This window comes from Cupressus sempervirens, chromosome 11, assembly GCF_028749045.1.
Source record: "Cupressus sempervirens isolate cs-2001-9-10 chromosome 11, ASM2874904v1, whole genome shotgun sequence".
Taxonomy (NCBI): Eukaryota; Viridiplantae; Streptophyta; class Pinopsida; order Cupressales; family Cupressaceae; genus Cupressus; species Cupressus sempervirens.
The window spans coordinates 446,349,902-446,421,990 of NC_143128.1; the positions used below are offsets into that span (position 1 = coordinate 446,349,902).

General features: G+C 35.9%; 1 protein-coding gene across 1 annotated transcript; it reads left to right on the forward strand.

Annotated features, from left to right (window-relative positions):
- The first annotated feature begins 7,207 nt into the window (after positions 1-7,207).
- On the forward strand, positions 7,208-60,166 carry LOC149530340 (chaperone (DUF3353)). The gene is made up of 4 exons (XM_089809122.1): positions 7,208-7,642; positions 7,731-8,087; positions 58,833-59,199; positions 59,574-60,166. The coding sequence occupies exons 2-4, from the start codon at positions 7,731-7,733 to the stop codon at positions 59,747-59,749; spliced, it is 900 nt and encodes a 299-aa protein (XP_089665248.1). The 5' UTR covers positions 7,208-7,642; the 3' UTR covers positions 59,750-60,166.
- Positions 60,167-72,089: the final 11,923 nt, after the last annotated feature.

The following is a 72,089-nucleotide window of genomic DNA, read 5'->3' on the forward strand; positions in this document are numbered from 1 at the left end:
CCCTATTCCACCTCTTCCTCCACCATTAGAGCCTCTTCCCTTGCTGTATCCACCTCTATGACTGGGTTCATTACTCTGTTCCACCAATTTAGAGTCACCTTGAGCTTTGGATTAATGTTTATGCCACTATATCCTCCTCTATGCCCTCTAGAATCTCTTCCTCTTCCTCTACCTCTAGAGTTAGAGTCTTGCTTCTTCTTATTCTTTTCTTCCACCTTGAGTGCCAATTGAAAGCACTTATGAACAATAGTAGGAGTCTAAAGGCTAATCTCATCTTGAATATTCCAACTCAAACCTCCTAGGTACCTTGCTACTTTGATACTTTCCTCTTCTTGGACTTTAGTTCTCAAGCAATGTTTTTGAAATTCTTCTGTATATGATGCCACATCCATGTCCCTTTTCTTTAGGCTTTGTCTCTTATTATGTAATTGAATTTCATAGTCTTCACGTAGGTAGTTATCTCTATGATTTTAGCCACCATAGCTTTCCAATTAGCTATAGGTTTCTTACATTCTCTTTCCCTCTCTTGTTGAAGAAATTTCCACCAAGTTAGGGCTGGTCCCATTAACCTTGATTTAGCAACCTTGACCTTGTGTGCCTCTGTGATGCCTTCACATTCAAAATGACTCTCCATCCCTTCAATCCATTCCATGATCAAATCTGAATCCATCTTGCCAGTAAATAGAGGTATCCCTTAAAGAGCCTTGCCTCCTAATGACTTTAAGGATCTAAGGAATGGTTCTTCTTGCAATGGAGGATTAGGTTCAAATACATAATCCTCTTCATCAACTTCCTTACCCTTATTTTCACCAATGCCCAACATTTCTTTCATTTTATCAACCGCCTCTACCACTTCTTCAAGTTTGTCCTTCATAGCCTCTAGAGCTTCTTCTAGGAGCCTATTCTTCTTCTTTTGTTCCATCACTTCCTTTTCCAACTCTACATTTGTCAGCATGGTGGTTTCTCCCACTGGTTCACCTTCCAAGTCAAACATACACAATGCCTAGTCCCAAACCTTTGATTAGCTTTGATACCAATTTGATGTGGTATGATCATTACATAGTCTTAGATGCTCCTAGGCTTCTCTATAAGCCTCTTAGGCTCTTTTATTCACCCTATCCTAAAGGAAATTCTTCTCTATTCCCCATCACCTTGTGATCCTTACTAGTCAATTTAAATCACCACACTACTCTAAACACTTCCCAACTATTTCTTTTGTGTCAAATCTCCTATTTGATCATCTAGGGTTCTCCTCCCTAGTCAAGATGTCATGTTAGGACTTCTTTCTTGGTCCATTCCATAGATTCTAGTATCATTTTGGTGGTTGGGTCCTTAGGTTTTTTACCGATCTCACCAAATCTCCTAATTAGGCCTTTGTCATGCCCAAACTACGTGGGCAAAACACACAATTTTTTTTTTGAGATAAATTAATAATTATTATAATGCTCACGTTTGATAAGTTTTGTGATCACAAATTTAGTATAGGTTCTCTACGCTACGTCTTAAGTTCAAAATCCTGAGGAGGAATAATATATTAAATCTACTAAACATTTTAAATTAAAAATAATTACTAACAAAAGTTAAGGAAAGACCTATAAACTTATTTACTCATCCAAACTCTTAACGATAATAAAAACTTAACTAAATACACTTAATGCAAATAAATAAACACTAACTAAATCTAACTCTACTTACCATCTAAATACATTCAAAGTTTTAAAATCAAATCTAAATTAACGATTACATCCATAATATCTAAAATTGAATGAATCGAAATTAAACTAACTTTCATTATTTAAACTTTACTAACCTAAACTAAATCTACTAATTACATTTCAAAATTGGAAACCTTCCAAAACAAATATCAAATTAAATAGCATTAATCCTAAATTACATACTATCAACAATTTTAGTTATACCAACTTACCTTTATACTTTTTAAATTAAGACTAATTGAATTCTTATTATAACCATTAACTTAACTAACACTATATTTACTACTAAACAAAATTAACTAACTAATTCATAAAACTATCTAACTCCCCTTTAGATTTAAACTAAATAATAATAAAAGCAAACTAAAATAACATAATATAAAAACTACTACACTTATAATTACAAAACTATATTAAATTAACAGCTAACTAAAACTGATGAATAAACATAATTAAAATAACAAAAATCAATCCTAACACTACTACTAACAAACTAATATAATTAACACAACTAACTACAATTAACTTAATTAACTTAAAACTTTAATAAGTTAAACTAACCACTAATATAAACTAACTTTTCTAACAATCCTATACTAACAAAATAAATTACATTTTAAACTAACTAATTAAAATTATTAACAAACAATAAAAAGAATCTTAACATAACAAAATAAAGTAAATCCTAAACTAACTTAAACTATCTTAAAACTAACAAAATAAACTAATCTAACACTAACCCTATTACCAACTCCTAACATCTAACCTAACACCTAACCTAACTAACCCCTTTCCCCCCTACACCCTACACTCCCCACATGTCAAGTCAACCCTTCTTCCCAAACCCCCATCACATCCAGGCTACGCTTCCCAAGCGCTCCACTTGGGACAGCGCGCTGCCCAAGTGGGGAATGTGCTGATAGGAGGTGACGATGAGGACAGGAGGTAACATAAGGTTTGAAACATAACAAATTTCCTTCCTCCAAAAACCAGCGCCACCTAAGGGAATTATTCCATGCACAAGCCAGGGTAGTACAGGTGACGTCATCTACATTGACTTGCACAAAAACTTTTTAAATTAAAATAGTTTCGAACTGACGTGCATCAAGGAAGATGGAAAAGTATTGATGACATAAAGTTTTATAGGTAAGGATAGATATTGTTTTATTTTATATATATATATATATATATATATATATATATATATAGTCTTCTATTCTTTTGAAATAAAATAGAACATATTTTAGATATTTTAAAGAATCTTTTAAAGATTCTCTGTTTTAAGAGGAGGATTTAAATTTGCTCCCCATACAAAAACCAGAGAGTTTTTGCTCTCTTGGAACACTTTTTTTTTTTTTGAAAATTTTCTAAGTAAAGATATATATGGCAATGTATTTATTTATTTATTTTTCTATATTTTTGAATAGAATTAAAACATGGATACAATAGTTTGAGGCATAATAGCACCATATTTAATATGATCTCCTATACAACTTGAATTGCAATGTATCAACCATAGACGTTATTTTCTTTCCTTAACATAATTATCATTTTGAACATATAAGGAACTTGAAAATTTTGCTAAATTAAACCATCATCATTCATCCTATTTTTAATGAGCATCCACATAATTGAAAAATTACGATTAAATCTCATGGTAAGCAACATTACTCAATCACCATTTTTATTGGGAAACCTAATTCAAAGGCTCAGCCGGGAAAGAACCAGGAAGAAAACCCAGCTTCGTTGCCATTACAACAAAGTTTTGAGATACAAAATACATAGGATTTCAATCCTAAATTACAACATTTAAATTAAATTTCCTTCATGACCCTCATCAAGGGATTCATAACAATTTTTGCAACACATTTCAAGAACCATGGAAGGAACAAAATCTGATCAGGTGACCACAAGCATGATCAAGAGACAATCAAACATACATATTCATACATGGTTTACACAATAGGATTCACAATGAATCAAAACTAGGGAAAGGTGGATTCTTCCAACAGGAGAAGTCGAGCACAACACCAAAATAGATACCCAATTGGGGCAATAAACCAAGAACTTCCGTTCTTCCATTTTAACATACCATACTCATATGAGGTTTGTGCTGACAGGTAGGGGCCCATAACACCCTACCCTTTCTCCCTCTTCTCATCCTGAGAAGAGACTCTACACTGGTTGGAGTCCAACTAAACAGACCTTTCCCAAATTTGGTCACTTCTGCCCTATCCAAGGGTGAGTAATACCAAAACATCCATGCAAGAAAATCTCAAAATTGCAAATATAAACATGAAAGGAAATCATCCAAAATAACATGATTTTCAAATCTTCCCAACATACCCACAAACATAAAAACATTCAAACAACAACAAGGTAGCTAAAGCATGAAACAAACATAAAATCTGTACAAGGGAGATGAGAATTCCTACCTTCACAAAGAGGTAATGGCAATGAATAAGTTTGAGTAGAGCTTTTCCCTTCCTTACTCTAATCTTCCAAGACTCCTCTCTAAATGTCGAGATTGGGTAACAACCTCAACTAGACCAAGAAGGGCCTCTAAATAAGCCTCAAACTCAACCACCAACCAAAACAATAACTTCTCCCATCCACCTACAAATCTAGAAGCTCCTAACTCAACCCATATTATGGTTAACCACTAAGTGGAGGTGAGGTGAGACAACTCATGGTAGCCACTTGCTTTTTTCGCACAAAGGTAAAATGAGACTTTTTGAGTGATCTCAAAAGTCAATAAAAGGGGCTTAGGGGTTGGAAAAGACCCCCAACCCATACCCATACCCCTTGGGTATAAATATTTCATGTTTTAAAGCCTTAGGAATAGGTTTAGAGCCAAACAAAAGCTAAGAATTAATTAGGACCAACTAACAACTCTAAAATGCAGATTAAGCACTAATCTGAATTAAGGATGACTAAACTCGATTAAGAGCCCAATTAGCAAACTGACACTAACTTAAACCGACCTAGGTCCAAAAGTTACACAGCTAACCCTAATCAACACACTGAAGAACATAAATAATTCACGAGTGTCAAGCGACACTAAAAGAACATAGTTACGAACATTAACATTTACTGATCACAAGAAAATACATACATACATCTCACAATTAAAATACTTGAATTACGAACAACAAGGTTTTCAAAATTAACACATAGAGATTAGTTCTGTTCCTCCGTGGGTTTCCTCGGCTAAAATATCTGCACACTCATTGCACACATCAGTAGTCCCGAAAATCACATGTACATATGTATATACGTATCAGAATTTCACATAAATTGAAACATACAACAATCAGGATTTCATTCATCCTACTTATATTTTTAATCATAAAGATTCCAAAATCAATGTGTTAATCCTACATTTTACTAAATTCATCAACATACATATACCTAAAACCTTAAATGACGAACTCAAATATCTGAAAATATCATCACACAAAATGAAATAATATAATATGTTCTAAACATCAAATAATGTCTTGACATCTCGAATCGTGAGTATCAAAATGATAACGTAACAACTAAGGCTACGAAGGGTCGGGGCGAGGCCTCACAGCCTTGTAGCCCTAGAGGCCTAGTTAGGTCTCCAAATAGGGATTTTGAGCAATAACTCTAATACTTCTTAACAATTTGCCAAACTAATCTTGGATTCGATACCCTTTTGGACAACCTTCAAGATTTAATGAGTTTTAGATCCCCAACTTGTTTGTACAATTTTGTAGCAAAATACCCCTATTTTCAAGGGTTTTAAGGGTTTGACAACAATCAATGAGGAATTGTGTACATTGGACAACCATATGGATTCATATGATCGACAACTAAACTCAAACCAAAGGACCTCCATTCAATATCCTACACATCCATGCTCTTGATTGACACTGAACCATCCATCCATTCTAACTTCCAAGCTCTGCAACAACATTGAACACCTAGCTAAGTGTGATAAATCTGCCTAGGGCACGCATGGAAAAATAAAAAACCACCTCCTAGAGCCTCCAAAATTCATATGTACAAAGTATATGCATCGCTCTTCTTGATTCCAAGTAGCCATAGTAGTTCAACCATTGGAAATCAAGAAAGAGCTATAACTACGCTGCTAACTACTTACAAAATAGTGGACATGGTAGTATGAAAGAATTTACAAAACACCTATCAAAGAAGTTGAACTTGTAAACTCAAAGGCATGTTAAGAAACTAGGTTCAACAAGCTATTCAACCATGTAAACACAATACCCTATGCAATCCATTAAAGTGTGGATCAAGGGTTTCAAAGCACGACTACAACTAATTGCTACAATTTTGCTCTTTCCTTCAAACACAATGTCCGTACAAAATGAATGCCAAGCCTTGTCCTAGGTTTGAAAAGGTGTTTTATAGGCCTTGTGCACATGTAGCAACTAACTATGCCACTCCCCTAATTGATCTTGTTGGATTTGCAAACTTGTTGTTAGGTTGTCACGACAATTTTGCAAAGTTGCAAGGTTGTCATGAACAACTTTGCAAGATTTTGCATTTTATTGCTCCATGTCCTCAATTTGATTAGGTAGTGTGTAGTTAAGTTCAAATACACTAACCAATCTCATTTTACACAAGTTTCCACCATTTTTACACTCTTGGTCAACTTTGACCATGTTTGACCAATATGGGCAACATTGTGCAATTTGCCACTAAATGGACAACTTATTAACTCCAACTATACACACACACCTAACAACCTAATTACAATGACTCTCTACCACACTCGAGACTTTATGCTAGTCCGTTTTGCCTGGTGGTTGGTTAAAACCACCTACAAGCCAAAATTTGCTTCAACTTGTCAAGTTCCTATGTCCTCCTGCACTAGTTGGGGGTTTAGGTTTGAGTGGGAGCCACACTTATACTAAGATATGAATAATTGATCAATGATCATGGGACTTGTAACACCAAATATTAATGAGATTTAAATTTGAGTTAAATCTCTATACTAGGAGATATGGGTTACATGCTTTAATACACGATATGGGTTACATGCTTTAATACACGAGCCTACCATTATATTCAAGAGAGTTTGTACGAACAAATTAGTAACACATTTAAAAATGAAGTAGTTTAGGGGATGAATACATGGCTTACAATGTAGAATTGCAGTACAAAGGCATCACTTTTTTGAAGATGGAAATAATTTCACATGCATATTATCTTCCACTTGTTCTGAAGAATCGACCTTGTCCTTCGTGTATATGAAATGTTAAAACATAGAAGATCCATGTGAACTATTTTTCTAGCGTCATTTGAAATGACATGCAATTTCCAAATAACTTATAGCTTGATAAAATAAAAATACTACCTGCAAAATAGATCCCACCAATCAGAAAATAGCAAAAACATAATACAAATTCATTTAATAGAATTGAATCAACAAGACCATCACCATTTTTTTTGGGAGCAGATTAATTGATAAAAAGCACACCCAAACTTCAGTTGCGCGCCTTAACGGCAGGGACTAATAATACGAAATTTGAATGCGAGAGAGTTTGTCCGAGTAACGAACCCTTGGAAAGCAGGCAAAGTGGGAAAGTGTGGTTAAATGGGAGCTGTAGCGTATGGATAATCTCAGGCCAATACTAGGATGCTTTGCTAAATCAGTCACTCCTCCATTGCACACGTGTTATGCCGTAACACGTGTGAATATTAGGCATACATGGATAGGTTTAAGCCGCAGTTTCCATTCGGTTTACCGGGTGCACGACTTGGCTATCCCTCAAAACAATTAACCCCGCCAAAACAGACGTAAAAGTTGTGCATGGAGTTTACCGCAGGCGAAATATCCATCAACTTGCACACCCGTTAACCGCCGTCCCCTGCAACCTCACAATAATGACACACATTCTCAGGAGCCATCCAACACTCTTCCTCACATTCTAAGGGTAGGTAACACGCAACCCTAACCTCATAAATTGGGAAAGATAATATTCTTGATGAATTTACGTCAGTCTCTCTGTGGGTGTCCTGCAGATGGCAATGGTAGGGTGCTCGCAATGGAATGCTTTGAATTGCAGTAGTAGAGCTGAGGGCGTGGGTGCGTGTCGCAGGGTTTGGAACCGCTATAATATAAGTAAAAGTGTCAATTTTAGGAAAACTAAGACCAGATGGAGCAGGGTAAGAGAAGGAAAATACTGGGGATGCAGCGAGAAAAGGGTTCTGCAGACACATGCCAATTCCAAGGCTGATGATTCTTTGCCATTTGAAATGTCTCTGGAGAGTGCATTGAAGGTGCTCGGCGTTAGAGAAGGCGCATCTTTTGAAGAAATTATGAGGGCCAAAAATTCCATTCTCGACAGTAATAGGGACAACCAGGAGCTTGCCGCCCAGGTTCGTCACATCATCCCTGTTTCTAGAATTCCATTGCAGCATAATTTTTTTGATTTATTTTAAGTGCATATTCTTAAAAGAGGTCATTATGCTGGCTCGCGAAATAAAACTTGAGTTATATGGAAGCAATTTGTTTTATGATGCCAATCCTCCTTCTGAGTGAGCCTTCGGCTGACGGGCATCTTTTCCAGTGAATCACCCTGGATTTACATCCGACTTGTACTGTTATGATACCCCACACCCAGCGAGTTGGATTTGTCTGCTACAAATTTGAATATGAGACCCTGCTTTGGAAACCTGCTGCGTTCATTAATTGAGCTTATCTGGTTTTGAATAAATTACCTTAACTCTCTTAAATTGATTGAAATACGGTTATTCGAGTGAATCACCCTAGACTTGCTTCCATGGTTCTTCGTGTACGTCATCATTTGATATGAAAAAAGTGGCCAGTTGCTCAAAAGTTCTTAAATGCATTCATTTGCTTCGTTTACTTTCTATTGGAATCAGTCGACGGTCTGAGCCACGAAGAGGCAAGTTCGGCAGTCATAGAGCACCCAGCAGCAAATAGAAGAGCTTTAAGTTCTACCCAATCTATTGAATATCAACATGGCATCAAAGCCAGACAAGGATTCTCAAGCATAGACATGTAGCTTGTAAAGGGCTACTGAGAGTGAACTGGTTAATTCTGATTTTGTAATGCTCATGGAACAAACGCTGGCATCATGTTTCTTACATGCGCCTCAGCTACTACTCTAGTTCAGAAGGGAGCTCCGTGTGCTTGGACTACAGTTCACCATCTTATCCTCCTGACCTGGGAAGTCTGTATCTACAGATAAAAGTGGGGAGTCCATCGCTGCAAATATCTCTCTCATCTTTGAATGGTAAAAGTCATGCATTTTATGATGCATATTTCAGCAAGAATGGAGAGATCCAAGGTTTGAGTCCTAGCTGGTCCATGGGAAATTAACAATTTTAGCTTACAACAGTTTGAATGTGGGGACACTCTATTGCACAAGGTAGAATTTTAAGGAGCACACGAATACAGGGATACAAATATAATTAATGGAAGATGTAAAATGTGCACATGTGATGAATAGATTTATCAACTGAACGTTGCTTAATTCCAATTTAACTATTTATGACTATTGAGTATGAAGTTGTTGACTTGTCAAGCTGGCCAAAATTTATAATTTTGTTTGAAGGTACACCATATCCCTGCTTTGGGAAGCTTTCTTAATATTTCCTTTCTAAGTTTGGTTTGGGAGCCTTTGAAAAATTTCTCCAGCTTCCTTTATAGAATCGTCCTCTAGTATTCCTTTTCATTTGATTAAAAAAATGCCTAATTTTCCATTTGTAAATAGTTTCAGGGTTGAATATAGTTCTTCCATTTTTCATCTGTGACTGATAATTCTATTTGGACTCAAACTGTTCTTCTGACTGCTTGATAAATGGAATATCTATTGTATTCTAGGTACTAATACATATGCAACAGTTTTGGTTACTACTACAAATGCTATCTCACTTATGTTGACCTTGATTTGGCAAGGACCATGGAATTTTTGTTCAGGTTTCAACTTGTTTTTATTTTTAATGTTATCTGCGTATAAGTTTTTGGTATTCACGCAAGGCATATGACTGTAACTTCAAAACTCCTTTTACTTCGACACTGGTACACTGGTTCCTTCATTATATTTATGACTACAACTCAGTTATCTTTCAACATATTGATATCTTCAATTTGCTAGATTATATTTTGAGCTGTTGGAGATTTCTATAACTCAATGGTCAGATCTTCTAGTTAAGGAGAATTGTAACCAACAGTCACTTTGAATGGAGGCATCTAAATTGATTAATGGTGTATTGTTTTAAAATTATTAATCATCCTTCTGGGATTTGTCCATATTTTTTATTCATCTTCTGATTATATTCCCCAACAGGCTTTCAAGCCTCTATTCACTACTTCCAAGCCTCTATTCACTACTTCGTTTTTTTCCCCCACATTCCATGGTGTTTCTAATATTGGAATGGCAGGAAATGTGGGAACGTGTTCTTGGTGACAGCAGAGGGCAGGAGGCCTTTTTGGTGTGGAACAACGGGGGACAGCAATAAAAAAGGGAAAATTTTAAAATATTAGAACGTCAAGTATTTATATAATAATTCGTTCATCATATGCATTATATAAATATTTCACATAACATTAGAGCTGAATTCAGAATTCACACAAGTTGACAAACAAATTAACTGAATTTCTCTGTTTTGTTGTCAATGTGCACATACAACAAAAAGCTGAAGGTCACAACTCGAAAATGACAAAGCATAGAAATCAGGAATAAATATATTTCATAATTCAGAACATTTCTGTATTTAGTATTACATCAAGTCGGTAATCATGCCCCCCCCCCCCCCCTCTCAATCACTTTAAATTGTGGTTTGAAGTAAGGGTATTAATGCTTTGACAACTGACAACTGATTTTCCTCAACCTGATGATGGACCACCGAGTGTTCCAAATTGTCAAGCTAATACACGGTGTGAACCAGAAGCTCTTACATTTCAACTGTTGTAACATTTTTAATGTTAATACATTTATTACAGTACTTTGGCAGTGCAATATCATGGACATTAAAATCCCTGCAATCCTCTAGTTTTGACAAGGCATAGCATTGCAGTAGGGGTTGCTCCAGATCTATACAAAACCTCTTCAACCACACAAATTGCATCTATATATGAATGAATTGGAAAATCTGGTATACAATATAGATGGAAACATTTTAACTAGGTTTATGGGCCTTTTTCTGCCACATTGTAGAACCCTTGGGTTTCAACTTTCAGTGTAATGAACCCTTTATCCACAGTACCGAATAAGTTGTCTTTTCTGCAGTTAGATAGGATTGAATTTTCATTTAGGCTGGTGTCTCATGGGTGGGGGCTTTCTAAAAAATTTCAGCATCTGCTGCTGAAATCTTTTAGGAATATTTTATAGTTGGTGGTCACATGAATTCAGAAGTGCAGTTCAGCTTAAAAGTTTAAGTTACATAATTTAGCAAAGCTGGTGGAACAAACTGTAAATACAGAGATAAAGTAAATAAATAAAGATTTCTAGCTCCACCCCAATTTCACCTGCCCAAATCTGCAGCTTAAAAAGTAGTGGCTCCTATAGTTTCGAGAAATATTCCAGTTAATCCTGTAGCGCTTTTTTTGCATAAGGGGATCTATTGATGCACGTTATGTGACACTCAACAACAAACAATAAAATACGAAGTATTCTATCTACTCTTGAGCAAGGAAACCTCAAATGCTAAACAAATGTAAAATTGTGTGACCAAGGTAATCCCGAAGTTTACACTGCAAACTAACAACTTTGTGGTGGATAAACTTAATGAGTTGACGTGATTTTGCTAGTAACACTTAAAGGGATTTACGCTACCATTTTTGGACTTAATCAACTCTTTTCCATCAAAGTGATTGGAACTCAAATACTAAGCTAATTCTCAGACTTCAAACAAAGATAAAAAGGATGAGAGTGATGAGGGTTTACAGAATTCTAATCTAACACCTAAGGACAATGATGATAATGGATAACACTATGATAAATGCATTCCTTAATCAAGCTTTGCTTCGCCTTGAAGAAACAACTACAGAAAAATGATGCAAATCTTGAAAGCTAAGGATAGATTTTCATATTGTAACATTCATACAAATACCCAATAGTTGGAGCAATCTAAATGAACATCCACAATTAAACTAGTGTTAAAGTGGGTTTAGACTAACCATACATTGAAATTTGCAATCAACAAACTGCAAGTAGTACTAACCAAGAAATTTACCATCTCTCTCCACATTTCTCCATTAAAATCAATGAACTTCAACTAGAACTTGAGACGTAGAAGCCATGCAAAATATTGAAACAACACACAAAGGATCCACCATATCTTTTAATGAAAATTGTATATTAACTTCAACTTTGTCTTCGCAACAATTTTTGTTCTCCTTCTCCTGTTACTACTACTTATTCTCTACTTTACAACTAATCTTTTAATGAATTTACAAATGCGAAGGCCAAGCCTTATCTAGACCTCTTATTTACAAATGAAGGGTCTAGATTGATTCTGAATCAACAACCAAGATAAATTAATGGAAACTCTAGTTGGGTAGTTACAACTAGCACCTACATATCGTAACATACCATTTTTACTAAGCTGAAAGTAAAGAACATATTCTAAAATTATAACCGAATATCATAACGGAATGACATGAAGTAATATAGAAACAATACATCATACAGAAATGGAACTATTTCTAAGTTGAGTATACAAGCTATAAAATCAAGTTTAAGTAACAACTATATCCATTTCATATGAAAGACACTAAATTAACTTCCATAACTGACTTCTACAGTTACATTTGAAAAGGAATAAATTGATTCAACCATATTTACATCTATACATTTCAAAGTAAAATAAAAGTACATACAAGTAGAAGATTTAGAATTTATACATGAACTGAAAATAATTTTCAATGTGTTGTGCAAGCCTCTACATTTGGTGAAGAGGAGAAGTATTGACATAGGCTTAACCTCCCATCCGCAAACCTTAACATATCCCCACACAATCTCTTACAAGAAAGGCCCTCCCTACCTCGGGTTAGGCTTGGGACACCATAGTCCTGCCATCCTGAGCATACCGGTGTTAAGAGTGTCGGCTAAGCAACAAACAAGGCTGAGGAATTCCTTTGACATCCTTCCCTTTGTCAGCTAGCACTCCTGATCTCTAGTGATCATTTGCGGCAAGGATGCCTCTAATCTACCTTGGCCAAGGATTTAGGTGGGCATTGAACAGGCCGATCACCACTGCTCAACTTGACAACGAATATATTTTGGACAATCACGAGCTGACTTGGACTAAGCAATCTCTTTCTTTAAATGTTCATATAATTAAGACACTGATTAATAGTTTATCTTTCTTGCAAGAATACCTCTCCTCTTCACCCATTTACGCTCGGCTCTGCTAGCCTTGGGTGCATCCTAAGAGACTGCTGGTAATTATGAGATTCTTATCAATCAGATTTGTTTGTGGGTACCATTCTGATTATAACCACAATTGGTATATAGAAAGTACCAGAGTAAATGAGAAAATACTTCAAGCCAAAGATGTAGCAGATCTTATACAATATAAAAATGTTTTGCATTAATCAATTGTTGAGCATTCATTCTCAAGGGAACTATAGTAGTTCAGTCCCTACAGGTATGCACCCAATATGCATAGATAAGAACTTGTCATAAATAAAGAAAGAGCAGGGCTGATGCTTCTTAGAGATTCTCACTACGGGGAACCTTGGTTGCTGCACAAATACGCAACCAAGCTTATGATCACGATACTACTTCATTTGGCAGATATATATAAAAGATGTTTGCATTGAATAAGGCTTAGCATGAAATAAGAATAACTTGTGAAATGTTTCATGACCCGAGAAAAGAAACAATAGAATCGCTGACGTGATTCCTTGGGCAACAATCTTCACGTGCTATGCTTCCACCCGCACAGCTCAATACTGCAAATTAATTATGGTACTATGTGCCAGAATACAAGTGGAAAGGTGAGAAGATACTATGATTCAAAGAGTAATCACATACAAGAAGGAAGCGAAAATGAGAATGATCCTTGAGCCGTGGGAAAGGGAGATAAAGCCTCTCGCTTCTGGTTACAAGTAGGAGCTCGACATCGGTTACAAGACTCCATAAATTCAAATTTTAAAAGTTGATGCCCATAAGAAGGTGGCTTCTCATGGTTTAAAGCAAATACACACACACACACACACACTATATATATATATATATACACACACACGCACACACACACGTACACTTACATGTATATATACCTATATGCGTGCGTACCTAGAGAGAATATAATGATAAAAAGTAATTATAGGTACTCTCAAATTACACACATATAGAAATATGTATATGTAGGTACAATTATAGGTAGAATTGAATAGCATGATGACATAACAATAACTTATAATGATAAAAGTAATTATACGTAAATCATGCTATTGAATTCTACCTATAATTGTACCTACATATACATATATCTATATGCATGTGTAATTTGAGAGTACGTATAATTACTTTTTATCATTATATTCTCTCTAGGTATGCACACATATATGTATATATACATGTAGGTGCAATTCATAGATAATATCATAGTATCATGATGGCATCGTATATATACACACACATATATGTAGAGTTATAATGTTGATCACTTCCACAGCCTCAAAATAAGAGAGAAGTAATAGCTCTTTTCAAGATATTAAATGTTTAATATTTCTCTTGTTACAAACAAAAAATTGACCAAGTAGCTCATGACTGTCCAAGGTATACTCCGTTGCCTAGCCGTTAAATCCTTCATCAAGGTAGTTAGAGTTCAACCTGATGGTTTGATGATGGACTAATTTGGTGCCCCATTCTTTGAATCCCATTTAGCAATGCTTCCTCCCTTTGTTTGCTCCTACAACCAAAATGCATAATCCACAATAATAACATGTTCCTCAATTTAAATTGAAATATTAGAGAAAACACAATAACTGATAACTGTCACAACGGCTAACCACCGCTAACATTTATCTTAAATATAAGCATTTGGAATAACAATAATCAACTAACATGTCATTTACACATTAATCAATTCAGTTATTCATAACTTCCACTTCATAAGATCATGATATCCGAGAGTTTCTAACCAACCATTACAATGGCTATAATATTTTTTAAAAGATCAAAAATTTGGATGTAACACATACATTTAATATCATGATAGGATTACAATTTTTTATGTACATATTCTTTCAAGTATGAACAAATGAGAAAATTGATTACAACATTACATTAAGTGCCTTCCACATGTCCACTTGTGAATAAGTCAAAGTTGGATGAACTTGGACATTTCGGCTTGGAGTTGTTTGATTGGATGGGAATGAGAAAGTGCCATCTATCATGCATATCTTGCAATCTTTATCATCGATTCACAAAAAAGAGATATCTCTTGATACTCAACATTATCTTTCTACTTTTGATAAGTCTCGTGAAGTTATCAACTTCTTGTGAATGTGTGACACTTCATATTCCCAAATCGCTGCATTTTCATAATATATTTTTTTATCCACATAAGAATTCTTCTCTTTGAATTGTCATTAATAACTTGAAATTGTTGACCTTCATGTTATTGAGTCTTTCATTTTGATCTTGGATTTCCAAGTGAAATCCTTGGAAATCCAAGATTGTGATAACATTCTTCATTTGTAGATCTATTCACTTCCTTATACATCTCGTATTCCTTCTTAAGGTGCAAGTCTTGTCTTGAACTTTCCTTTCCTTGAGCTTGTCTTCAACCTTCCTTGATGTAAAGTCTTGGTTATCTTCATCTTGTACATGTTGATCTTGTGTTGTTTTGTATATCTGTTTCTTCATTCTCCATCATTCCACACGCTTCCTTTACCTTCCTTACATTGATCCTGAAAATAAAGAGAACATTTTAAACCATGAAAGAAAGAGGAAATTGTGAAGTTGATTATAGAATTTCCTCGAGTGAAATACAAGAATATTATCACTCTAAATTCACTTTGAAGAACTTAAGATTATCATGATAAACAACTATCCAAATATTGGGATTTCAATATGGAACGTGATTTGCATTTGGGATGAGAAATTGTCATTTCATCTTTCACAATCTTCTCAAAATTTATGCATTTTTCCTTTTTTGTTCAAAACTTAATGTTAACAAATTCTGATTTTATCTTCAACAACCTGAATTTTTTTTCTTTTTAGCAAAGTTTGATTTTCTGATCTAATTCACTCGAGTAGGGCCTAAATTGCCTTCAAACTTGATTAAAATCACTCCTCAATGTAGGGAATTTTACTTTGCATTCTTTGAATTCACCCTTATAGAGTAAATTCTGATCCAAAATCGCTAAGGTCTGCTACTAATTTGCACTTATCTGCTTGGATAAATTTTCTTATATCCGATTTTCATTCTTAAAAGTTTGATTTCAATTTGTACTGTGCTGAAAATTCTTGATAATGTCACCCTCATTTGCTTTAGTGGACATCTTAATTCTGATCTTTTTCCTTGATTTGATTTCGCTCTTTGCTGTACTTGAAATTTGCATTTGATTGTATTTGAAATAATGTTCCTCTCCTCTTATATGGGCAATCGAGCTTGAGCTTGCAACTTCCTCAAAGGGCCGACCTAATTGGCTTTTCTCTTTCTTGCATTTCAAACCTCCATTCCATTCCCCAAGTTGGCTACCTTCCTCACTTAGCATTTTATTCTTCCTTTCCTAGGGTACAAATTTGATGATCAGCTGGATTCTTGGGGGGATTTGTTCATTTCAGCTGGGTTTTAGGGTGGAAACTTGACTTTCAGCTGGATTGTAGGGTAGAAAGCTGAGCTTCAGCTGGAGTTTCAAGGGGAAACTTATGTTTTAGTTGGAATCTCAAGTGGAAATTGTTGTTTTACGAGGGTCGCTTGCAGATGTAATAGCTCTGCCTTCTTGGTTTTTGTTTTCCAAATGGCAACGACCTCTTATATCATAAAGAGCATAAGCTATGAAGAGACATGTCCCTTCATGGGACATGTCTATTCATTAATTAGATAATTAACATAATATCAAATTTAATTATATATATATTGATTTCTCTCATATAATAATAAATGTATATCTCATACATAATGAACATACCAATATATAAATCATTTCTTCTATATAATTACATATATTCATAGGTTTATTTGACCGAAGTTATCAAACATCAACACTCCCTCTTAGCTAGGGAGTGTTAGAAATAGGAAATACTTGGCGGGTGGGGGGGAGGGGGGGTTGAATTAGTATTTCGTAAACTTTTGCCCAACTATGGATATCTTTTATAATTTTAAAACATGCATGTGATTAAATTGAAAATTAAACATAATAGTAAATTGATGCAACTCATAACACCATTATTTGTTAACTAGGGAAACCCTGGCCAAGGGAAAACCCCGGTGGGGATGGTACCCACAAAATGATCCACTAATCAAAAGTATCTTGTGAAAGATATTGACCCTGTTAGGAGTCTATCACATCCGTATAGTATCTTTGTCCTTGTTAGAAGCCTCAACCTTGTTAGGAGTTGTTATTATAATTACAAAATGTATGCACGATGAGTCCATTGCCCAAACATGTGTTACAATGATATATACAGTGCACAAAAGGTATAGATACAAAAACCTTTCTAACAGTGCTGATATCTTCAATATTTGATTTGCCCTTTGAACCTCTCTGTACAATCTTCACATGTATTGTCTGCTACTGCTCTTAACATCAAATTCGCATCACAAAACAATAGCCTTTCAATGTCATAGACATCACACAACTTTGCATCTAAAGTTCTGTCCTTTATACCAAGTAATATTGTCCTATCGGCTTTCATGTCTTCACATGTTTCTCCAAAATGCAAAATTACTTTTCGCTGAGTGTTAACATGTAGGATGTCGTCCCTACCTTGTTAAGTCATTGTTTTGGTTTGCCAAAACAATCCCTCTTTTACTTTCTTATCTTCTTTGTTTTGCTTGTATAACCTGTACTTGTAAAACTTGCCATAACCCTGTCCATACTTGGAATATTCTTTAGCACTCTTAGACATATGCTTATTACATTATAGCCTTGCTTCCCTCAATTGCGCATAACTTCATATGCTTCCAGTTAATTGCGCTAAACAAAAATGCATAACTGTTTATTGATTTCTTGCATTATACTTGGACAATTTTCTAAGTTCAATCATCCAAAACTTAGTCTTATATTTTGCCTTCTTCATCGCAAGTATATGTTGCCATAAATGAGAACCCTTCATCATCCTTTCATATCCTCCTAGCCAAATTGCCAATAGGGACGATAAATACAAGACATATATTACACCATTGGTGATATTAGGAATGGCAGATATTGACATTAATTAGAATGTTATTAATTTAACCTATGCTTATTACTAACAATAACATAACTTATTGTAACACAACTCTTTATTTTATATTTTCAATAACAGAAGTAAGAATACTCAATCTTTACCTTTGGGAGGAGTAAGAATACTCAATCTTTACCTTTCATACTCCCATAGTGTATCTCTTTATATTTAACAAACATTATATCAAATTATTAAATATCAATTTGCATAAATTTATATGATTCAAATGCAATTATACATATATAACTTATTGCCACATATATTCACAACTATAATATCTCATATAATTTCTATTAAATATAGAAAATATAAAATGAACATTACCCATAAAGCATACCTTATTATTTGCTTTTATTGGCTTGGTATTTGACGCCTTTACCTTCCTAAAGCCTCTGTTCACATTTTGCATGAGGTATCGCTCCCAATCTTCTTAATGAAACCCATAGATTCCTTCCTTTAAAACATACGGTCTTGTTCAACCTTTTGCACTTGTTATTTGACAGTGGTGATGGGTTCGATGAGCAGTTTAACCCACGTCACATGGATGCCCTTGTACTTTTCTGTCTCCTTCCCATTCGATCTCAGTGATGGGTCCCGCCGGTTGTGACTTGGAGCAAATGTGGAGATTTTTCGGCCTGTGGAGTCCAAGTGGAAGCAGGTCGTTAGAAAGATGAGCGATATTTAGCTGCCAAGGTCGATCTGTGGGAGGATCTTTGTGAGAATGGCATGAGATTGGGTGTTGCTTCCATTGTTGCAGTGTGTTCTCTGGAAAACACCAAACCCTTGCCAATTTCTTCTCCCAAAACTTCCATTTGGTGCAGGAGAAGCCCAACGCCGATGCCTGCTCTGAATGTGTCGAATTCACGATCTTCATGATTGAGAAATGAGGTACATAGTGTAAAAAGAGTGATTTTTATTGTCTCAAATTGTGTTATTTTCAAAAATGATCAAAAGAAGCGACTTTGTTCGGCCAAGGATTTCATCGGAGTTTGTTACTTATTTGCGAGGGTTCCTCAACAATTTAAGCATTGATCGTCCCTTCAGTAAAAATGATTCTATAAAAGAACACATTAAATTTTGAGCATATATGCGATTCAAAGAGCGTTCTATGGACATCTGTGAAAATATCTCTATTGCCATGACCCTATTGATTCGCAATTATTGCAAGGTAAAATATTTTAAAACAAAAATGCTGATGTCATGAATGATGTTGGAGACGAAATTTTTGATTATTGTATTTCTTATTTCAAGAAAGGTAAGGTGATTGAAGTTTGGTTGCTCTCAGTGACCTTTGATTTTCATCGTAGGATCTCTCTATGAATAATCTCATTCTTCCCTTTTGGCTTTCGTACATCTGCAACTAGGTTCTGATACCATGTTGTTTTATGAGGATTGCTTGTAAATGTAATAGCACTGCCTTCTTGGTATGTGTTTTACATAGGGCAGTGACCTCTTATATTTATAAAGAGCATAAGCTACGAAGAGACATGTCCTTCATTGGACATGTCTATTCATTAATTAGATAATTAACATAATAACAAATTTAAATATACACACACACACACACATATATCATTGATCTATTAATTTCTTTCATATAATAATAAACTTATATCTCATATATAACAAACAAACACATATAAATTATATCTCATATATAATTATATATATTCATAGTTTTCTCTGACTAAAGCTACCAAACATCAACAAAAATTCCTTTAGCTAGAATTCCTTGATATTTTGCTTTTCCACAAAGGAATTTTTTTTTAAAAACTTGAAATTCCCATTTCCATTAAGGGTTTTCACTAAGTTGCTGATTCGGGCTCAGGGACAGATTCAGGTTTGTGGGTTTGGGCAATTTTTCTTCCCATTTGGGTGGGTTCGTGAGTATATATATATATATATATATATATATATATATATATATATATATATATAAGAGAAACATGCATAATTGTAAAACTAAGTCATTTCATAGTATGACTATATGTTGCTTGATCATTGACCAATGCCAAATGTCAAAGATAAACATTAATCTATGTTCAGGATTGTAAAGAAAATCATACATTGAATTACTAAATTGCAAAATAAAATTTAAAAACATAGACTAGTTCATCAAATAATAAAGTTTGAATTTTAAGACAAATGAAAAATGTTTAATAGTTTATCAATGATTGTCATAGTATCAAATGCTCTTCAAGGGTCAAATGGGTCATCAAAAAATGAGGTATCAATGGCTTCATCCCCGATTGCAACTATATCTAGATCCTCATCATTAGAACCCAACCGCTTCCACTGGCCAGCCCTATATGCAGCCATATCCAACTCCTCAACATTTGGCAAGGTAATTCTATCTATATCCTGGACGATCATATCCAAGTTAGTAGACTCGAGCAATACATCCCACAACTTCTCTGGCCCCTTCTTGTATTTTCTATCCTTGCGTGATAGGAGGTGGAAGTTGTTGTGAATATATACCAAGTCCTCTGCTTTCTTGGAACCCAATTGGTTACACTTCACTGAGTGGATAAAGGAGTATGAACTCCATTTCCGCTCAACAACAAAAGAGCTCGCAACCTAGAGAGATAACCAACATTTTTAAAAAAAAATTAGAAATTGTAAATTGTAGTGCAATAGGAATTTAAGAGTGCTAACTCTACAAGCTAAGTGGCCATAAAAAAAGGAAAAAAAAACTTAAAAACTTACTTGTGATAGGATCTTAATGGCAAGAGGTTGAATGTACATATAATCTTGCCCATGTAAGTACCACCATCCAATGACATCCATTCTACTTGGTCATTGATTACATTAGGGTCTGCATTTTTTCCCGAGTCAAACTTTGCAAACTCTCTCCTAACAATTGATGCCACCTCAGGATCACTAAAGAGCTTGCTCAATGTCTTCTTATACCCACTAGCAACCTCAAGATCTCTGTATGGTGGCACTCTACCAAGAATATCAAGTATCTCACTGCTATAATACTTGGGAGAAAGTGCTTATGTAAAGGTGTAATATTGTTCCAGTGATGTAGAACAATTTCCTCCAACTTTTTGTACGACGTGTCCTCAAAATCATGCCCTCTCCTGTGAATGACCTAGGATGTCAAATGATGTTCATGTAAGTTATCTTGTATAAAAATTTGAGCTTACTGTTTTCACTCTCTCTAGCATGGAGTCCATGGCATCATGTATGTCCCCCAAACAAGGCTCATCAATGTCGGCAAATCAAAGCATAGACATGATTGGCTCGGTGAATTCTAATAAATAATCCACCCTACCTCGCCAATCATCATCCAAGATCATTGCCTTTACCTTTTGAGCCCTTGTTGTATTGGATTGCTTCCATAAACTCCATTGGTTGCTAATAACCATTTGGGACAATGCATCTTTCACCCTTACTAGATGCACCCTTACTAGTCATCTAAGGTCGATTGTGTGTGAAGCAAACCTTTGATAAGTAGGAGATAATTTCCATATCAAGTTAAATTGTGATATAGCAAGTCAAATTGTGATATTGCTATTAGGGTTTAACTGTGTTATTTTTGAGTCAAACTGATTGACCCACGTTTCATGAGTAGTGATTCAACATGAATCCATCTCTCATGAGAATAAATGGAACACTTAGCACTCATTGGATCTAGGTGATGCTCACAGGGGTGATGGAACATGAAGCAAACCTTGTTTCAGCAACCCATTACCATTATCAGCAACCTTGTGTGAAGCTAATTGCTACTGATTCAGGAAGTGGATTGCAGTGATTGAGGAGCACAAGAGGTAGTGGGTTATATGAGGTGTAAGTCAAAACAAAAAATGACATCTTTTTGAAATTTATTACTGAAAATCAGTTTGAGACTACTTCAGAAGCTTTTATGCTTGGAATGAAATCCTCAGGCAGTTCAATTATTCTCTCGCCTATAGGGTTGTATAGTGTGCCCAGGACTGTCAGTGCATTGAATTTGCATCCTGTAGATTTTCCAGGAGCTTCAGAGGAGATCACTTTGCATGTTAGGATCATCCGGTGAGTTTTATTAGACTAGCAGTTGAGTCTCTATTGATTATATGTGTTTGAACTTAAAAAAAAGAAAAAGAATGTGTGCTTTTTGAGTTTTTCTTGATTAATTCCGTGTGCAACTAGCTAGGACATTATAGTGGTTTTAGAGAAAATGTTGCTAGCTTGCGGAAATGGACAGGAGTGGAAGACCCATGACTTAGGAGAAAATCAGAGCTCGTACAAGATAATATAATCAGCATTCAGATGACACAAAACTGCATCACTGAGTTATTTGTAGTGGGCCAAGTAAGATTAACAGCAAATTGGGATAGAATGAATATTGCATATTCAGATAGTTACACATCATTTACACACACCATCATTCCATTGCAGAACTAGGATAGTACCAGAACATGATAAAGACGGGAAAGCTTGCATGCAAATTGCTATACAGTAAGCTCCATTCCAAAACCCCTAAAACTCCCAAAACTCATGTTCTTATAGACGGTAGAAAGAGCAGAACAAAAAATTCTACACAGAGCAGTTGGATGGGTTATTTGGAGAAACCAATAAAAATGATGCTTGCAAAGCAGCTCTGTAATTTGATAGGTATTTAAAGTTTGTAGGAAAGGGGGTGCAGATGGGGGATAAAGAAACAATCAAGTCAAAAACAGAAAGGAATTGAATAAAAATGTAAACAAATCAATTGCACCCATATTTGATGGCACAAACAAGATCTTTGCTAGTGTTTGGTTACAAAAACAGAAAACAAGTTCGATACTCGACTCCATGATGGAAGGGGATGCAATTCAGGCTGCAACCTTGTACTTGGAAGGCATAGCATATTATTGGTGGCATTGTGTTCTTATCATACTTGGACATGAGCTTGTTTAAATATTTGAAGATTTTAGCCACATGTTGTTGGATAGATTTGAACAAAAGGATGAGGAAGAGTATTTGAGAAAAAATAAATCGAATAGAACAACAAACCTCACTGCATACGTATGTAGCAGAGTTTGAAAGAGTGGCACTTATGGTATTGGATATTTCAATAAAGAGGATCATTTCATCTTTGATGAGGGTTTATTTGAGCCTCTTTGAGGCATAGTTAAAGCCTTTCCATCACCATCATTGTAGGAAGATGTCAGGAGGGCCTTGACAATTGAGTCATTTGTATTGCGGAGAAGTTTACATTACAACTGAAATCAGTCATTACTGGTTTCTAGAAGGGAAACTTTCAAAATGGTGGATCAAGCTCACGCCACAATGTGCTACACAAAAACTATTTGCAACAAAGATGGATTACAAAACCAGAAGTGAAGCTGGAGAAAATTTGTGTTTCACTTGCATAGAGCCATTGGAACTTCATCACATATCCTTTGGGAAGGTCCTGGTACATTACACAGAGCTAGTGTTTGATGAGGTTAATGAGCTGGAAGAATTAGAGCCACAAATAGCCATAGAGGAGCAACCCATAATAGATCTGCAGTTTGGAGCACAGTGACACTCTTGCATTTCTATTTGGAGAACTGTGGTATCACCCATATGTTAAGGTTGTAGCTTTGTTGTAGCTTCTGTCAGATTGTTTTTTATATGAGATACCTTGTTGATGGTAAATCATCTTTAATAAATATCTTATATATATATATATATTATACAATATATATTATTATATAATAATAATATAATAATATATTACATATATAGTTAACATATTAATATTACATATATGCGTAAGATGAGTTACATATATGGTTATTTATATTACTATTATATTAATATGTTAACTAGTGATGTTTAACCATAGAGACATGTCTCCTCATGAGACTTGTCTCCTCCTTTCATATGTATAAGCCTTCATTTGCATTTGGAACACAATCAATAAGATGACAATTGTTTGTACATTTGCGGCGATCCTAGAATTTAACATGGTATTAGAGCCAAACTGTAAATGTAAGTATGTAAATTGAAAGAACGCAAGGACAGCAGGTCCCATTTTAGCAGACGCCCATGTGAGCCTATGTGAGGCAGCATTACAATTATTAATGGGAAAGCGTCAGTCACATTTTACCACAGCACAGGTGCTGATAAACATGGATGCCCACACATAGTTTCTGACAACATAATTGTTCATCTATCTTAGTCAGCATCTGTTAATAACGATTCTGTGGTAAACCATAATGAATGATGAACTTCTATTCAAACCGTAATGTACCGCAACGCAGCAATACTTCACCCTAATATTTGATGGTTATTAAATGGATGATGAGCGTTCATGGTAATGGAACAAAATATAGACTATAAATTATATAACCAAAGGGACTTGGAAAAGAAAGTGAATGATAGTAGAAAGCAAAAGAATAAGCGGCAATAGAAACAGATATAGACATGGTTAATAACTTTCAGACTGGATATAGATGTCAATCATCGAAGCATGATATAAGAAGATATTGGGACAAGAAGTACTGAAGTCAAAGAATGGAAAGAGCACTAAATTCACACCATACCAGACTTATGAAGCAACTTGTTGGCATTGATGTATGAAGATAAATTATGACTCCTACCAAGAAAGGATAGCAGTGGTGAAGCCAAGGTAAATTGCCACGTAATCAGATCATTTGGTACAAGTGCATTTGGACATAGATCAAATATGCTCAAGCATCGCGTCAAAGATAGAATATAGTTACACCTCACCTTACCCTTCCTAACGTACATTGCGCCAAGACCTTTACATTGCCATGTGTATCTATAGTTGGATATCACATAAATAAAGAAAGGGGCACCCTTGGGTAAGTCGCTGAACATAGTATTACAAAGAATAGGGATATCAAGTCCACACATACCTGGTAGGGAAGAGGGAGTTATCGCGAGCCCCAAGTAAAGTTGACAAAGCCAAAGATTTGAGTGGAGATTACAACCATAAAGAAAAGTCTCCTAGGATTGAAATATGAGAATCAGAATCTTCAAATACATAGGATGTGTTTAAATTCATAGAATACTCAAAATTAGACATTAAATAAACTTTTGCTCACGATGAGAGAAAATTAATAATGGTGAGATCTACTCTCAAGATTTTGATGCAAGGAGACACATTCAACAAAGGGTACAAATACCAATGGTACTTTGAACAAGGAGTCCTTGGATCAGTTGGACAAAGAGCTTGAGTTCGCTAGGAATGCATTTGACCTAGAACTAGTTACAGTGTAGGAACTGCAAGGATGTTAATGAACATCTTGAGATAAGTATTGAATACTAATTTAATATCGTAGTAAATTTTTTTAAATCCATACATGTAATATAAGAGTTATTTGCTTTATTATGCTTTTGTTATTTTCCTTGATCCCCAAGGATGACTATTTGCAAAGAAGAACAAAAATAAGTTTGTCATGCTTGAATATGATGCAAAATTGTTCAACAATACAAAAGTAAGAACTTCACATTGTGGGGGGGAAATGAGAAACAATGTTCCATTCTCACTTGAACCATCTTTTGAAGGGAAATGTTCCATTCATGTGCAGATAAGTATTTCTTATCTTTGAGTACTACATTTATCTACTCATTGTATTCTCTCTTATTTGTAATTCTATACATACTATAAGGGTTATTTGCCTTGATCTTTTCCTTTATGTTGAGGATATTCTTACAGGAAAAGAAGGTTGGTACTTTACATATGCTACCAAATATTATGCAGACTCAATTTAATGATAGTAGCTCCAAACACCCTGATGATCAAGATGGATAAAGTGAGGCTGTTGAAGCAAACATCTTTGATGGTTGAGATTATGAGATTCTTCTACATTAATAGGGAGTGGCACTTCTTCGAAGACAATGCAAGAGCTTAGAAGATTAATACTCAGAGGGAGTCTAGAAATACATATCTGTAACTGCATGATTTTGATGGACCTACTCTCGAGTGCATCATGAGGAAGTATTGACTTATCACTAGAAAATCAAAAGATTGATATAAGATTCAAAGTGAGTTTCAAGCGCTCAATCTAGGGAATTGAAGCATAAATTTTAAGAAAAATATGCAATGCTTAGAAGTATGTCTGAGGGACCATGATAGGTAATAACTGCAAACCTTATGCAAAGAACATTCGAGAAGGGACATGTTGCTTGGTGATGAATGAAATGCACATTGCTTAATCTTTTGGGAAGCAGCATAGCTGTCATATTGATATTCAAATTCTTTTGGATAAGTGTAGTATGGTATTTACTGTTTAGTGGTATGCCTCTAGGATTGCCACCATATAGAGGTTTCCAACATGTTATAGAGATGGAAATAGCCTTAAAACCTATAATGATCCCTTGAATTGTCACTTTTGGACATACAAGGAAGAGATAAGAAGGCCATTGAGGAGTCGTTGAGGTGGTCACATCAGACCCAAATCCAACCCTTTTGCTTCATTAGCAATACTTGTGATAAAGAAGAATGGCACCATGAGGATGTGTACATAATACACTGTACAGAGTCTTGAACAAAATAATAAAAAGATATATATCCCATTCATAGGATTGGCAGACTCATTGACGAGTCAGATGGGCTGGTCTATCTCTTCAAGATTGATTCAAGATTGGGATATCATTAGAATCATGCTTGTGAATAGGATGTGAATAAGATGGTGTTTAGGTTACATTATAGACTGAGTTTTTCCTATTTAAGACATGTCATTTGGCTTGAGTAATACACCAACTTGTTTCAAATCCGCATAGATGGTATTTAGGTTACATTAGGGACTGAGTTTTTCCTATTTTAGTCATGTCATTTGGCTTGAGTAATACACCAACTTCTTTCAAATTCACAATAAACCAGGTAATTAATGCTCTATTTGGGAAATTTGTTTTAGTGTTTTTTGATGATATTCAACTTTATGACAAAAATGAGGTGATCATGTAAGGTACCTATATACAATCCTTGGAATTCGAGAGCAATTGGTTGTATTGCAAAAGAATTCAAGTTTGAGTTTGGGGTTTGTAAGGTCCCATATCAAATTTTTAAAAAAAAATTCACACCTTATATCCACTTGTTTGATAACATTGTTTCACAGGGTTAACATTGTTTGATAGGCAAAGCTTCCATACAACGTAACATGCATAAATAGATAATAAATGGCTGCTCTGTTTGAAACTAGAGATAGAGAGTTGCATTGCCTGAAGAGATGGTAAATGAATAAAATTACATTTAACTAGCACATAAATTTCTGACCTCATTGATAGCTGGAAACAGAAAATTTACATCAGTTTACACTTCAAAATGGTCAGAAGTGGACATTGCATAGGACAGGAATTTTGTAATAAAGATCTCCACGACAGGACCAGATCTTTGTCTTTTAACTGCTATGCCTAGTCTGCCCAGTTAACCAAGCCTTAAGCATCTCCCAGTCACTAGCAGATGAACCTTATTCGTTGCTCAAAGGGCTTTACAATCATTGACCTGTAAATTATCTTTCACAACCAGACATTGGATGGAACCTGCAGTAAATCTATGCCAAACTCATGTGAAAGAGCTGTTGCTTGGCATGCTCTGACATGCTAACATTTAGTGAAGAAAATCATGTCAATGGCAGGAAGAAATATTTGTCCTGTTTGAGCTAAAATGCTCATGCCAGAAAAACTTAGCCGAGTCTCCAGGAAAAGAAAAACCCACACCTCAGATCTGCATGTCGTCTCACTAACTCTACCACATCCTCATGCCAGTCAATACAAAATCACATGCCCAGCAATGGTACGAATCTTTGAAATCTCCCAGTGGAAAGATGACCATCGACCCAACACCTAAAATCCGCAACATCCAGCAGGAGATGTTAAATAATTGCTCCAAAAATTCACCGAAAACAATCAGTGCCAATTGGAAGTCTTAACGTTACAACAATATCCTTGTTTTCAACTGCCTAGGAAAGCCTTGAACCCTCACATCCAGCTAAGAAGAATCCAATGCCAACCGGTTCTAATAATCACCGCAAACACCTTGGCAACTGCAAGATAAATGTACGATTTATAAACCTTGAAATTCTTCATATCTGAAAGTAAAAAAACCAAAAATTTTCAATAATAGTTTCCTGACAAAATCTCAAAAACAACAGTGAAAACACTTGCATAGACTTTTAATGATTCTATTCCACAAACACCCAGGGAAGAGATCTCTCACCACTGTGGATGCTATTTTCACGAAATTCTTTATCTTCAAGAAGTTCCTATAGAAGCTCTACTAGCATATCCTTCTCACAGTTTTCATGCTTGATGAAATGAGCTCAAAATTTCCCTTTTATTTTTCTTTAAATTCCAACTCCCCTTTATGGAGTGCTATGTTTTGATAACATATAATAGTTCCATTTTCCAACACACGGGCTCTCATTTAAAGAAACCAAAGTCCTTTTAAAAAATATTAAATAAATACTTAAGTGTATCCTAAAGTCAAAACATTATAATTTAAATTTTAAAAGAAACCATCTGACATAAAAAAGCATTGTCATGGAACTGGATGTAGAAACTGAGAGTGCCAAAGTCATACAGTTGCTAAGGAGTGACAATGATGAAAAATGACAGCTTACTATAAATAGTCATGGGCTCAAAGTGTGTAGAAAATGTTTTTGAAAGTGTCATTGTGTTTCTCACTGATAATAGAGCTTAATGTGAAAAATAGAAATGCTGGAAGAGAATGAAGATGGTACCAAGAACAATGAAGTACCCTAACCTTTCGTATTAGCCTATGGGAACTTGTGAAATTGGCTAATAGGCACTAAGGCGACTAGGCTTAGAAAGGAGTAATGAAGATTTTGTACTTGGGCCATGTCATTAGTGCTCTAGATGTATAGGTGGATGAAAATTCATGCCATTCTAGACTGGTATGCTCCACCCCACTAACATAGTTGAGATGTTTCATTGGCTTATATAGCTACTATAGAAGGCTTTTTAAGGGGTTTCCACAACGAGCAACAACTTAAACAAATATGAAAAAGAAGGGAGCATTTTTATTGACAAATTCAACACAAGAAGTTTTTATAAGCTTAAGGTGATAATCAATTTATGACCTGCACTTGCCATTATGAATTTCTCACAACCCTATATTTTAGAGTGTGATCCTTTAGGAGAGGAGATTGTGCTAATCTTAATGCACAAGGGGCATCCCATGGCATTCAAAAGCTGAAAGTAGAGTGTGATCCTTTAGGAGAGGAGATTGTGCTAATCTTAATGCACAAGGGGCATCCCATGGCATTCAAAAGCTGAAAGTCTCAAGATTCATAAAGCAGCTGTTCCATTTGTGACAAGGAGATGCGTGCACGTTATGCTTGTGATGGAAAAATTCAGGTAGCATCTAGTTTGTAGATATAATGGGCGACATCAACTTGAAGTTTTTCTTCGGCCAATGATAACTAAATTAGTAGGCTTGCTTCAAACTTTAGATTTTGATATTCATATGAAGGGTAAAATGAATATAGTTGTCAATACTCCTTAGAATGTCTTCTCTCTATACCATGTCTCCCATTTCAAGTGATTGGAAGGTTTCTAATATGGTAGGATATGCTAAGAACACATTTTCCCCTAACATCTTAGATGCGAGCATGAATGAGGATAAGTATGAGATCGTAAGTGGTCTTACATAAGGACATAGCCTATTTAGTGCCTAGGTCTAACATGAAAGAGACTTTTGAAGGTTTTTTCAATGCACCAATGGTGGTATGCCTTGGACTGTATAATAAATATAGAGGCAATTAGGGAAAGTTTCTCTTAGAAAGGGCCTTAAGGATGATGTACTCAAATACATCAAGGAGTATAGAACTTGTCAATAGAGTAAGGTAGAACATTTTTTTATCTTGCAAGGTTAATATAGCCATTACTTAGAAGTGGGAGAACATATCCATGAAATTCGTCATAAGCTTCCCAAAGGTAAATTATAGAAGCTGTATAAATGTGGTTGGAGATGGATTAACCAAGTGTGCACACATCTTTTTCATTCATATGGAGTTTAGGTGTTACATCCCAAATTTTGACCTAATTTTAAGTTTATTTATAGTCGTTAGATTGAACAGATTTTTCTTTCATAATCATCTGAAGTAGGTAGTTATTTATATCCATTGTATTCATTAGGTTAACTGTTTAATGAAGATGGTCGTTATCCATTATTTGTCATATGATGTTTAGCAGTTGCTTGATTCTGGAATTATGCTTAATAACTAAATTCTTTATCTATATTAAATGTTATTTTGGAAATTATTATGGAACTTGTTATCGTGGAAATATTGCACAGGTGATTGCAAGAGAAGATGAAGGGGGGGAAGCATTGCTAAACGGATCAACAGAATGGGATACTAGCTTAGTCCAATTATCAGGTTGATAGGTATGACCTTAAATTGCCTTGGTAAGGACCTAGCGACTTGAACTTCAAGATATAATTGAAGGACCCGCATGAGCTATTAAATAAACATTTTAAAACATAAATTAATTTAATAAAAAATAATACGTACCTCAAGGGATTTTGATTGATCTTTCCCCACATTATTATAATATATACCTATGTACGTACACAGATATAAGAATAAAGTGACACCATAATATTATTTTTTATAATAATATGATGTCAACTCATAAGTATATCTATGTGCATGTAAATAGATACAAACCATAATTATTTTTGATTTATAACCTTCAAATCTTTTTCCATCTTTATTCATTTTTTTTGCTAGAAAACGGAATGAACACTTGGCATATTTATTTGGTGTCCAAGAGCCAAGACTCTTCTTTTTATGTTACGGCTTCTTGGAAGCCAAAGAGTCATTTAACCTTCATATATCATAAGGTCAAGAGAGACGGAGGAGATATAACTCATTCCCGACTTCCTTCTCATTTCCAACTTCCTTTCTATCACCTGATACCTCCTGAGATACCATTTGAAACCTCTGCATTTATAACATTGCCAATCTCTTTCACGTGCTGCCTGGTATTATTCTTCTTTGCTGACGATGTGATTTTAATTCATACTATGTTTGTGCCTGGAGATCATTTAGAGGAAGAGCTGAATTATTAGCATCTAGCAAGACTCTCAAACATCTCCATATTATACCAGGTTATGTGGTTAATCAAATTCCAAGTAATGCTATGAATTTCATTATCAGTTGCTACTGCATTCTGATTACCATAGTAGTAAGCTGCAGTTTATATTCATCATGCTTAAGTATCATGGGTTAGAACCTCTTAAGAAGGAGTTGTTTATCATAAATAATAGTAAAGTATCCATGACATGGAATCACAATTATTATGCCATTGATAGTCAGAACCAAATGATATTTTTTTGCAAGTCTTTTAAGAACATATTTTTCAAATCATAGATTGTGATAAGTTGGAAACATATAACAATACATGAATCAGTTGAGGATCAACAGATATAGCCGATTGCTCTGAGATTCCAGCACCTAGGACTCACCGGCTGTATAGCCATGGAAAAGGTGCAAAGGTGAGATGGAATCTGCAAAGACATGGAATTAAAAGTTAGACATGATATTGTAAATCTAAATTAATTTCATTTAATAGCTCATGCTCGTCCATATTATTGTTCCATTGTTGTCAAGTCGAGTAGTGGTGATTGGGTCATTGAACCCATCAGAAAACCTTGGCCAAGGTTGTTTTAAGGCATGTTTGCCATCTATGATCACTTGATGTCAGTAGAGCCAGTTATTTAAACATTTCCGTCCATAACTGTGCGGACATTCTAAACATCGGAATGCTTAGGTGGCTGGACTAAAAGTATCCCAAGCTTGATTCCGGGTTAGGGAGGGCCTTTCTAATCAATAGAATGTGTGGGGATAAAAATGGTCCGAGGTTGGGAGGTTAAGCCTAAGTCAATGCTTTTCCTCTTACTAAAAGCCGAGGCTTGCACAACCAACTAAAGACTCACCAAATATATTTTGTATGTACTTTTTCATGTCAAACAATTTTTTTACTTATATGTATGGAAAGATAGTAAATCGTTATTCCAATTATTACAATTGAACATTGTTCTAGTTATTTCATTTAATCATTATTATAGTTATGATAGTTGATCATTGTTATAGTTATTTCAGTTAATCATTATTATAGTTATTACAGTTGATCATTGTTATAGTTAATTCAGTTAATCGTTATTATAGTTATTACAGTTGAACGTTGTTTCAGTTGATCATTGATATAGTTATTTCAGTTGAGCTTTGTAATTCAGTTAATCAATTGGTAGTTATAAGTAGTTAATATCCCATGAAAAGGAATTCAGTATAATTGTTCAATAATTTGTTGAGGAAAACTCTTTCTAGATCGCCTTTATTTTGTTATGAAAATCCATTTGTTACATTAAGGCACATCAATTATAGTTATTACAGTTAATTCAGTTAATCATTATTATAGTTATTACAGTTGAACATTGTTTTAGTTGATCATTGATATAGTTATTTCAGTTGAGTTTTGTAATTCAGTTAATTGATTGGTAGTTATAAGCAGTTAATATCCCATGAAAAGGAATTCAGTGTAATTGTTTAATAATTTGTTGAGGAAAATTCTTTCTAGATTGCCTTTATTTTGTTATGAAAATCCGTTTGTTACATTAGGGCACATCAAATTGCTAATCAGTTTTCACAGAGGCATTTAGGTTGTACAGACTGCCTAAGAGTATTATTAGTGACAGGCCAACTGATTTCTTAACTAATTTTGGTAATAGCAATTTCATTTGATAGGAACTGAGCTTACCCCCACTAGTTACAACCGACAAATAGATGGGTAGACAAAATTTGTAAATGTGTGGGTTGAAGACTACTTAAGGGAATATCTTAGACCAAAAGGTAGTGTGGGTCACATGGTTGCACCTTGGAGAGTATTGCTACGACACCCACCACATGTTCCTTTGTATAGCACCTTTTAGGGCTTTATGTGGATATATGCCGCACAAACTTTTACAAATTTGTTGTATATATACAGTGGGGTATTAGTAGCGATTTAGTTCAGCATGGAAACTCAAAGACCGCCTATAGCTTGCTCAGTATTTTTTATGCAGAGTGGCAATGCATTAAGAGAACATTTGAGTTTGGGACATGGACTTTTTATGTTTGCAGTCTTACCAGCAGACTTCCAGCAAGTGGAGTGGGGCTGACAGGATTATTGCATTTATGGGTTTTATAGAGTGTTGAGAAGGGTTGACAATGTGGTTTATGAGTAGGAATTGCCAGATGATAGCTGGGTTTGCAATGTTGTCCATGTATTCTGTCTGAGAAGGGCACTTGGTCAGCATATTGCACCATCAGTTGAGTACCTGTCCTTGAATGATGAGGGGAGGCTCCTTGTTTCTAGACTCTATCACTGACATACATGAGGAGAAACTGAGGGACAAGAGTGGCACAAAATACGTGGCCGCTGGAAGAACCTACCCATTTAGGTTGCTACTTGGGAGTGGCCAGATATTTTTCAAGCCTCACACTATATTTGCTTGTGGGCAAGAAATTCTAAGGAGGACGATTTGTAATGTCCTTTTATTTGCAATGCTAAATAAGATATTTTGTCAATAGTTAGATAGGATTACTTAGGGATTTTTATGTTAAAATTAAGGCAGGTGAGTCTTCAACAGTTAACTGGGTGTGTCTTTATGATGTCCAGTTGAGCAGTGGCTGGGACTTTCAGTTATGAAACTTGAAAGGTGGCGTAAGGCTCTGTGTCGGTCTTGCACCTGTCTGTTAACTGCCCACTTAACTGCTAGTTGACTGCCCTAACTTGAGGGATGGATATGTTAGTTTGCTGTCCATGAATGAGTGAGTTGTATATGAGTTTATTGCCACAAATTCAGGAAGTGATTCCCATTGATTGAGGAGCTCATGAGGTAGTGGGTTCTAACAATTGCCGTGAGGGAAAACAGAATTGATATCTTTGAGAAGTAAAAAATTAAATTTGGCTTCTACTGCTACAGCAGCTTTAGCACTTGGGATGAAAGCCTAAGGTGGTTCAACTATCCTCTCTGGGATGAAAACCTGCAGGCGACAATCAGGGTAGAAGGGCGACTGCGGATTTGTGCAGAACAAGGTGACAGAAGGGACAGAGCATGTCCAGGATCACTGTTGTGTTCAGTTTGCACGCTGTAGATTGTTCAAGAGCTTCAAAGGAGATTAGTTTGTATGCTGACAGCACCCAGAGAGTTTTATCAGGCTAGTAGTGTAGTTTCGGTTGCTCATGCATGTTTTCAGTCGAAAACAAAAAAATATTTAATAAAAGAATGTTTCGTTGTTCAAATTTTTCTGAATTATATTCTGGGTCCAACTAGTCTAGAACATCACATTCAGCCATGATGATATTATATTCATAGCCATTAGTAGTAGTATTATTGCAATACAGAAATGATGGTTTAAGCAGGTGATGGTGTAATGGAATAGCTTTAATTTAGGCTGTCAGCATTTCATCGTTCCATTCTTTAATAAGGAGCTCAAATTATGGGACACTGTAAGTTTATAGTATCCCTAAATTGGCGACAAATCTATTTCAGAACATTTGACTTAAAACAAGTTTCACTGCTTAATAAGCTTAGGAATTCATATTAATTTGCATTCAATGTCATGAGTGAAACAGATATAGAGTTGTATCGTTTAGTTGTGAAAAATAGCATTACAATTTACTTGTCCGAAGACACCCTTTTTAGCAGATCACCTTTTTTTACGATTCTACTGAAGTTTTTTAATTTTTGACAGATTGAATCAATAAATGCAAGTTATGGTCTTGGAATATAACTATTAACAACTGTGTAATGTCCCCTGCTAGGACATTAAATAATTTATTATGTATATTTTATATTTTTCCATTAGACCTTTTTGCAGACCAAGAATTCCATATATCTCATTTATTCTTCCATATCTCTTTATATTTTTGAATGATGATTTCTAAATGTTAATATTCTATATATATAGTTTTTTATTCCTAGAGTTGTGTACTTTCATAAATTATAATTATATACATATTACATTAATAACATATATTATATTAATAATATAGATTAGATCAATTATATTTCTCATTATTAGTACTTGCCTATAGGCTAAGTACTATTGTGATATTTTTTGAATTTTATACTTTAACCAGTTATTAAGTTTTTTGGTATCTACGTGTTCAAATTAGTCATTCTTTAATTTTCTTTATCAAATTATTACATTGCATATTATTGATGCAAGATTTTTAATTTTACAAAATTTAGAAAATATTTTTCGACAATTTGATTGGGTGAACTCATTTACCTCTTATATTGGGTCGATGGATTTTTAAACTAATACTTTTTAAGACAAGTTTTTTATTAAGCTAATGTGATTCATATTTGTTTAATAATTTTTTGAATGTAAGTGCATTGATTTAGATTTTTATATTTTTTATATTTTATTTTCTTATAATATAATTTTTATCGTTCAAAAATACTAAAAAGATGATATTATTTATATTATATAATTATTTGATATTATTATTATGAAAATATTACTATTTTCATATTATAATTTATATATAATATATCAATAATTATATTTATTCATTTTTTTAACATACTGTAATAAATTTTTAAATTAAAATTAGATTTATATAAAAACTAAAGGCAAGTACTAAGTCACTATGTTGGTAGTTAATAATATTATTTCTAATATAAATATTTTTTTGCATAATAAATTTTATATTATATATATTATGATTATTAATCTAAATATTGTATTTTGTTGTCTAATATAATAATACGTAATTCTTAACATTTTAATATTAATATATATATATATTTAATAAGGTAAGCTCTGCCTAGGGGGCGGTACCCATTATATTAATACCACAAAGTTAAGTACAAGCAAATTAAACTAAGCCTCCAAAACAAAATAGAATGTTCAGTGATAGAGGTATCCAATCCCCTCACTGATAAAGGCCAGCCTAGCTACAACATCAACAGAAAAGATCATCCTATCCCCTCTCTATCAGCTTCCGTGCAGATAAGATCTTTCAAATCTTTCTGGAATAGAAGTGAACTTATCCAAACTCAGGAAGGAATCACTGCCAATGCCCAGATTTGTGAGTTTATTAGCCACCCGATTCCCCTCCCTGAAAACGTGCTGTACTTTATAGTCTGTCAGTATCTGAAGATGGGAATTAATCTTGGGAATCCAACTAGCCAACTTCCAATTTTGCAACGAAAAGTTAGCTATTCCGTTTATGACCACCTGTGAATCTCCCTCGATTACTACTTTTAGCTGATTGTTGGATACACACCATTTCAATCCAGCTTCAAGCGCAGCTATCTCAGCCACATTATTAGAAGAAAAACCCAGATGTTTAGCAATTCCTCCCAGCAGTTCACCCTTATCATCTCTGATCACCGACACCTGGGTTACCTCTGCTTGCACCGTCAAAATTTAATTTGTCCCAACCCAGTGGAAGAGTCTGCCATCTCAGTTCTGTTCTTTCAGCCTTTGTGCCTTTCAAACAGTGGTCCGCTCTAATCCTAATATTCCACGACCTTTCCATCTCCAAATCCCATTTTAATAAATATTTATATTTCAATCCAACTGTTCTGCTATTAATGACTTCTATTGCAAACTGAATTTTCACGAGGAGCTGATCAACCTGTAAAAATTTATCTTTGAAAATCCGTCGGTTTCTCTCTTTCCAAATGTGCCAAGACAACATGGATGGGCATATTAACCATAAGATGCCCCATTTGGACTACAAACCGCTTAGTGGCCATGAAAATAAAAAATCCCTGAAATTCTCATTCCTGACTCCCTGCCAATGTAATTTGGATAACAGCCAGTCCCGACATTCTTTAGTGAAAGGGCACCAAAGCAAAAGATGATCCACCGATTCCATATCAGCCTGACACAGAATACACCTATTCGGCCCAACAAAGCCGATAGACTTCAATCTCTCTCCTGTTAAAATGCAACCATGCAAAGCTACCCATAGAAATGCTCTGGCTTTAGGCAAAGTCCATCTACTCCAGCATAGTTTTGTGGGCCAATATGAACTATTTTGTCCGCTTCTAAGAAGCTCATATCCCAGATTTACTTTGAATGCACCCGTCCTTGCTGCGCACCATATCAAAAGATCCTCCTCATTGGATCTCAAAACAATTTTGTGTGATAATAATTCCTTCAGGCGAATGTAATTAAGCCAGCTTGATACACCCATAGGTTTCCACCTGACATATGTGGAGGAGTCTTCAGGTTCCATATAATCTGCCACCCATCTGCCATCTTCTGCTTTCGTATTATTAATCCAATCCTTAACCTGGAGCAGGCAATCCAAGGGGACTTCCCCATGCCAAGAATCCCACCAGAATAAAGCTTTTCTACCATTTGCAATCTGCCAGGTAAGATGCTCAGTTACTACAAATCTACATTCACAAAGAAAGTTCCAGAAAGCTGATCCTGAAGGAGAATTTGCTACTGTCAAGATTCTATCCAGATCTCTGGTATCCAGATATTTGGCATTCATTACTTTACACCAAGGTTTTTCCGGATGCTGATACATTCTCCAGACCAGTTTTGCCCCCAAAGCAGTGTTTTGCTTAGTAATGCTTCGAAGACTGGTACCTCCATCTTCTTTGGGTAAGCAAGCAGTGTCCAAATTAATTAGATGAATTCTTTTCTCCGTATTAGCTCCTTCCCTTAATTTTTTTTTGAATAGTCCCTCTATGGAAGTGGCATATTTCTTTGAAATTTTATAAACTAATAAATAGTAAATGGGAATAGTAGAAAGAACAGACTTGATCATGGTTATTCTCCCTGCTTGTGACAGCCACCGATTTTTCCAAGAAGAGATTTTGTTACGAATTTTATCAACAATCCCTAACCACATTTTGTTGATCCTGCTTCTTGCAAATAATGGTACACCTAGATACTGAAATGGAAGGTCCCTTGCTCAAATCTCAGGATCTTGATGATTGCCCCTTTCAATTTTTTGCTAGTATCAGTGAAGAAAATTCATGATTTCTGAACATTCATCACTTGTCCTGTCTCCTCATATTTAGACATCACTGATCTAATGCATTTGGCTTCCTGGATAGAGGCTTCTCCAAATAAAATTGCATCATCCACAAATTGTGAATGTGTAACTGGATCTAAACCATTAGATATAGACACTCAACAACCAATTCTATTTTTGTTTTTAATAAGACGGCCCATTGATTCCGCCATTAATACAAATAAAAATGGAGACAGTGGATCTCCTTGCCTTAATCCATTAGTAGCTTGGAAGAAACCAGATATGTTCCCATTAACGCAAATTGAGAAATGAATTGTAGATACTTAGAAAAGAATGCATCTAATCCATTCAGGCCAGAAACCAAACCTTTTTAGAAGCTCCAAAAGAAAAGGCCAGCGAACTCTGTCATATGCTTTGCTGACGTCTAGCTTGATAATCATACCCGGCAACCTTTTGCTATTCATGCTGTGAATTGTTTCCCTTGCCAAAATGATGCTCTTTGAGATCTCTCTGCCCGGGACAAATCCATGTTGTTCTCTGAAATGATTCTACCAAAAATAGGTTTTAGTCTATTAACCATTGCCTTTGCAACAATTTTATACAAGGTGTTACAAAGAGCAATCGGTCTGAAATCAGTCGTGGAGATAGGATCACTTTTTCTTGGAATGAGAGCAATGACTGTATTATTTAATTCTTTCACAAATTGACCCCTTGCCCGAAAGGATTCCACCACCTTAAGGATTTCATCACCCACGAACGACCAACACCTCTGGAAAAACTCAGCTGGAAAGCCATCCAAGCCTGCTGCCTTAAATGCGGGATTGTCAAAAACTGCCTTCTTGACTTCTTGGAGAGAGAATGGCTTCATAAGCATCGCATTGTCCTCTGCTGTTATAATATTAGAAATAACATATAATATTGACCAAGCTGAAGACGATTGGGACTCAACAAAAGAGCCCAAAATATTTTGAAAGCGGGAAATAGCTGCATTTTCAATGGATTCCCTATTGTTGTGCCACCCTCCTAAACCATCTTGAACATGATTGATGCTGTTTTGGGCCCTTTTGGCTTTCACAGAGGCATGAAAGAACTTTGAATTGCTGTCACCAGCTTGAATCCAGGATTCTCTGGATTTGTCTCTCCAATAAATTTCTTCCCTAAGAAGTAACTCTGCCAACTCCTCCTTTAAAGATTTTTCTTTTTCAAAATCTACATTAGTCATCCCCGAGGCAAGCACCATATTATTCAAATCTTCTAACTCCTGTTCTAATCTCAGCTTTTCAATAAAAATATTCTTAAATGAGAATTTGTTCCATGCCTTAATTCGTTTTTTAATCTCCTTCAACCTATTTAACATAATAAAGTTGGGTGTTCCCTTGAAATGATCACTGGATTTCCACCAATCAGCCAAATTTTGAAGAAAGGAGTCATCTCTCCACCACATATTTTGAAATCTAAAGCAGCTCTGAGGCTTCATTAAAGAGGAGGATACACAAAGTTGAATAGGATAGTGATTTGATAAAGACAAAGGAATGATGAGCGAACCAACCTTGAAATCCGAATCAAACCAACCTGAATTAATCAAAAATCTGTCCAGTCTTCAGAAATTCTGGTAAAATTTGCTCTCCGATTCAACCAAGTGAAAAATCCATTTGAAGTCACCACATCAATCAGCTTATTGTCATTTACAAATTCCCTGAAGTCATCCATAGTCTTTGAAAATTTCTTATTCCTTCCAGCCTTTTCTTCTAAAGCCAGCGTTGCGTTGAAATCACTAGCCAAAATGAAGTTGCAAGAACCTAGCCCAACAATTTTTAAGGAAAGCTCTTTCTACACAACAACTTTGTCTTCGGTACTTATGGGACCATAAATGTTGAAAATTACAAAAGAGATGTTTGCCTGAAGACATTCCACTTTGCCAATCAACCAATTATCACGTTTTTCCAATTGAGACATTTTGATACAAGAAGATTTCCACAAAAAGCCAATGCCACCTGAAGCCCCTCTGGCTTCTTGAAAGTATCCTTCCCATTATTTGCACGAATGAATTAAGCTGAGATCTCTATCCAAATTAAGTTTTGTTTCCTGAATAAGCACTATGTCACTATCCAGTATTTGAAGCACCCTTAAAAAAACAAGCGCTTTTTGTTAGGGGTTGCCAGAACCCTGACATTCCAGGAGGAGATCTTCATTGCTCACCAAGGGAGGAGACTCCTCCCTTGGCTTTCTTCATGAAATCCAGTACACTGACTATGCCCTTCTCCTTGGCTCTCTCCTCCCTTAGCTGTTTGTTCAATCTTCTCCCTTTGCCACCTTTGGCTTTTCCCAACAGAACATTTGCCGATTGACTAATACACCTAGGTTCAATATTATCCAATTTGTCATTCATGAAATCTTCTACTGAACATCTGTCATAATCAACATCTGAATCTGATCTGTATTGTACCAACGGGAAGATCTCCAATTGTCCTCCCCTTACAGAATCACGCCTGGCTGATGAGCATTCTCCCATTGTTCTAATCTTCATGTTCTGCTGAGGGGAATTTTTGTCCTTCGATTTTGCTTCAATGCTGGTTTGCGGAGGGGGTTGCTTATTCATCGATTTTTCTTCCTTTCCAAAAACGGTTAATGGAACTGTTGTATTCACCTTTCTTCTCCAAACTTTGGCTGGTTTGACAAAAATCCTGCAACTGTTTGTGGCGTGATTCTTTAAGCCACATTTCATACACACCAATGGCTGCTGCTCCACTTCTATGGATTGCATCCAACAAGAATCCCTAGAGACTAGTTTGATAACTGAAGGAATTTTCTGTACTGCCGCAAGTTTGATTCTTGCAAATAAGTATGAATCATTATTGACAATTGATTCATCAATTTCCATCCGAGTTCCCAACGATCGGCCAATATGTTCCAACGTTGAATCTCCCCAAAATTCAAGAGGCAAATTGCATAGACGGATCCAAATGGGATTTTGGTAAAAACCCAATGGCAGTGGATTAAAAAACGGTTGCCAAGGTTGAATTTACAGAGGGGATAACCCAAAAAACCAAGTCTGTCCCGTAAGAATTGAATTTCTGATCTCTTCATTCTGAAAAATCACAATGAAGAAATTCTTGGGCATAAATTGAATAACAACTTCTTTGCACCAATTTTTTATAACCCAATTCCTGGTTTGCTCTCACGAGACCCTTTCGCCAACGAATCTCCCAAAAATTGCGAGTTTCTTCCACATGTCTGCATCTTCCTCCGCTTCTTTGGGCATTTGTATCTCCAAAAAGTCCGCTTCTTGAGGGAGTTTCTCCTTGTTTCTTCTTCATATCTTCATATTTGAATACCCCCCTGTGACACATGAATCTGAGAGTTCGCTTGGAGATGTTTAATTGTTAGCGGTAATTGGAGTTGTTTGTATCATTCGCATGTAGTTTCAATTTTCCTCTCTTCCAGAGTACAAAATTTTCATGCGAGTGGCCGCAAAGTGTATCAAACAGGAGTTTGCAGGGGTTGATGTTCTTCATGGAGCAGTTAAAAGTATCATCTCAGAGGCTCTGAAGCTTGGGTTGCTAGCCTCTTCCCTGTTTAATATTAATATATTATGCAATAGTATAATATGATTATAACTATATCATTACTGATATTATTTTATTATATTATTATTTTTATTTTATTTATTTATCTATATCTTATTTTCACGTGGATATCCCAAACTGTGCTTAAGTTATAAACTGGTAAAAATAATAATGATAATTTGAATATTAGTTTTGACCACCACCCAGGATGGCTTGCGTTATAATTTCAAGCTTTTATAAAACTCTTGAATCTGTCCAGTGACAGCTTGGGATGTTCCCAGGGATGTCTGAGTGCTGTTTCTGGGCGTACATGGGATATTTGGTAGAGCCTAGAGACATTTCGGTACAAGGATGGCTGGAAAATTCCTGGTGATCTCCCATGCATCACCAGTTTTTCCTTAAGTTATAATGGTCAAGACCTCATACTCATTGGATTTTGTTCCTGCTGATCAAATAGGCTTTTCAGAATTTTCTTATGACTTTTTTTTTACTATGGTCACATATTCTTATCGGGAATCTCTGGAGTCAATAAATGTTCTCATTAATAGTTCAGCATAATAAATGAACGAATGATTGAATTTTAATGATGTCCACGATATCAAGCAGTCTAATAGACCTAAAGGCACAATTTTAACACGTTTGCAAGTTTCTTTTGGTGTTGACTCTTCGATTATGATGAATCTTGATCAAGAAACCTGCCGTTTTTGAAGCCTTGCCTCCTCAAATAGCTCATTCAGACAACTCACTGGCAAAATGTTTTTGAATCACTGCATAGTTGCAACTTGCAAGACTCTGCTAGTATTTATAGGCCTTAGGAGTACTCTCATGATAGATGGCCAGCCCAGTTACTTGCAGTATAACTCGACCACAAGATTATTAAAAACGCGTGACACTATTTTTGTTGACAATTTGTGAAATCGTGCAAGTTCTTGCCCTAAAATCTATAAAAATTTGTCTTTGAAAATAATGGTCCATTGAATATCCAATATTGAAAGTTGAAACACAGTTTATCTAAAAAGATTTTCACATGTTTTGTTCAATACATTGGGCTAGGGAAGGGACATATGCATGGTGTCCTGTCGGCATGCTCAATAGCCATTTTATATTTTCATTCTAGTTCACAGCTGAAATCGTTCGTTCCTTGCAAGATTCAATTGAAAGACACTGAATATGAGGATTGGAGGGATTTAAATTAATGAAAATTTAAATGGGATTTGCATTATGGAATAAAGCAGTTCCAATAATATGGAATTATTTTACTTGTTCTAAAGTATTAAGATCAGTATCTCCTACATTTTAGTTTATATTAAGATATCTATGTCAATTTTCTTGATATTTCTTTTCTATATTCTCTTTAAATTTTGATTTAAAAAAACTGTTAAATGCTATATATTTATAAAATTATATATATAACTGTGATGTAAAATTTCACTTACTATTTTATTCAATACTTAAATGAATTGCATGATTTTGTTTCAATAATTAAAATAATTAACAAATTATTTACTGTACATTCAATTATATAGTTATTAGAAAATTAGAATTAACTATTTTGGGATTAAATAATACAAAACAATTGAAATGATTTTTACACAATTGGTTCTATTTCAAAATTATGTAATATTAGTTTTCCTTGATAAATATTTACTCTTTAACAAATACTTCAGTTTTCATGTGGATATAATCTGACTGACTGAGTAAATCAATAAGCGTTACTGGTCAAATACTCTTTCCCACAATTTGATTTGGACTTTGTTAAACACAACAAAAATACCAAACTTCTACTAGAGAGAAATTTCACTATATGTGTTTTTAGTTTTTTAAGAATATTTCAAGAAACATATTGATATTTTCAAATGTTCAATAAATTTGCGGAGTTATTGCCGATTTTTCTTGAGTTTGTTGGCAAGTCCCGATTTTTAAAAACTTTTGGGCCAGCAGCAGTCATTGCCAAGACCGAGTTTTTCAACTATAATGTTCTTCCACATTTATGAAGTGCCATTTAGTTTCAACCACCCCTTTTCTGCAGAAAAATGCAAGTTTCTCTTCCCAAACTGCCTCAAGAACTGTCCACCTGCCTGTCTCACATCTAAAATGATGAGAACTAGTCCTCAACTCTGCAATTATAGTTTTAGCCTTTCCCTTGATTGCAGTCTTCAAATAGGCTTTTTCATCATGTTGTAATGCTCCCTTTTTGAAATGGATTTACTAAAAATAAAAAATAAATATAATATGATATATTATGAAGTATACACTTGAAACTTCAATTAAATTTAATGAATGGTCAAAAGGCATGAAATTGTGAACTATGATCATTGAGGACTAAAACTATGAAAGGAAGAAAGCAATCAGCCATCCAATGAGCCAATCAATCTGGAAATAAATTATTTACAAAAAGTAGTGTTAAAGGGTTTCGACTCATTTTTTGTGAAGGGTGGTAACTCCTTAAAGAAATGGATATAAAGGGAAAATCAGTTCAAGTAGCAAACACCAATTCATCCATCTATCATTCAATCCATAAGGCAGACAAACTATTAATCTGATAAGTACAAGATATATTCTACAACAAGCCAAATTGTGATATTGTTATCAGGATTCAACTATGTAGGTTTTTGAGTCAAACTCATTGACCCATCTTTCATGAGCAGTGGTTCGCATGAACCCATCTCTCACAAGAATGAATGGACACTTAGCACTCATTGCATTGGGGTGAACTCTTGGGAAGTCTCCTTACTTCACCTATGTGAGCATTACCTAGATGCAATGGGTGCTAAGTGTTCCATTCATTCTCATGAGAGATGGGTTCGTTTGAACCACTACTCATGAAACATTGGTCAGTGAGCTTGACTCAGAAAATTGCACAGTTGAATCTAGATAGCAATATCACAAACATTTAATCTATTAGTCTATCAAGCAATCAATCTTGAATTTTAGAAAGTGATTTGCAAATAAGGAGAATGAACTTTTGTGATGTTTATCAAGAGATTTAAGGATAAAACCCTTTATTTATCATATCAAGTTTTGAACGGAAACCCAAATCTTGATCAGCCAAGGGGGACAAAAACCTTCCACAGTGAACTAATAAGATTTTGTAAGGATGAAAACCTTCGATTCAAACAGATTTGTTGCAGTTCCAAAGAATCTCAAGATATGCTTTATTTTTCAGAAATATGTTATGAGTTATCAATGAGCATTGTATTAAATTCATAATTCTTACAAATCCATTATCATGAAAGCACATTCCCTAGTTGCAAGTTCAAAGTAATTACAGTAGAGAAATTCAAGATAAATTCAATCTTCTATACAGTAAGAAAATGTAAGCAACGTAGATTGCTCTTTTCCCTAATGCACAATTTGAAGGAAGATGACCCAATAGGTTCAAGTAGGACCTAAGTGCTGAATGAGTCAATGATTTTTCACAATAATGAATTGGTTGAGATGATTTAGAGGAAAATGATATCATGCAATATGGGAGGCTAGATAAGAAAATAGTGATGGTTTTGGAAAAGATCAATGGACAAAAAAAAAACAAGAAGCTATGGTGACCCGAAATAGAGACTTGAGACTTTTATTGACTAGTAAACTAAATTTGAAGTAGATTTGCAAGGTACAAAATGTCTTGGGTGTTTTGCTCTTGTAACAAGAAGCTTGGGGCGTTTCGTTCCTAGGGATTTTACTTGATTTTAGTTGGAGACCTCCTGACAAATCTTGTACTTGCCAAATCAAGTCCTGCTAGTCATGACACTTATACCTGCACACAAAAAACAAGAAGGTTGGATAGAGGGGTTTGCCTTAGTCAAACCCTTGCCTGCAACATTCAATTGAAATTAAGCACACAATCATAGAACAAAGGGTAGATCTAAAAAATAAAATATATCATACCTTGATAATACAAATGGTCCTTTGGATGTGATCAAATATGTTGTTCGATAGCGTTGACTTAACATGAAAACTCAAGAAGAAATCATGAAAGACAAAACTTTATATGATGGATGTTGTAGTTTGCCACAATGTATGATTGAGAAGAAGGAAGAACACTTGGATGAATGAGGATGTGCATGCATCTCCTTTGTTTGATAGAAAGTCTTTTACTTGACTTCAATGAGGGAAAGAAGTTTGCTCCATGGAGAAGAACATCTTGAATGCTTGAGAAGAAGTCTAGATCTTGAATGCTTGAATGCCTTGAAATCTTGGACTTGAGTGCTTGAACTTGATGATTGCTTGATAATCTTGATCATGGCTACCAAAAAAAGGAGAGCTAGGGTGTTAATATACCTTTCGCAACATCTCAGAGGTTAAAGCTCATGCAGGTCTCGTGTCATGTCCCATTAAATCATTAATATAGGGCCCCATGTCATGTCCCTTCCCATAGAGTAGCCTTTGATGAAAGCTCATGCATGTCCCATGTCATGTCCCTTCCCATAGAGTAGCCTTTGTTGTCATCACAAAACCTTTTTTATTTTAATGCATCCCGATAGGCTAAGGTAATAAGTTAGGCATGTAGGTGGTTGCATTAGAAGTCTCTCTCCTTGGACATGCAAATAATTGACTAAAATTTAAGAACTAAATCTGATATTTGGGGAGCTCCTTGTAAGATACCTTGGTAAGTATTTTATCTATAATGTTGGGGCCACCTTTGCCAACTTGGCACTCAAAGTGAGACACACCACCCACTTCAACTTTACAGTTTAACATCAAGCATCTCTGTTGTGGGTCTAATAATAGAATTCAATTGTCCTATGCAAGATACCGTGGTTGAGTAGTTACATTAGTAATGCTCGTTACAGTTGTATGCCTTCTGCTAGGTGGTAACGCTCCTGGTATCACTTTGAACGAAGACTATTAGACAGGCATCAGAGGGGGATGGGGATTTATTGGTAAATTTTGTTTTCTCTTTCTCCTGTGAACATCAAACTATCAGAGCAAACTGTATAAGACTAAAACCTTGGGCAAGGCCGTTGGGATGCAAACCCGAACAGGCAAGTTGGAGTAAGTTCAAGAAGCTTACCTGGTGCTGAGAACAAAGTTGCTGAAGGAGGAACAACGAGTTTCGCATCTATTAGTTCAGTTAAATACAGTTTGACATATATGGTGAACGATTCGCTGATGGTGAGTGGGTGAAGGAAGTAGGCGAGTCATGTATCCTGGAAGTTGTCATTGTGACAGACTGACAATAAAAAGTTGGTTTGGGAAGCCAAGACGGCTTACTGTCACTATACGGGTGTGCTGAAAATTCAAATTGGAGATTAATACCTGGTTTAAGCATCGTGTGAAGGCATTTGATTAATATTCGTACGCTTGGAACCAGTGGACACATTATTTTTCCTTGGACATTGATTTATCAGAAGTGAGAGTGAAGTGTTCAGGCCACAGTTGCAGAAATCTGCAGGAGTTCTGGTGAGAAAGTTGGTCGACATGTCTAGTGTAGGAGAATCACAGGCATCGCCAAAGAGACATCTTGGAAGGTGGCTATGATGCAGGTTCTGCACTTATATTTATGCATATTTGTTATCTATTGTTTTGGGGTGTGATTGAATAAGATAGTGACATTGATAATTAGCTTTGAATGTTAAGTAGTGATTTGGTTGTTGCATGCAAGTTTACCGTGAGTTCTATTTACATATATTCTTCAAACAACACTAGTTCTTTTCAAAAGCCTTGCTGGGAAAGATTGTTGAATGCAAGACATCAATTGTCATGTTTAGATGTGATTTTAATTAAGTTGCCTAACGGGTTGGAGAGAATGTATGGTTGCAAATGTTTGTTGCAAAAATTTGTTTGTGAACTTGCCTTACTCACTGTATGAGTAGAGCCTTAATGGTAGTGGAACCATTTATCTCTATAAATATGAGAACTCCAGATGCAATGCAGTTGGATCTGGCTTCAATGCATGCAATGCCCCCTTTTGGCTTAATATATTGATATAATCAAATAATAACATGTTTAGATATTTAATAAGCCATTAGTGCAATAATTTAATATTATTCCTTGAGAAAAAGGTACATCATATGGATAATATTATATAATTACTGAAGTGACTTAATAAAGTGAGAAATTTAATAAAGTCACTTTTATTTCAAAAGTGGAAATAAAAGAAATGGAATTGAAAAGGAAAAAGGAAATGGAAGGCCAACAGACATTTAAAAAAGAGTATGAGAGGATTGTTGGGAGATCATGTTGAGTTTATTCATTTCATTGATTGTAACCCCATGAGTTCTAGAGATTAGGACTTTGTCCATCTCAACCTTCTTGAGGACAAAATCCCTCTTTGAAGAAGGCTAGCTGCCATTGTGAAAGATTCACTTTGGCTGGTGTTTGCTGAAGATAATAGATATAGCTGCTGATGGTGTGTGGAATACAAATCCTTCTACAGGTCTTGTATCTTTGATTGGGAAGTTTTTATGTGCATCCAATCTTTTTGTAAGCTCAGTAGCCATGATTGGAAAATAATTCTGTTGCTATTTGCTGAAGGTTGTAATGATTTATCTATTTTTTATGGCAATATTCATATTTAATTTCAGATCTCTATGTCAGTTTGACACTATCTGATTTTTAGTATAATCTGTTGAATGATCGGAAATCAGTTTTTGTGCAAATTGTTTGTTTAAATTTCTGTGGAACATTTGGTAAAATCTGGAGCAAATATCCATAGGAGATATTACACTGCAATACATTCATTAGTGGCGACTGACAATGTAAATATATGTATGTCTTGTCATGTCCCAATTCTAGCTAGTGAGTTTTGTTGCGCCATTAATCCATTTTGCCTTGGTCCCATGGGCAAACCAGGTTTTCTATATGATTAGAGCAGTTTTTGGGTTAGGCGATTGCAGTTGTAGGCTAATCGGAGTTGTTTCAGTGGGGTTTCCAGACATTTACTATTTTTATTAAGTCAACAGGCTCATCATTCTTGGCATTTCAGGGTTGGACTAGGAGCGTTTTGTCAAGACCTTTTTGACGAGCTATCACACATGCATATCTGAGTCCATTTGATTAGAGATTTTAGTGCTTGAAGATTTAACTAATTTATTATAAAGTGACTATAATTTAAGCTCAATTTGTTAATGTCACTTTATTATCTATTGACACTTTATTTCCTTAATTGGGGGAAAAGTATTATTTTAAAAAAGGAAATAGAAAAACAGAAGGGGGAATGCAAAGAGTCACCTGTTTGTGTTTAAAAGGAGGAGCTCATTTTAACGTACTTGGTTTTGTGATTTGGATTTTCATTTTATCTCTTGAAGAGTTATTTTTGAAAGCTTCAACTTTCAGCAGGTGAGAGGACGAAAACCCTCAAGTTTCAACAATGTACGGAAGCCCATTGTCAGTTGAAGACATCATGCAGTTGTTTCACACTGTATTTCAGGTTTATCTTTTTTGTTATCCAATCTTGCTGTAGTTATTGTATCTACGATTGGATTTGGTTTTGATCTTTCTGAGGAACTAAAATGAATTGTTATTTATGAAAATGTATATTTGCTGGAGATTTATGGCAATAACATTTTAACAGTTCTTTTAACTGGCTGTTTATTGGGGTTTTCGCTAGTGAAATCTGAAATACATTGCAATATATATTTGTTTAAAAATCTCTGAGTTTCCATTAAAAGTTTTGAGAAAATATCCAGTTAGGGATAATACTGTGGTATTAGAGCATCAAACCTGCCATTGTGTTGGGTATGGTCAGAGGTTTTTTTCAGAGACAATTAACAAAAGTATATTTTCGAGGAAATATTACACTTGCCATAAATCAAAAGTTGGATTGATGGATATTTGGAGGAAAAATCATAGCAGCTCCATTGAAAAAATTATAATATCAGGCATCATATATTTGTGGGCTTGAATTTGAATGAATATCGTGCACGTCGCCATATGAGATTGGAGCTACCGTGACTTGGATGCTAGGCGCCCAATGTTATAAGCAATGTTTGATACAATGAATATAATGCTGTAACTTTTAATGTTTCTGAAGAGCTGTTCATATTTGGTGATCATGTGGTTTCCTAATTTCAGGAACTTTTGTGTGAGTATAAAATTTATCATCGGGCTTTATGTAAGGATGAAATGCTAGACTTGAATATGGAGGAATAATATTTTACAAGACCATAGTCTGGGTGTTTCTTAATTTGTGGGGCCAACTTTATTTTGCACAAAGAACTTAATATATGCTATTTCCTTCGAATATTTTCTGGTCAAGACACTTTGGGAAATATTATCGAAAGGCTATGGTTTGGATGGAAGGATTATGTGTTGGGCGTTAACTTTTGCCAAGACTATAGTTGCCATGGTAACTAATAATAGTTCACGGGCTTTATGGTTTGATATTCTACGAACAATAATGTTGTCTATGATATTGTTAATTTGTCATTGACGATGGTGTGGATATTCTCCAGACAATCATTTGCAATTATTAAAGATTGCCGTCATCATTTCTTTTTGAATGCTCGACTATAATGGGAAGCCAACATAATCTGTTTTGGTATTGGCATCGTAAAAGAGCATTTTGGGCATTCTTGCATTGCCGCTTTGTTGCTTTTAATTTATACATGTTGTATCCGCAGGGACTTATAAGGTTGTTTTTGCTTTGTGATTCATAGAACAACGTCTTTGTAAAGCCGCGCATGGAGCTGTTCGGGGTGGTTGACAAATGTTAATCTTTAGTAAATGTGTTTATAGATTGAAACATAAGAAACCTGCACGCCCTCACTTCTAGCAATCAGAGCTTATTATTGTAGCAAAGTTTTAAAAATTAATATTTGTATTGGGACATTATAAAAATGATCATTTAAAGGATTCCTGGCAAGCCTGATGATTATATGAAGACGATTTATGCCTTAGTTTGGAAAAATTTGGCTTGAGCAAAGGCGTGTTGTTAAAATTGTGGTGCCATTAATCATTGATATATGTTGCTATTTGACTATAGCTTGAGAGTGAAACATTGATTAATATCATTATTGTCGTGGCTTCCTTGTGCCGTAAATATTCATTAGAGGAAATTGGTGGTGTGCTGACTGTTGAAGAAACTTTGAAGGCACCTGTGACAGGAACATCACTGCCAGCAGGTATCGGGTCAGATATAAACAATAGTTTTGCAAGAGTAAGGTGATAAGAAAGACTTAAGGAAGTGTGTGTTGAATCTTGGAGATCACTATCTGCCGCCAAACCTTCATGTTCACAATTGTGGGAATTCCTGTGCAATTCAAGCAGTTCCAGTCTCAACTTTGAATTAGTTATTGGTGTTGGTTGGGTATCTGAGTTCCTGGATGTTGCATCTAGAAATAAATTTAGAAATAGTTGTGAAGAGGGTGTTGTTATAGCTTCTTCCATTAGATTTATTTCATTATCAGAATGAGTCTTAACCAGTGATTTTCTGAACTGCAACTTGTTTTTCATATGAATAAATAAAAGATTTTCATAGAAGCCACAATGGAGTAGAACGACATATAGCAGTTACACAAAATGTTTCATCACTTGACATAATCAAATGCCAAGTACGTAATCATTAAAATTGGGTGTGAAGGTCTGTGCAAGCATCACCACTTTCAAATGGGCGTAACTGAATTGTTAACGAAGTCAAAATCTGGTTGTCTTTATGCATTGGAAATTGGTGGAAGGAAAGGAAGGCTTCATTCCTGTCGAAGTGGAGGATACAAATTTTGAACAGGAATTGCAGGGCAAGCCTATAAGGGATATTACAATGATTTCTGTTTCATTTCCAGCGTTCCAACATTGCCAGGCTATTCTATTACTATTTCATTCTTATGAGTAAGTCTGTATTTCTTCTGTGAATGAATATATTTTCTGCTGTTCATTGGTGTGTGGAGCTTCTATAGACTCCTATACAGATTGTAGCTTTTCTTACTTTCAATTCTAGTTTTGGGCTGGAAAAAGGTCAGAAATTTTCATACCCTGCTCACATAAATTTGTATTATTCTTTGCAAACTGAAATTTGCAAACCTGCATTTATGAAAGCTGTAACAGCCTGCAAGCATTCTGTTTGACAAAATAACAGTGCCCTAATTTATGAAATTTGTGATGCAAATTTGGGTTAAGATTAGAAGGGGACTTTCAATTTTGAAGTCAAGCTTTAACTTGTGAAAATTAGTTAGAGTCGGATCAGAAAATTATTTAACAGATTCCTTGAAAGAAAGAGCGTGTTGTCATGGGGCAAATATGTGGCTTGGAAAAAGTTAGAAAATATCTTGTTATATAAACAACAATTAGTCCGAAATTCACAATTTGTTGTAAGAACAGAGGTACTTGACATGTATGATGAGTATAACAAACTTCTTTCGCAAATTCATAAAGATATACCCTTCATGGATTATGTGGAATCACTTTCATCCAAAGCTGCAAAACCAGAATGACGTGGCAAAGAAGTAGTACTAGGAATTGGCCTAGGATCTTCTTGCAAATGATAGGTACAGAAATTTGCATGAGGAGTTTTCAGCGGACAATAATCAGCCTACAGGTGGTCTTGAAAAAGAAGAGCAGCCAACTACCACTGATTTGCACCCTTCTCATGATCACGAAGAAGATGTTAAATACTATACAAGTCTCTTGATTGGTAGTATGAAGTAGAGGTTCCTAGTGGGGTTGCCTATACTAGTATTCTTTATGGACATGTTAACGCATTGGAGAAGGCTATCCAATCACCCAATGATGAGGACTCAACGTCTTTTGTGAGTGCTGATGCTGATTTTGATCCATATTTAATGGTCTCTACATATGGTATGCATTTTGTTTGTGATGAACTTAATGCTGTCCCTAATTCCTATACACAGTTGGGTATGAAATATGACATTGGTGATGTGTATACATATGACAAAACACTTTCTCCCACCTCATGTGTATTTTGACTTATCTCATACACCCACTAGTTCACCTTATTTGGAGAGTCAAATGAAAGTGACTGAAAATAAAATTGTTGCCGTTCTATCACATTTTGATAACATATACGAGATGGTTCAAAAATATTCTTGGAAGGAACAATCAGAGAGAAGACATAATGGACTTAGAGGAGTTCTCACATTTGCATGTGATTAAGGAGGGGATGAAAACAATGAAATTAGACTATCTACATCTTTCAAATTGTGATCATCTTCTCAATCTCAAAAAGATCTATTCCGAGGCACTAAGGAAGAAGGAAGAAGTGGACATCCTTTCTTGTGAGCTCATGAATACTAAGGACATCCTATAGGCTGCCATAGCGCATTTAATGAGGCAGAAATTGAGATTGTTGAGCTTAATCAAGAATTAAATTTGGTACGTTCTACCGTGGCTCAACATTCAGATTTAGGAGTTGAGGAGGTTGACAATGATGAGAGCAAGAGGGTTGATCAACATGGACATGTTTCATCCGCATTCAATGGGCACAGAGTACCGTATGATGAGTCATTGACTGAGGTTGAGGTTATGCATTGTGACTATATAGTGAGGAGTGAGGAGTGCTCATCACTTTTTGTTTGATCTACACGTGGAGGATTTGACGAGGCACAAGTGTGGATTGCCTCAGAGTTAGTACCATCCTTTGTGGGATGGTGGTCTACCATCTCCACATGATGGGATTAGAGGGTATTTGAATCAGGTGATTATGGGAGATCATTTATAGAGGTACCAATTAGATTTCCATTACAGTGATGTGTACTTGAGACGATTCACAAAGATCTCATGCAAATACAGAGTTACAAGGTACTTATGATGTCAGTTTCCACCAGTTGGGTTACTTGCAAAGTCATCACATCTATAGGGGTCTTGTAGAGGTTGGATATAGTTGTGAGGTTGTGGATTCCTTCAGTGGTTTGTATCTCCTTATGGCTGATGGATGTGAGAGTAGTTTGTTTTGGGACCCAAGTATTGGCAGAATTAGCAGTATAGCTTGTGTGGGTTCCAATGATGGGCTTCACCACTTTTGGCACGGTGAAGAGGTCAGATTTGAGCAATTGGAGTCCGATTTGGGCCTATTTTGATTTTTATGAATTGTTCATGTGCGCGAGATTTGATAGTGGGTATGGCATATGTGCTTGCATAGTTGATGGAAGTATGACAAGTTGGCTTTCTGTGTTTCTCTCTACTAAGATGTTCACTCTCGTGATGCATACTATTAGATTGCCCTTTCATTTCTAGCATGGTGGCTTAGTAGTTGTGTCAATTGGGTAGGAATTATTATCTCCTTTGGAGCAAGTATTACACGAGCTAGATTGTGATACTAGGGACATCGCATGGGTTTGCACGTGGGATCCTGGTGGAACACTCTCATGGATGGTTATGGATCAAGGTGTCGAGAGGAGTCATTTGTTGCCTCACATTCTTGATGAAGATTGGTATATTATTGAGCTCTCGCCACCTCACAATATTAGAGGTGTGTATTTACAGTTGGAGTAAGGTACTCATTTTGGTAGCAACATTTTCATTTATGATAGCAATACATGGTAGGTTGTCCTATTGAGTATACACAAGATGTTAGATATCTAGTTTATTGATGTTAGGGTTCATGTTGAGTTGTTTTATGACTGTAGGGCTAGAGATGTTTACACCAGTGTAGCGCAACGGTTGGACAAAGTATCAACTTTGAGGAAGATTTGGATTCAGGCATTTGGTTCCAGCTTATAAACACAGAATTCTTCGGGGGCAAGCAATCTTTGGGAAGGGAGGGTTGTCATGTCCCCTTCCTAACCAGTGAGTTTTGTTGCGCCATTAGCCCATTTTGCCTTGGTCCCATGGGCGAGCCAAGTTTTCTATACGATCAGAGCAGTTTTTGGTCTAGGCAATTTTAGTCGTGTACTAATTAGAGTTGTTTTAGTGGGGTTTCTAGACACTTAGTATTTTAGTAAGTCAGTTGGCTTAGCATTATGGCATTTCAGGGTTGGACTAGGAGCTTCTTGTCAGGACCTTTCCAACGAGCTATTGCACATGCATATCCAAGTATATTTCATTAGAGATTTTAATGCTTTAAGATTTAACTGATTTATTATATTTTGACTTTATAATCTAAACTCATATTGTTAATGTCACTTTATTATCTATGGACACTTTATTTCCTTAATTGGGAGAAAAGTATTATTTAAAAAGAGGAAATAAAGAAATAGAAAGGGAAATGTGAAGAGTCACATGTTTGTGTTTAAAAGGAGGAGCTCATTTCAGCATACTTGGTTTGTGATTTGGATTTTCATTTTATCTTTTGGATAGTTATTTTCTATGTTATTGGGTTCGGACCTTGGAGCTTGGGTCTGGATCTGGATTTGTTTGGGTTCGGATTCGAGCCTAGGTTCGAGCAAGGTCCCTAATTGAGACTGTGGGTCCGTCCAGGTTCGCGCTTGCACAAACCTAGGAGAACCCAAAGTTCTAATCAGGGACCTTGCCCGGACCCATCGCAGACCCGGGCAAATCCGGGCAGACCCGTTGTGCGTTGGGCCATAAAAGTGGTCCTAATAACGTTAAAATATCATTTTTTAAATATATATTATGTTCCAATGATGAGGATGTTGATATCATTGAGGATGAAGCCATTGATCCCTCATTTTTTGATGACCCATTTGACTCTTGAAGGACATTTGCATTTTTGCTACTATGAGTCTATGATCATTGAGAAACTATCAAACATTTGTCATTTATCATTATGTTTCGAGCGTTATTATCAGTTAATTTGATAAACTAGTCTATGTTTTTAAATTTTTTTTTGCATTTTAGTAATTCAATGTATGATTTTCTCTACAACATTAACATAGATTAATGAGTGAGTATTTAATGTTTATCTTTGACATCTGGCATTGATCAATGATCAAGTCACATTGATATATTCATACTATGAAATGACTTAGTAAGTTAGTTTTACAACTATGCATGTTTCTCTTTTGTTTTGTGTTTATATACTCACGAACCCACCCACCAACCCAAACGGGAATTTTTTTTTTTACTCGAACCCACGAACCCAAACCCCGAACCCGAATCTGTCCCCGAACTCGAATCAGCAACTTAGGTTATTTTTGAAAGCTTCAGCGTTCAGTAGGTGAGGATGGAAATTCTCAAGCTTGGACAGTGGACAAAAACCCATTGTGGGTTGGAGACATTGTTCAGGTGTTTCACATTGTATTCCAGGTTCATCTTATATTTTATCTAATCTTGTTGTAGTTACTATATCTACGATTGGATTTGGTTTTGAAGAACTTCAATGAAATGTTATTTAAGAAAATGTATTTCTACTGGAGATTTATGGCAATAACATTTTAAGACTTCTTTTATCCGATTGTTTATTGGGTTTTTTGCTGGTGAAATATGAAATACATTGCAATATATATTTGTTTAAATATTTCTGAGGTTTCAATAAGGGTTTTCAGAAAATATTCGGTTAGGGATAAGACAAGTTTGCATCTAATTTAGGTTGAATTCATGCTTTAAATTGTGTAGTGGTAAATAATAGCCACCTTTGGATGATTCTTTTTCATTTTCCTGGTTCAAGCAAATTGAATTTCTTCCCCCTCCTGCAGAACCAACTTTAGACTAATGACAGTTTGAACTGAAATATTCAAAGTCCATTCCCTTAATGCAAAATTCTGAAGGCCCATGGGAATGATGGGTGCCAAGTTTAGTTTGGGGCATTATATATTTCTTTGAAATAAAGGAGTATTAGTATTTAGAGAGGATTGGTAGGATTAGAAGGAGAATGTTGTTCCTTGTTGTTTGCAGGTTGTCAAGGGGCACAAGCAATTAGATTGAGTAGATAATGTGTAGTTGTTTGCCGTCAATGAATTTGAAGATTGAAGGAGGGAATTTGTACCACACTAGATCTAGCTACTCTTGATTTCACGAAAACTTTTATTGTTGAGTGTGATTCTTTCAGGAATGGTGTAGAAGCAGTTCTCATGCAAGAAATATGCCCATTTCTTTTGGAAGTCATTAGTTGAAGGGTAAAAATATTCAAAACTATTTATGAGTTTTGATGACATATCAATGAATCAAGGAGGATTTCTTTTGGAAGGGCTTAAAAGTGATGTATAAAATATGTGGCTGAATGATTTTCATGTCAAAAAAGAAATGGTAGGCAACTAGGACACATGGTCTTTTACAACCTTGGGTTATTTCTAGCTAGTAGTATGAAGAGATCTCTATGGATCTTATCACAGGCCTTACTAAGTTTGAAGGTAGAGTGCTGCCATTGTAGTAATAGATATACTTATCAAATATGCTCATTGATCTGCACTGTCCCATCCATTTACATCTAATATAGTGTTCGAAACCTGTACAGCAAAATATAGAAGTTACATGGTACCCCAAAGGTTGGCATAAGTGATCATGATCCTATATTTACTACTATATTTTGTACAGATTTACTCTCTTGCTTGGGAAAATATAGTTCATAGTTCTTCAGACTATCTCAAGCCAAACGGGCAAATTGAGAGCAAATTGAGATATTCAATGAGTGCTGGAAGGTGTATCTACATTGTTTTATTTTAGGTAAACAGTTATAAATGGGGGGCTTGGCCAGAACTAGTATAAAGGTGATTTAACAGTTCCTTCAATAGTGCTTAAAAATGACTGGGCTATATGAAAAATAACAGGAATTGTCAACAACAATTACTTACTGTTTTAAAGAGAATTTGGTGATGACATAAAATTGAATGAAACAACAGGTTGACCAACTTTGTAGTGAAAGGAATTTTGAAGTGGGTGATTGTGTTTATTGAAGTTGCAACACCATATAAGCAAATGCTGCTAAAAGAACAAAAAGAAGAACAGTTTCTCTTCTAAATATTATGATCATTATTAGGTTTTGCAGTAGGCACTATACAATACAAGCTGGAGTTGCCTCCACAAGCTAAAAATGACGAATTTTTAGTGTCTTGTGTTTAAAGAAGATTATTGGTCAATAGATCTTGCATGGAGAATGTTTCTCGAGTTGAAGAGGGACAAATCATTTTGATCCTAAGTTAATTCTCTAGTTATGCACAAAGAAGTTGAGGTCAGCACAGTCACAGAAGTTCTACATTAAGTGGGAGTATTGTTTCTGAAGATGCCACATGAGAAGATGGAGATTTTGTGTAAAAGCACCCACAATTTATCAGCATTGAGGACCATGCTTGTGTGAAGAGGCAGCCTGCCACACCCTTATCTTACATAGGAAGAAGTGGTTAGTTTATTGGAATCAAATTGTGAATTTTGTTCTTATTGAAGGTGTTTGGAGGTTTGCACCCTTAAAGTGGCTTATTATTTTCAAGCGTTTTCAAAGTAATTTCAGCATATTTCTCATTATATTCTTCTTTTGTGCAAGTTATTTCATTAGAGTAGAACCTTCTTTCCTTGATTCTCGCTTCTCCTTGAGTATCACCATCTATGGTTTGGGTAGGCATGGATATGTTGGATTGTATAGTCTATATCGGTATTCCCTTATTTCTCGCCTCCAACACCATGAACTACTACCTAGACTCTGACCTTCTTAGCAAAAGGGGTATTTTTTTAGCATGGTATCCACATATGCACAAGAAATGAATGTAAACCCTTTTGTAGCTACCTATGTATTCCTTGTGGCACAAATGACATCAAGATTCTACTTCCCTTGATTTTTTCCATGTTTTTTTATGGCTGTTCAGAATTGCAAAGGATTTCTTTAGTATTCAATAGGCCCCTTGCATAAACTTTTAGGAGAGCAGAAGAGATTTCAAATGGGTTATTTGATTCCTCAATACCTGCAATACTCTCACACTTGGAAGAAACCCTGTACTTCTATAGCTTTTTGTTGAGTCTATGTTGGTTGTATGCTACTTGAGACAGACATGCTTTCAATAAAAGTCCTAAATTACCTGAAGTTCATTTGGCTGCAACTGAATTTTTTCTGCAGCCATTGAATCTATAACTTGCAAAATCTGCTAATAATAATTAGTTTAAGAGAAAAACTTATACTGGGCAAGTTTATTATAAACTCAAAGGAATAGATCACCATGAAATTGCGAATGGAAAGTAAATGTTTTTGTACATTGTTTAGTTCAGTGACAGTTGTCAAATATATATAAGCATATTTTTATCTTTTTCTTTTAATAAAGAAAAAAATCCCAATCGTTTTGAATCAATTTAAGATATTGAGCATTTCTATGACTTAGGCACATGGAGGTCAAGGGGACGAATATTCATTGTTACCTTCAGTGAATCTAGTAAACCATGCACTTGTTTGAAAAATTGTAGTGAAGCATGTAATTTGAAGCTTACTATTGTAAGAGTATATAAAGACATCTTTTGCGTGTTTGTTGCAGGTAGAGGCTGCATATGATACACTGCTTATGAAAAGCTTGATGCAGCGCAGAGCAGGAAAAGTTGTAGATAATAGCATTCGGTTTGCCGATGTAAAACTTTTAGGTAACTCTGGTATTGGTGGAATGCCAGAGTGGCTGAAGAGTTTGCTGAAGAATGCACCTGTCAGTGTTGAAGCTCCATCTACCAATGATCTAGGTATACAAACTGGGGTATATGGAGTGCTAATGGCTTGGAATCTTGTCAATGGAGTACAATACTCTTCAGGAGGGCAGTTTTCTAGTGGTGGGGCTGATGTACCTGGTCTGATTTTAGCTACTGGGTTTGGAGCTTCACTTTACTTTTTGCGAAAGAAAAATGTTAAACTAGGTGAGAATTACAGCTATGTGCTATACTTTTTAAATTTTTTTTAGATACTTCAACATGATGCAACTTCCTGCCAAATTAATAAATTTGCATGCACACACATTCAAATATGTGCTAATTTCTTCCATCTTTTCCTTATTGACTCTCCATGATCCTTCCAACTGCCCATGACATTGAGGGAATCACTTGGCTGTGGGGACATGTTGTGGAAGAAATTTGTCACTTTTCTTTTTTTTGGCTGAACTTATAACTGAAGCATAGTTACATTTTTTTGGACTGCCTGCTTCTTATAAATGTACATGGCTGTTATGATGTGACAAATGTTAAAGATGAAGTGATTGTAACTAATTGTTTCTTGGTGTTTTTCTTGTATGCAGGAAAGGCAGCTTTAATAACTGTTGGAGGTCTTGTGGTTGGAGCAGTTCTTGGGGGAGTAGTGGAATCATGGTTACAGGTAGATGTAGTTCCACTGTTTGGTATTAGGTCACCTGCTGTGGTTGTGAGTGAGTTTGTGCTCCTCTCGCAGTGGTTGTCTTCATTGTACTTTAGATGAACGCTAGTTCCTCTCACACAATGAAGATACAAAAAATGGACCTTATCATAATCTCTGGTTCGGAGAGCACCACGTTAAGTGGGTTCATGCTTATGAGTGATAGTTAATCTCTCCATATTAAGAGGACCTAATATATGTTTTGGAATGGCTTAAGTGATTGATTTGTACATAAATCTAATATGGCTTGCATTTTAGATGGCTCCCAAAAGGGTCACTTGGAATGTATAGCCTGAGTCATTGTAAAATTCATTAATTTTGCAACTGTATTTTAGTTTCAAGTACCAGATGCAGGTATGACTTTTCATTTGTAGGGTGATTTCGTTGTGTGCTACATATGCGAACAATGAAGTCATAGACTGCATATGTACAATCTTTGTTAATTCAAAATCTTAAATGTTTTATAATTTTTTAAGTAAACATTTCCTAAATAGTTTACACTTGCATCTTTTTATCATTGATGTTTTTGTCATCGGTAACCTCGCATTATACTATGCTTGTCCTCTCACACTAAATGTGAACAAACCAGTTTTTTTTCAAGTTTAGATGTGAATACAATGTGCTGTATTTTCAATGACTGGCCTTCTCCTTATAGGTTTGGAAGGTTTTCAGTGGTTCGCTTTCAATGGCGGCAAAACATCAAAATAAATAAATTTTGAATCAAATCTATTAGGCCGTCCAGTCTTGAGAACAGGGGATGTCCCTTCCACGTCCCTGATTTTCCAGTATGTCTGGCATGTGGGGATGTGAGCGGGACCCCTGGAGCTGCATCTTTGTGAAACGCTACGATAAACATGGTATTTGGGGTTACTTTTTGACCATGAACCTATTATAGCCATGTAATGCTGTACATGCCTTTGAAAAAGAAAAAGTCGAGAACTTAAATTTCAAATAATTGCAAGTTCTTTTCTCTTTAAATTCAATGTACATCCGTGAACATAATGAAGAAAAATCAGTTAGACCACATCAGATGGTCTAATAGTACAAGTTTTAACTACATTCATTGGTTGTACAAAAGGCTTGGAGGGAAATTATAGTTTTATAAATGTGTAATAGTTGACTTGCAATCTTGTTGCTAGCGGTGCCCTAAAGATGAGATTAATAACATAAAAAAAGAAAAATGAAGAGAAAACGTGGATGAAGCAAAATGAAAAATGGCTAATTGAGTGAGACAATAACATATTGGAACGACCCAACACCAATAAAGAGATAAAAAGGTTCGTACTGGAAAAATTTAAAGCGGTCATCTGGACAAAACAAATAGGGAAGAAAAAGGGCCATTATGTGAAAGAGTTCAACCCCACATGGTGCCATGAGATTAAAAATTACCTTCGTGTAGATAGGAAAGGTAAATATAGGCTGTTAGTGGCGTAGTTACGAATAGGGTTCCATCATTTACAGTGTGAGACAGGGAGGTGGACGGTGCCCAAGGAGGATTGGGAAGAAAGAAAATGCATCTACTGCAGTAAAGGATGTGTCGAATGACACTTCATCTTTGAGTGTGTGGCATTCCAAGATATCAAGGAGCAGTTTGAGGACAACTTGAAAGAGGGCCAATTGCACTAGATTTTTGAGGAAAGAAGACTACATAAAACAATGAGCTTCTTAAAGCAGATTCATAATAGGCGGGCTGACATTGAAAAGAGCATGAAAAGGGTCCCATCGGCTGGCTGGTCTCGTGGACGTCAATAAAATACTTTCATTCTTAACACAAGAATAACAATATGATAACTAACAATCCTGCAAAAATGAAGTGCATATCGTACAAGCTTAATATTGAGTATTGGCAAATTTAATTAAATGCCAACTTTATAAAAAAAGTATCCATTAATCTTCGAAATTCCAAAGCATTGCAATATTGCAAGCTTGCCACTGTGTTGCAAAGGAAGAGATAATAGAGGGGAAATATTGAAAATTAAGTCGATGGCATCTCATCTTGTCTAAACTGTCACAATAGGCAACTTGTTCATTTTCTTGAATTTATATAGACCAAGTGTGTAGACTTGATGGAGGGACCATCTTAGGGTTTGAGCAATTGAAATCAATAAAAACAATTAGTTGTTTTGTTTTCCTATTTTCTTAGGTCACTCATCAATAAATTGATCATAAAACACCTTGATAAGTATAAGACAAATTGCTAGTAATTATTAATTGAAATCTCATATAATTGTAATTGGGTCATCACCTCATACTTGAGAAGAGAATTTTGATTTTCTTTCATCGTCTATGATATCCCATCATTGAAGATCACGATGTAAGGGCGAATTTAACTCATTCAAGGTGTTTCTAGCAATTGCAAGAGAATCTTTTTACTAAGGCTTTCCACTTTTAGGGGAGTTTGGATGGTGTGTAAATGTGGGCAAGGCAAGGAAGAAAAGGGCATTAGATGACTGCATTTGATTTTCCAAGCTCAAGATGTTCTCTAGTACCTTCTTCACACTATCTATCTTAGTTGTCAATGCAACTTGTGTGAGTGAAATCTCACTAGATATTTTCTCATTCAAGTGTTATGGGGAGGTAAGCTTCAAGTATTGTTTGAAAATGAAGGGGAGATGCCTTCTAGAGGGGATTTGCGAGACCATTAATCGAATTGTGTTTATGTGGATGTAGTCAATTCGAGGAGTTTTTCAAATGCATGTTGTTTTTCTAAGTTGGATTATTTATTTTTCCAAGGGAAGCTCTAAAAAATCCCTTAGAATTGGATATAGGTGTTGTATATCATTTTGCAGGCCGCGATAATCAAAATTATTAGGAAAACTAGTTTTGATTATCAGGTAAACTAGTTAAATGTTTCCCAAATATTAGAGAGGCATTGCATGTCATTTTGCTTTTAAGATTTGTGTGTAGAAACGACTCTACAAATGTACACCACTCTATATTTTTTATTAGTTCTTGTCTATATCCTAATAGTTAGGGAACTCTCACAATTACAAACAAGTATCTAATATGCAAAGCTTTAAAATAATCTATTTTTAAAATATATTTTTTTTTACTAATTTCTAAATTCTTGTTGATTACTAACAGTATTCTGGGATTAAAGTTGTTTTGTAGACTTCAAAATAGGAAAAATATACCTCATTCATTCTAGAAACTTCTCCTAAATTCTGGAAAATTACACCTCATTCATTTAATTATCATCCCATTGCCACCCCTTCCTCTGCCCCTCACCAATATCTTCCCACCTTGCTTCATGGACTAATCGAGAACTGCCAATAGCGAAGTGAGACGTGAAAGTTGCAGGCAGTTAAGCACTACGAGCAAAAGAGTTTATAACTGATTTGACTCTTGCCAAACCTAATATTAAAACCCTTATATGATTTGTGTTCAGGTCTGTTGTGCTATGTGGAAGAAATTGCAAAATCCAACTACTACCAACCGTCAACAGAGTGGAAAGCATACTCTAGACGGGGCCCTCTTCAGCTGACCTGGTAGCTTCGTTGATGAGAGATTCCTAAATTGAATTTTTCCATTATATAAAAATCCTAAACATTTAGCTAATATGGGCAAGGTTTGAAGTTACCCTAACAGCTCAAAGACCTGCATTTTGGTAACAGTTTAGAAATAAGTAAATTTAAAGAAAGCCATCTATTCTCACATCTGAATTCTTTATTTTCATCGACTTCTTCCTAAACAAAAATTAAAACTACAGATTCCAATTTCTTGGAATACCATGCTAGTTTTTGTTTTAACTCAGCTTCTCATGGAACCATAGCTCAAAAATCTAATTGCTAGGAACTACAACTATGGAGTAGTTGGAGAATATGGAGCCGTGAGCTCAGGGCTTTCTCACATGAGCAGTGAGCTGTGGGTTTTCCTGTGCGTCTGGTGCCTGATCTGTTCGAGTCCTGCGACTCTAGGGCACTCTGTGCGTTTGCAAGGGCTTTCCCGTGGGTGCAGTGTTCTTAGTGTTTTGGTGTTTGACTGTATTATCTGTATTGATCTTGGGTAGATCTATATTGCAGTGACGTGGTGGGTTTACTGTTTGACAGAACGACAGACCCCCAACCCGACCCATTCACAGTCCAACAGCTACTTGACCGTATGAAGATAATAGAGAGTGACAATGCAACCCTAAAAGATATTGCTGTGGACGAATCCTCGCTCTCTTAAACTTTGTGACAGAGTGGTCAAGTTAGAAGCCGATAACATCTTATTGAGAGATCAGATTGGGAACTTGACAGCAGAACTCACTAATCTCAAACTGTCTACTGAATCGAATATCCAACATTTCTCAGATACTTTCATCTCCGAAACAGCAATGCTGAAATCCAATATTGAGGCAGTTATAGAACAGCTTGTTGGACTGGATAAAATCAAGGATCAGCATACCGAAATGGTTGTGAAAACAGAATAGAAAGTCAAGACATGGGCCTCTCTTTGTAGTAACTCGAATTCTCAAGCTCTAGCCAGCATTGATAAAATTGTACAAGGTAAGATTGTGGATGAGAGAGTGCGTCGATCCCGCGAGCTCAACTTGCAGGTTTGAGGACTTCCCTCTACCCATGATCCTCTCGTTGCGGGCCACTCTTTCCTTGGTGATCAGCTTGGTCTTTTCGAGATTAAGCTTGATAGGTGTTGGTTTGGACAGGGGGATGTCCTTTTTATCAGATTCTTTTCACTTGCAGACAGGCTTCAAGCTCTCCGTGTTAAGAGGAAGTTGTTCTCTCTTCCTTCAAAGATCTTCCTGGATGAAGATCTCACGAAGACATAGGTTGCAGAGCTTAAACATGCTCGGGGTATTGTCGCTAAAGTGAGACTAGATGGAAAATGGGCAGTTATCAGAAATTTGAGAGCTGTGATTAGAGATTCTGCCCCAAGTGGTTGGGAAGACAGGCGGGCCCCCAAGGCCAAATGATGGTCTCACCAGCAGTCGGACAAGAGGGAGGCCCCCACTTGCTCCCTTCTTGTTAACTGCTAGAATGGTAATGGATCCTTGTGGTCCTTACCTGGTCTTCTTCTTGATGCTTTGGGTTCCACCGATATTCTGGTCATATTTGAAACTCACGAGAGTCCAATGCGTCCTCTGCCAGGTATCACAGGATATCAGTGGTTATCGATTTTTAGGGAAGAGGTTCGTACCTCGGGGGGTGTGCGGGGATGAGGGGGTGTGGCCTGTTTGATTAAGGATGATATTTTTGGTAGCACTTCTATTGTACACTTTGATTCATTTGCCAGATTTATGTGGGTCCATATTGATCGTAAGGGTTACCATCAGAGGGATATCTACTTGGCTGCATGCTACTTTCTGCCAGCTGTGTCTCACTATGCTATTCATGGTACCGAAGACGGTGATCCTTTTTTCGATCTTTGCGAGACTTTCTCTCAGTTCATTGCTTTAGGGGACATCATTATTCTTGGGGATTTCAATGCAAGAACTAAAGCGCTGCAGACTCCACTTTATGATCGTCGCTTAGACTCCATTTGCTCCACTAAGATTGATCCTACTTCTTTAGGGCTTCATAGACTTTTTGAGGATGCTCTTGGGCCGTTATATGTGTATGGTAGACATTTGTTGCGGCTGTGTGAGTCCTCTGATTTGGTCATCCTGAACGGCCTCTCCTGCTTCCCTAGTTCTGAGCTTTTCACATGTTGGCCTCATGGAGGTGGTGCTAGTGTCGTGGATTATATTCTTGCTCATCCTTCCTTCATCTCTTGTATTCGCAGTTTCACTATCCGACGCCTTCCCCTTGCAGATCACTCTCTTCTTAGCATGCATTGTAGCCTCTCCCCTCTCTCTATGCCCTCACTCATGTCGCCTCTTCATTCTTCGATGACCGCTCTTTTGCCCATTCGCTTCCATTTTATTGAGTGTGATTGCGAGCTCTTCTCTGCTCACCTTTCCAGACACCTTAACCCTTCAGATTTCTTTGACTCGTCTGAGACCACCTCCATGTTTGACTTGCTCGCTTCGACGATCTTTGATTTGGCCACCCTTTCCATCCCTCACCGCCCTCCATTGCTCCTTCGTAGTAAACGATGTAATACTTGCCCCATGAACCAGTGGTTTGATTCATATTGCAAATCCCTTCATCGTGTTATGCGCTCTACTTTTGAGGCTCACTCCACTGACTTTGCTAGCATTCGCTCGTCTTATCTGCTTCTTAATTTGGAAGAAGAAGCGTAATTTCACTACCTCCAAGTGTAAGTATCTTTGCTCCACTCTGATTCGCAATCCCTAGCTCTTTTGGCGTACTCTTTTCCCCCATCATCCCCCTCTGCCTTCCACCCTTGACTTTCACTCCCTTGCATCACATACCATGGCTCTTTATGATATTCCTGGGCAGCCCTCCATTCACCCCCCCTCACCTCCTTTCATCCGCCTTTTCACCGTTTCCCATGTGTTTGAGGCTATTAGATCTATGAAGTGTAGTAGAGCTGCTGACGAGGATGGTTTTCAGGCTGAGCTTTTCAAGTTTGGTTCCTTTGTTTTGGGTCCCTATCTCTCTATTCTTTTTAATAGAGTGATCTATATTGGGTTTCCGGTTTCTTGGTCTAGGCACTTGATTCATCCCATTCATAAGACCGAGCCTGTTTCTAATCCGGGGAACTACAAAACCATCATGATCGGGCATACTTTTGCCAAACTTTATGCCACTGCTCTGAATAATATGTTATTTGCGGAACTTGACAGGATTGGTTGTAGGGCCAGAGGACAGGCAGGCTTTCAGACTGATTATGAAACTATGGATCATATCTTCACTTTACGGGCTATTATTGAGGAGGCTAGACACAGATTGGAAAAAGTTTATTGCTGCTTTGTTGATTTTCGTAAAGCCTTTGATTCTGTTCCTAGGGTGGCTCTGTTTGAGAGACTTAGGGAGATCGGTATTTCTGAGATGCTACGTACTGCTATTATGAGACTGTATGAGATTGTGATTGGTAGATTCCAGACTCCTAATTGCTTCTCAGATCCTATCCACAATACTATTGGGGTTAAGCAAGGTTTTCCTCTCTCCCCGACTTTATTTGGGTTATATATTGATGAGCTTGAGGACTTCCTCTTGAAGTCTTCGCTTCCAGGTGATGGTTGTTATCTTTATCAGGTTCTGATCTCGATCCTCCTCTTTGCAGATGATATTGTTCTCCTTGCATCCTCTCCTGACGAGTTATAGAGACTTCTTGATAGATTGGCTTTATTTTGTGATCAGAGATAGCTGGTCGTTAATTTGGGTAAGACTCGGGTCATGGTCTTCAATTGTTTAAAGACTTCTCATCTCCGCTTCATATTTTAGGGCCAGGAGATTGAGATTACTTCATCCTATTTATAGCTGGGTGTTTTGTTTGCTGGACCGCGGTTTAGTATGAGACCTGCTATTCAGCCCAGAGTTAATAAGGGTATGGATTCTCTTGCTTTGCTTGAGAAACAGTGTTTCAAACATCACTTCCAGGATACCCCGTCTAAGCTATCTCTCCTTGATGCCCTTGTTCGACCGATGTTCTTTATGGCTCTATGGTTTGGGGCCCTTCTCTCCTTAGCTCAGATTGGGCATTGATTGAGCGGGTTCAGACTTTATTTTTATGGCGCATCATTAGATGTCATAGATCTACTCCCCATAGTATCATTCTTGCTGAGTTTGGAGCTCATCCTTTCAGACTCGCAGCCATCTTTGACTTAGTATGGTTTCTTCATCGCCTTCATGGGTTCGCTGATATGGTAGGTGATTGTGATCGTTACTCCTATTTAGCTTATTGCTCCTCAGTTTCCACAGCAGCTGCTGAGTCTGGTGCTTGGGCGCGGTGTTGGTATACGCAGGTTTCTTCTTTGTTGAGTTCTATTGGGATTGATATTGAATGTCTCCCTCCTTTTCAGTTCTCTTTGGATGCCCCTACTCATCTTCTCCCTTCTCGGCAGGAGTTGAATGAGCATGTTCGTCTTGATATTTATCGATGTTATATTACTGCTACCTGGGTTAACCCTCCTTGTGGGTTACGCCCACGGATGTCATTTTATGCGACACACTTTTTGGAGATCTTAGATGGGATTATTACCCGGCCAAGCTATCTCTCACGGCGTTGGCCTCATGCCCTGCGAATTTCTTTAGGTTCTTTCAGAGTTGGTTCTCACCATCTTCGAGCTCAGTCGGATCATCAGATTGCCAGAGAGGAGCGGATTTGTGTGTTCTGTACTTCGGGGGAGGTGGAAAATGAAGCTCACTTTCTTTTCCGATGCCCTATTTACTATGAGATCACAATGGGAGGTTCTTTTGTTTGTTCAGAGAGTGTTTCTCTCTCTATGATTTCTTCAGCTACTATGATCAGAGATGCCTTGCATTGTATCTTCGTGAGGCTACTACGCTCCGGGACAGTATGATTCGGACTCCGCTTCTACACCCACACTCTTCTACTCAGCTCATTACTGCTTTTTTTACACCTTTATCCCCCTTGCGTGGTGTGAAAAGGCCCTCTAGCTCTATTCGGCTTGATGAGCCTTCTAGACATATCAGATCCCGTTCTGCTTATATGCACCAGCGACACTTTTTTGGGACTGGTCGGAGACAGTATAATATTTCTATGCATCGACACATGTTTCATGCTGTGACTGATTTCTTTTTACCCATGAAAGCATCATAGTGCTTTTTGTTGCTTCTCTTCGGACACCTTTGCATGCTCCTGCTGGTTTCTATCCTTCTTTGCTGTAATCTTTCAGTCCCATAGACCTCTTTCTGGTCTTTTGTTGGACATTAATATTATTATCTTATCTTATCTTATCTTATCTTATCTACCGAATAACCCACATTTAGTGGCGCAAAAAGCAGACATTGCCTTCAAAACATCACTTTGGTTTTGGATGATAAACATCAACTGTCATGATTCCATGACTTCCGCCAATGGAAAAGAATTTGCAGGCACAATTAGAGCCATCAACGATGGAGAATGTGGGGAAGGTGAATTTGTATAAGAAATTTTGTGGATGGATAGATGTCACCAGTGTGTCCAAAGCTTTCCTGTTAATTTTCCCCTCGTCTCTCTAGTAAACTCAAGCTTCTATAGTCAAGTGGTCGTTGGTTGACTTCGAATAATGCTTAGCCAACAAAAAAGCTTGAGTTTGTATGAACAATATAAACAACACCAAGACACTCCTCCTACGTAAAATTTGTTAGTGGAAAACATAGGGCAGTCAAGATCTATAAATTATCTCCTTGCTGTATTGTTACCGTTCCTCTGTTCTTTAGGTCTTTTTCTGTGGGTTAGTTTATTTTGTTAGTCCCATGTGTTACTAATTTTGTTTTTCTAAAAGATGCTGTGGTTATGTAAAAGGATTTGGACTCTTTTAAAACCAGAAATTGTATCATAATCTTTTAAACTTCATTAGAAGGATGCTATGTATTATAAATGCTTGTTAAATAGCTGAAGAAGAAATTTGTATCTAATTATGTCATAATTTATCGATCATTTTTTTTTCAATACAATTAAAAAGAATAGTGTTCTAAACTAGTTACATAAGACTTTTACAAATCATGATTATGATCACTGTTATTTCTAAACTACGGCTTAAAAGTATTCCAAAGTTTTGATAAACACCATGTCTGCAAAATTGATTTCGTTCGACAATGCCAAAATAATTAGAAAATCTAGAATTTGAAAGAATAATTTTTAAAAATCTAAGTTGCAAAATCAAGACATTTCAAAAAGCATTAATCCATATTTATGGAATCTTTATTTAGCCAAATGTACCTGTGATACATGTAAATAAGCATTTCTTAATTTAAAGGAAAATATAATTCAAAGAATTAAATTTATATTAAATAAATTATAATTATAACTATAAAAGAAAAAAATACAATGTCAAAAAATATATTTAAATATTTCAAATATAACATTAAATTATTACAAAATTAAATGTGTGGTAATTTCATTAAAAAGATAGAAGTTTTTAACTAAAATAAAAATTAATTAATCTTATGGATGTAAATGAATTTAAAGATAGAAGTTTTTAACTAGAATCAAAATTAATTAATCTAATGAATATAAATGATTTTAAAAATTAATGGTTGAAAAGATAAATTTTTAAAACTTAGTACTATTCATTTCTATTATGGACTTTGTGGATGGAATTGGACATTATAGAGTATATTTGGTTGGACGTGGCTTCGTTGCATTTGGTCAATTTTGTTATCAAGTGGTTAGGGGTTCCAATTAGATGGAGCAGGGGCATAGAAATTGAGGGAAGTTTTGTAAGGATCATGTCCTAGTCAGCTAAAGCCACATCATACAACTGCTTGAAAAGTGAAAAAGATAAGAGAAACCCTAGTTGAAAAGTCAATATCCATTATGTTAACTAAAATTAGGATTAACAATTCGTTAACAACAATTACTTATAATTGCATTATCTAAGATGTCGATTTACACATCAAATAATGTCGATTTACACATCACATCCATCAAAATGCATGTTTAACAACTACAATGAGATCATTAAAGATACATTATCCAATTACATAACTACATCACAATGATCATCTAAAGATGATTGAACAATCCTTATGAATCAAGTAACCTCGGCACGTGTCCATCTATGTGATCTAGTCTCCAAAGCCATCAATCATTGTCCATCTTCTATCTAAGATGAGAGTGTGGTCTAGGCGCTTTTACCATACCAACCACAAAGTGTTTACTCCCATGGGGTTCTTCCTGACATGAAGAACGCCCCGACCCTAGCATGAAAAGCCTAACAAATTGGAACAAGAGGATCAGATGGATCCAATGCAGCTGTGAAACATATCTACTCACATGCAACATTCTAAAGTATATCTAATCATATGAACAAAAAAATAAGAATATCTACACATATGCACAACAAAGTAAGCATATCTACACATATGCACATGTCCAACAACATAATAAATGCAGTAGAGAATAAATGGCTTGGCCAAGCACTTAATGTCAGATCTCACTGAAAGCATAAGCAAAACAAAATGAATCCATCCAATTAGAATTGGCAGGTTGAGAGAACAAAAGATAATGTATCCATCTTTAACCCTCCCTTTTTGCCACATTACACCCATCCCATAAAGGAGTTAAACAACTAAACTTGGGATATCAAGTAATACAATTGCAAAATATCTCAAAGAATGTACTCATTTACATTCAGTATTATAAGAGTAATAATTCAAAAGGCATCAACGGCATTCATCATAACAATATGTTTCCATGAATGTACTCATATGCATCTGGCTTAATAACATAATGTAGAGGGTGTATTCTACTAGGAAGATAATAAGAATTTGATAACATCTTTCATCTTCACACTACAAGTGCACTTCCTATGCACATAAATCTCATGAATGATTAACACTACAATTTAATCAATTTTTTTTTGTAGCTACCTAGACATAACATTCAAAGTTCCTATGCTTCGAATAATGAATAGCAATAACAAATTACATACAACTTGATCATTTATTATAGTTCATCCTGAAGTCAAGTTTATCAAGCATATTTTCCTCTCATCAACAATACTCAGTAAATAAATGCTAAATGTACTCTTTCTTCTCTATCATCTAATAACATTGGCACTTTTGAAATCATAATTGCGTAAAACCACAACTTAATATAAATTTTATAAAATGATTTCACACGTGATTGAGAAAATGATATTGTATAATCAATAGAGTTTTTAGGATAGTTAAATGATCACAAAATCATTTATGTTACATAATAACATACATAACATGTAGAGCTTTGGATTCCATGGTCGTCCTTGATCCCAAATGGGTACCTTCTTTATCAGATTATCCTGGAAACTACAACCTAAAGAAAGATGTTTCTAGTTCTGGCATTGACTTTAAGAGGAAAATACTTATCATCTTATTAACTTGAGCCATGAAAGAACATGGGCCAATATTAGTGATGAACCATATTAAAGAAGGACCAACCCAAATACACCACAATTTGCTATCACAAGTTATCAGTAATTATAGCACATATGCAATGGAATAAGGTCTCCATTTTTAGTTTTCCTTCGATAAGGAAGAATTACAATGAGAACGAGTCAGGGGTCTAACTCTCATAGTGATCGGCATGGTTAGTATCAAACATTCTGGTTTGGGCTCATTCCTATAAGGAAATAAACAACATAATATATTTTATTGATCGGTGCTGCACAAAAGATTTACATTGGATTTCTCATAAGAATCTTCTCACCATCAATAATCGAAGATCACGCTAGTTTATAATATGCAAACATTTACATATGACTAGAGCATTAAGTGCATAATGTCAAGTTAAACTCCTCATAGCCATCACTTAACTAACATAAATAATTATACATGACGATGGGAAATTGTTCTAACAGCACTGCATGGAGTTAACATGAGGAAGTTGACTCTTCTTATTTTAGTCA

Coding starts and splice junctions, on each gene's coding strand:
- LOC149530340 (XM_089809122.1), top strand. CDS start 7,731: ATGGCAATGGTAGGGTGCTCGCAATGGAATGCTTTGAATTGCAGTAGT. Junction 8,088..58,832: donor ACCAGGAGCTTGCCGCCCAG/GTTCGTCACATC, acceptor TGTTTGTTGCAG/GTAGAGGCTGCATATGATAC. Junction 59,200..59,573: donor AAAGAAAAATGTTAAACTAG/GTGAGAATTACA, acceptor TCTTGTATGCAG/GAAAGGCAGCTTTAATAACT.